The sequence below is a fragment of the Rattus norvegicus genome, chromosome 3, assembly GCF_036323735.1.
Source record: "Rattus norvegicus strain BN/NHsdMcwi chromosome 3, GRCr8, whole genome shotgun sequence".
Classification (NCBI taxonomy): Eukaryota; Metazoa; Chordata; class Mammalia; order Rodentia; family Muridae; genus Rattus; species Rattus norvegicus.
The window spans coordinates 167,344,264-167,414,685 of NC_086021.1; the positions used below are offsets into that span (position 1 = coordinate 167,344,264).

Here is a 70,422-nt window from a genome sequence, read left to right on the forward strand (position 1 = left end):
CTTCCTGCCCGAGGTAGGAGACTTGTCTCCTCACTCGGCTCACTAGAGTGCTGGGGAGGACTGGACCATCGTAATGGGATAAGAACCCCCTTCAGGCCTACAGGAAGCAGAGTGGAGATGGCTCAGGATAGCCCAGCGCAGACATAGTCCAGGTGCCCCATTGTATTAGTTAGGGTTTGACTGCTGTGAACAGACACCATGACCAAGTCTTGTAAAGGATGACATTTAATTGGGGCTGGCTTACAGGTTCAGGGGTTCAGTCCATTATCATTAAGGCAGGAGCCTGGCAGGCATGGTGCAGGAGGAGCTGAGAGTTCTACATCTTCATCTGAAGGCTGCTAGCAGAATACTGACTCCCAGGCAGCTAGGGTGAAAGTCTTAAAGCCAACACCCACGGTGACACACCTACTCCAACAGGGCCACACCCTATAATAGTGCCACTCCTTAGGCCGATCATATACAAACCATGACACCCATCAATGCCCTGAAGATGAGGCTAGGCCAGCTGGGGACCAACAAAAGAGACTACCTACTTGTTATCTCTTACCTCCATCTCTGTCTCCTTTGCCACACGCTCGCTCGCGCGCGCGCGCACCCCCCACACACACAGTGCTCCCCTCCCCCTAGCGCCCTCCCCATCTCTGCCTCCCCTCCCCTCTCTGCCGCCTCCCCCGCTCCCCGCCTCCCCTTTCCCCTATGCTTCCTTCATGTTCTTCTGCTTCCTGCTTCTCTCAGCCCCGTAAAGATGAGAAAGTTCCACTCAGGTGCACAAGGCCCTTAAACAAACAAACCATGCAGGCAGCCTGTGATGGTGGCAGAATAGACAAGGTGAACAGGTAGGTAGATTCCTTTTGAAGGCTGAATGGCTTAAGCCAGAGATTTCTTTGTGGACTGGAAGACCAAGATTGGGCTTCTGGGAGAACAAACAGTCTGACAGCCACTAGCAGAAGGAGAGGGAGAGGGGAGTGTCGGCAAGACAGTTCTATCAGCTCAGAGCCCCGCACTCATGGCCTCGTACAGCCTAGTGTCCATGGAGGCCCGTCTCTAAGCGGAGTCACATCTCTGCAGTGTGAATTACAGCAGAGGGGCACACACACTTCATAGAAACTTCTATCAGGAGGTGGTGGCCGGGGCGGGTATGGCTGGTAGAAATGTCCAAGTTCTCTTGAGCATCCCCCCACCCCCCCCCGGGAAGGCTTGCAGAGAGAAGGCTCTCCTAAGCTCTCCTCAAAGCCCACACTGTCCCGTGGCGAAGTGACAGCTGAGCTGATGTCTGAAGGAAACTTAGCAGCCTGCCTGGGGAAGAACAGGAACAAGCACCCGAGGAAGGGAAACAGACAGTGGGAGGGGCTTCCATGGGAAAGGGCGGTATAGGAGGAGAGCAGAAGCAACGTGTCCCTGGGGCGGGGTGGGGGGGGTGGGGGGGGTGGGGGGGGCGGGCACCAGAGGCAAGTCGACGGGCCAGCAGGTCCAGACTGACACTGGTCTGTATGCTGCTGGGTCATGATGGGTCTTACAAACCTTTCACTAAGAAAGACCTCTTCTGTCCCTTGTCCCCACTGGGAACTGCAGGTGGCCAAGAAGTTCCCCAGCATGGGGTTGCAGCTACTGATCTCAGCGCCCTTGTTTGCACACCTGAACATACAGCCCTCAGGCCTTTCGCTCAGTCCTAACCTGGAGACCCGGGCCTTTGTGGTCCTCCCCAACTCCTCCCTGATCCCTCTCTTCCTGCTTGGCATGGTAAGAAGGGTGGGGACCGAGATTCAAACCCAGATACCATGACTCCATAGCTTGAGTCTAGAGACACCAACTCACCTGCGTGCAAACACACACACACACACACACACACACATTATTTACATGTGGCTAAGGCATGCCTTCATTTCATTTGTTCAGCAATTCATTCCTTCATGGCATAAAATAGTTTCCAGCTGCCCATCTGTGTAAGTCAGATAGCACCAGTATGCTGTCCATCCATCCACCATCCATCCATCCATCCATCCATCCATCCATCCATCCATCCATCTACTCACCCATTTGTCCAATTGTTAATTAAGTCAATCACTCATTCTTATGGGAAATAAGCTATACGTTTTCTGGCCCCTACCCCCATTACTTATTCAATTATTCACGCATTTGTTTGCTTAAACTTTAATTTTTTTTTCAAATTTTCATTCCACTGTTGATTCATTGGTTGGACCACCCTATTGCTACAGAAATGGTTGGTGGCCCCTGCATGTGTCCAGCATCTCCCCTAGCAGGAGACACTAGAGGCCCGTAGACCACCTACATGGGTCTACACCCTCCTAGAAGGGGGCACTAGAGATCTGTGGCTGATCTGCCCCGTTTTAAGCTGAAGCCCACTTTGCTGATGAAATGGGTTCTGGTTTTGCTTACCTAAGGCCATCTGTAGGCCGTAAACTGAAGTGGGACTTCCCTTCCTTAGGCTTGGAGTGAAGCAGTGAGTAGCCATTGTAAGCAAAGGTCAGCCTGGACTCTGGTCTCCTCCCCACCCCAGGCTGACAGTCCAGGACTTAGAACCACAAGGCCAAAGCCAGATTCCTGCTTCCTGGGCTCTGTGGCTGTAACCCAGAGGTATGGCCACACTGCTAGGCCTCTGAGAAGCTGACCCCTGACCCTCCCCACCTGGAAGTCAGGCCAGTTCCTTGGATCACTTGCTTTGCAGAAAACAAATGCCTCTCTGGAAGTGAATGCTATGAAAAACAGGCTTATTGGCGAGATGAAGCTAGGCAGGTAAGAAGGCCTGTGGGGACAAGAGGAGATGGGTGCCCATCTGTTTCTGGGTCCAAAGGAGAATAGTGGCCACCACATATAGTCAGCACCCAGTCCTGGCCTTGGTCCGCCTGACCAAGCCTCAGAGTGTGTGCTGTGGGCACACCCTGCCCATTTGCTCAAAGCCAGGGAGAAGTGGGGTGTGGGTGGGGCACAGAGAGAATAAGAAACACTGATAGGAAGAATGGGATGATAGAAAACTAAAAACCATGGTCTCTGCTGTGTGTCAGAGATGGGGATGGGACTCCACAGAGCAGGGATGGGGGCGGGGCTACCAACTTGATGGACAGATGGCAACAACTTTTCAGACTTTGAAGAACATGAGAGATTTGACTGGAGTCCTACTTTGCTAACTACTTACTGTGTGGCCTTGGGTAGATGGTTTGACCTCTCTGAGGGTATTTCTCACTTGTGAGATGAGAGCCTCCTGGAGGTTTACAGGAACAGAGCATCCACCCCAGCACTCCCTCTTGCTCTCAAATCATTAAATGACATCCTGGCCACCAGGGAGTGAACTCTGGGATCAGGTGGCCTACAAACCTGAGGCCCAAGCGCCCCAGGAAAGTCCTTGGGAACCTGAGTCACTCCATCTCTTGGCTTTGCTGTCCCCTGGATTGTCTGCATTCCCTGCAAGCTGTCCCAGCATGCAGTGTCCCGTGTGGCAGGAGAATGACACTCACTGTATCTGTAGACACCTTGGGGACAGCTCCCACTGGACAACACGTTTTCCTGTCAGCACAGAACAGAGAGGTGGACTGTGCTTAGCGCTTAGGGTGTGGTCAGCAGCACTAACAATGCCGAGGACCTGTGACTGTCCCCAAGAGAGAGCCAGAGTCATGCTGAGAAAGCATACTGGGTTAGAGGCCTGGGTAGTGTCCATGGGTGGGTTCTCGGCCACTCGGGCCTCTGGATGACCTCATCTTCCCTCCCCGGCAGGCTGTTGCTGGAACTGAAGCAATCCAACTTTGGCTCCTTTAAGGTGAGTCCCAAGCCCTGCTGAGGAAGCTACTGGCTCTTCGGCAAGCAGCCTGCTTTGTGAGCAGCCTCAGGCCAGGCTTGTCCCCTCTCTACTCAGTCTTTCATCACCCGAGCTTGTGTCCTGGGAGTCCAGTGGGACAAAAAGCACACAAAAGAACCGCTCAGTGTGACTATCGAGTGGACAGATCAATCACGTTACTGAGCACCCATCCTAGGTATTAGACGATGAGTGCATTAGTCCCAGCCATTGAAAAGCAGAGGCAGGCAGATCTCTGTGAGTTCAGGACCAGCCTTGTCTACAGAGTAAATTCTAGGTCAGCCAGGGCTACTGCCTAATAAGACCATGTCTCAAAGAAAGAGGCTGCTGGTGGTGGGGGTGGTGGTAGTGGTGGGAAAGATCAGGGCAGGCCACTCTGAGGATGTGATACTTTGCCAGTCAGAGTAAGCCAGCACCAGTGGGGAATAATAGGGGCATAGGCCCTGAGACAGGAATATCTTGGCATGTGTACAGAATGAAACCCTATATGTGTATGAAACCAGGGTGGCTGCTGTGTATTGAGTAGAGGTCATAGAAGCTATGGCTGGTAACCAGGGCTGGGATCCTCTAGGGCCATGTAGGGAGACTGGAGGAGAGAAGGGAGGAGGGAGGAGGGAGGAGGGAAGGGAGAGGGAGAAGGGAGAAGGGAGTTGAGGGTCAGTAAACAGCCTCAGTGAGTCTGTTCTTACAGGGAACAAGAAGCTATGGTTTATGCTGCTTTTAGGGGCCTGTGAAACTGGCCCAAGAGTGTGGCCAAGGGATGTGAGGGGTGTGAGGAAGCAGAGGAAAGAGTGGGCCGGAGATCAGTATAGAGGAGGGTTAGGCAGAACTGAGGCAGGATGTTTGTGAGAAGGCACTGTGGTGGCAACCAGGTTGTAGCTGAGTGACTGAATGACCCAGAAGAGGTCTGGCCGCTTGGCTACTCTAGTGTTCTCCATCCTCCCCCAACCCTCTTCCCCCAGCCCTGCCCACAGAGTCATCCATGCTGCAGAAGGCCAGCTTCGACACCCTCTGAACTCTTTAAATTCTTTGAGGGCCATCGAGAAGGAAAGAGAAAAAAGAAATACAAATACACACACACACACACACACACACACACACACACACACACACTGAAGCAAGCAAGGCAAGCTCCAACAATTTCACACATACACATACACACAATACATACATACATACATATATATATATATACATACATTCGTGCATATTCACACACTGGGTAGCTGGAGCACAGCTCCAATCACTTTACATACATACATACATACATACATACATACATACATACATACATGCATATTCACACACTGGGTAGCTGGAGTACAACTCTAATCACTTTACATACATATATACATACATACATACATTTGTGCATATTCACACATTGGGTAGCTGGAGCACAGCTCCAATCACTTTACATACATACACACACATGCATTTGGATGGATGGAGCAAAGCTCTAACAAGCCAGCTCAGACCATTTTACATACACATGTACACATACACACATTTGGCGGATGGGGCAGACTTCAAGAGCAGGCTCAAACAACTTCATTTTTTTTCCCTCTTAGCCTTTTTATACCATCTAAGACAAAGTTCTCTAGGTAAGAAGACGATGACCTCATCTACAAGTTGCATGTTCTCTAAAAACAATTACCATAAAAACATTCTCCAAAACCAGATGAAAATCATTACACGAAAGGAAATTACAATAAGATTATTGATTATGTATTCTTCTTTTGAAACTCGGGCCTAACTAAACATTTCCCATCTATCTTTCTCTCCACGAGTCATCATATCCCCAAAGCAATAATTCTTTTGTCATTGACTAGCAACGTTTAAGGAAGCCAGTCTATGGTAGCGAGTTCTTTCCTAGGCTTAGCGGATGACAATTAGTATTTACGGAGAAACAGATCATCATCTATCTTACTTCTCACTTTTCAGTCTTGTTCGTTGGCTAGTCATCCATTCTCTATTCTTGCACTCCCAATAGACTCCTTTACTCTGTATTCATAACCCTGTCTTTTCTTGGCACACACTGAAACCTATGGCCGCCTCCCTAAGACCCAGAAACTCAGACTCAACCCAGAATGCAATGTTTTCTTTGATCATTAACTTGTCCCAAGCCTGTTTTTCTCCTACAAGTACAATTATGTGCTGTAACGCATGAAAGCTCACCGTTATTTATTTCTGGCAAAAACAACTTAAAAAAAAAAACCTCCTTAAACTTTCTATTAGCTACCTCAATTTCCTACCCTGATTAAATCAAATCAGGAATTCTGTAAAATCATTAGTCCATCCAAACAATATTATTTTGTGAAAGTTCACCTTCATGCTGATCTGCAGGAAAATTGCCCCAATAGAGTGGGCTTGTCTCCCAAGAGGCAATCACACCAGACTGTAGGCAGTGAGGGTCTCCTCACGCCGTCACACATGGCCAGACATATGATAAAACTTGAGAAGGCACAGCAGTAGTAAGGAGCGACCCAGAGATGAAGCCCCCGGGCTGAGCCTTTCTGATGCACATCCATCAAAGCTATGTAAAACAGCGGACAGTCTCCAGGAAGCTCACTTGCCCACGGCAGTTCCTCCTGCATGGCATAAAGCACCTCCACGCAGTGCTCATGTATCCGCCGGAGGCTGGTGCTCCTAGAGCATCCGGCAGAACGCTGCTTCCCACTGTCTTGCATCGGTGGACATGCCTCAAGTTGCCCACTGAGGGCCTTGGAGCCGCCAGCTCCAGAGTCACATGGTCCTGGCCCACCATCCCTAAATCTCCTGGGAATCCATCTGGGATAGCAGCAGCAAACAGAAAACCTGCCCGCCCCTCCTGGGGATCCCCCCAGGCTCCCCTGCCCCAGGCTGGCTTGGGCTGGTAACTAACTTCTGCTCCAGCAGAAAATGAAAATGGGTTTTCCCAGACACAGAGCTAGGAGAGCATCAGACTGAGCCGCCTGGGCAGCAGAGACTGCAGCCCTGGGGTAGCAAGCCTGATTACTCCAGAAAGAAACGCATACACATTTGCAAGCTCTAAGTGTCACCGCTCCAGGCAGGCATCCTAACGTGGGTCCCAGTCATTTTCAATTTTTATTTTTTATTACTGTCAAAACAGCCCATATGTGGCATTGAGCGCCGGGAACCTGCACTTTTGCAAACCCAAGAAGTGAAATTTATCTGTATTCCTGCCATTCAGTTCATAGTTTAGAATATATCCTTCCTGGCTTTTCATTATGCCTCTTTAATTAAAATTCAGAATTCCTTGGTTCCTGGAGCCTCCTTTTCCTGCCTGACACATCCATCCCACCCCCGTGCTGATGGTTACATTTCTACAATATCATGTCTAATGACTGCCTTCTGTTTCTTGATCTCAAAGTCGGGCCACTTGCCCCAAGTGAGTCCCCTGCTATAGGACTCAGTAGTTCTCTTAACTTACTGTTTGTGTTAAGTGTGTCTGTGGGAGACGCGCTTCTCAAGTTTTGCTTTTGTCCCATGTTATCCTCCCCCACTCCCAACCCCCCCCATCCCTCAGGATGAATGCATGAGGCTTGTTACTGCCCCCAAAAAGAAAGGCTTGCCTGCCTGCCTGCCTGCCTTCCTTCCTTCCTTCCTTCCTTCCTTCCTTCCTTCCTTCCCTTCCCTTCCCTTCCCTTCTCTTCCCTCCCTTCCTCCCTCTTTCCCTCCCTCCCTTCCTCTTCCTTTGCTTTTTGTTTTTTGAGGCAAGGACTTACTATTGTAACCTGAACCTGGAATTCACTATGTAAACCAGCCTAGCCTTGAACTCAAGAGATCCACCTTCCGCCTGTCCAAGCCTCCAGAGTGCTGGGATTAAAGGCATATGTCACCACACCTGGCTTTTGTTTTCATTTTGTTTTGTTGAGCCAGGGCTCACAGTCTTTCAGTGGTCTGTGTTGGTCTAAACCTCATGATCCTCCTGCCTCAGCACCTCAACCACTGGCATATACCACGTCCTGCACATCTGCAAGGCTTTTGTTGGCCACTGTGGAAAAGCCCTGAAACACCCTCCCCCCCCCCCCCCCCCCGTTTCATACTCTCCTGAGCTCCCTAGATGACCTGTGTTCCTGTGACCTTGTCAGCTGCTCCCTTTCCCACCACTGCCACCTTTCCATCTGCAGGTGGAGTTACTGGAGGATGTCATAAACTACCTCATGTCCACAATGGTGCTGCCCAAGATCAACGGTAAGAAGCTTTGGAGAAAGAAATGGTTTTTCAATCCCAGGTCAGAAATGTGGGGCTGCCTGCCTGCAGGTCCCTGGCCAGGGTTGTGAGGGCAGAGGACAGGCCTCTAGGACAAAAGGACTCACATGCTCTGGGCTCTGACTCTGCTGCCCCCATCCGACAGCAGCCTGTGAGGTGGGAGCTGTTGAATGTGACTCTTTCAAGGTGGTGGAAACTAGCATCTGCCCCTAACTGGGGTTCGCACCAGCAGCTCTGAGACTGACCCACCCAAGTTTATCTTCGCGGGAAAGATGGGTCTCTGAGGAGGAGTTCCTCAGGGATGACCCCAACCAACCCAGGTTACTACACTATCCTCTGACCTTACCTGCCTCCATCCCACCTGAGTTCATGGAGTTGCTGGCCCCAGCTACTGCCCTTTCGCAGCTTCATGTGCATCGTAGCGGGGCTCCCCAAGCACCACAGGTCCGTGCTCCGTCTATGTAGCTCCTGGTTTCACTCAGGAGTGGTCTAGACCAGCAGCGTGTACCCTCAGAAGGAGAGAGGCCCACAGGGGTGCTGCATGTAGCCTTGGGAGGGGGATGATGGAGGACAAGGAGGCAGGGCACAGACATCAGGGTAGACTTCCTTCCCAGCCCCTTTTTCACTCCCCATTCTGTTGTCTCACACCACAGAGAAGCTGCGTCGAGGCTTTCCTCTCCCTTTGCCTGCCGGGATTCAGCTCATCAACTCGATTCTTTACTCCTCCCAGGTGAGTGTTGGGGTAGAAATCTCGGCTCCCGTCCCAACAAACCACACCAAACCAACATGGTTCCGCAGGGAGAGGTTTAATGAGAGAAGAAAGGTAGAAGAAGAGAGTAAATAAAGGCCAGCCATGAGCACGTGAACAGAAGTTGGGAGGGGAATGGGGAGAGAAGGGACAAAGGGGAAGAGGAGAAGAGGAGAAGAGCGAGAGAGCAGAGAGAGGAGCAAAGAGAATGAGGAGGGGGCAAGCAGCCCCCTTTATAGTCAGGCTTGCCTGGCTGTTGCCAGGTAACTATGGGGTGGAGTATACCTGGCTGTTGCCAGGTAACTGTGGGGTGGAGCATACCTGGCTGTTGCCAGGTAACTGTGGGGGTGGAGCTTAGACAGAATGCCAACAGTGAGTCCTTGAGGTCTCTGGTCACCAAGCATCCCATAAGAATAGCAAGTGCTGCCAAGCCTCTTCCTCACCACACTCTGCATGGAGATCTGCCTATTCTCACAACATCCCTAGGACACAGAGGAGCTGAGGTTCAGAAAACCCGCCCGGCATCAAGTGAGGTCCACAGTCTAAGCCAGGCTGCTCGCTTTTTACACCATCATGGCTTGTTCCAGTAAACACGGACTCGCCAAGTTCACATACGGTTCCTTTTAGGTGCCTGTGTTTAAGTGCCTAATGGTCGAGTCGTTTACAAAGCAGCTGTACTGAAGGAGAAGGCGGAAGGAAAGAGGAGAGGCTTGGTCTGATGTGAAGCGGGGGTCTTGTTCATCCATAGCTAAGGGGTATCTTTGTCACCCACACCTGCAGATAGCCCAAAAGCTTCCAGGGGAAGACGGGACTCTTCCTGCTATTATACGCTTATATGCTATAAGATGGGCCTCGTCTTGGGTGGAAATGACTTTCGTAGTCTGCAAGGGAGGTTGGGAAGTGTAGTCTCTCAGCGGGAAACTATCACCTGGTGCATGGTGTATGCCACAGATGCACCAAGCATCTTTCCGAACATGTCCTACAGGTGTGTGACACCCTGTGGTTTGCACATGCCTTCCTCTGAGCTTCCGGGCTCCCGGGGCTCCCGAGTGTTTCACTCTCCCTCTTGTTCTGTCCCCTCCCCATCCCTGCACAGCAGCAAGCCCCGCCTCCCCCCCCCCCCCCCCGCTCCCATATTACTGCTATTCTTGGTGACTCTCAACAACTCTTCAAAGCTCAGCGGATATCTCTGTGCCACCCAGCTTTCCAGCTTTGGAACCAGCCTGTGCTGTGCATGCTGGGGCCTCTCCCTTCCTCAGTGTCTGTGCCCCAAGTCCCTTCATCCATTCATATCACGAGAAGCCCATAACTCCACGGTGAAAGCCTTGTCCCGTGCTGAGTTCCCACCTCTGTTGACAGCTTGCCTTTCTGACATATGGCACTTAAGAGAAAGGTCCTTGTCATCAAGTTTCTTGCTCTAATGCAGTGGTTCTCAACCTGTGGGCCATGCAACTCCTTTGGAAGTCTAACAACCCTTTTACAGAGGCCCCAAATCAGATATGTCGCACGTCAGATATCTATATCATGATTCACAATGGTAGCAAAATTACAGTTATGCCGTAGCCACAAAAATAATGTTATGGTTTGGGATCACCACTAATGTGTTTATAAAAAGATAAAGAGAGGGGGGATATGTTCTATGGAAGTGTGATGAGGTATGGGGAAGGGGGTGCCCCCGACGGCCCATGCTGAGTCATCCCTTCCTCCTGAGGGGCCAGCCAGGCACAGGAAGTATAGAACAGAGTTTATTCTAGAAATGGGGAGGAGAGTCAAGTTCAGGGCATGAGAAGGGGAGTCAAGAGGGTGGTAGAGGCAGAGAAAGGCAGAGGGAGGGAGGGAGGGAGGGAGGGAGAGAGAGAGAGAGAGAGAGAGAGAGAGAGAGAGGAGTAGAGAAGTAGAGAATTGAGGCCAGCCATGAGCACATGGAGAGAGAAGGGGGAAGGGAATGGGGAGGAGGGAAGGGAAAGCAAGAACAAGAGCAAGAGAACAAGAGAGAACAAGAGATCGAGGAGGGGGCGAGCAGCCCCTTTTACAGTGAGTCGGACATACCTGGCTGTTGCCAGGTAACTGTGGGGTGGAGCGTAGACAGAATGCTAACAACCACAACATCAAAACTGCATTAAAGGGTTGCAGCATTAGGAAGGCTGAGAACCACTACTCTAATGCCTGGTGTCAATCAACCTCAGTTCTGTAGACAGGGGGCTGTTGAAGATGAGGCTAGGAAACAGGTGATGTAGATCAGAGAAATCTGCCCCCAGCCTCCCAGAATCTCTGTTCTTAGCTTTTATCAAGGTCATCCTTTAAAAAAAAATCCCACCCAACCCCACCCCATCCCCCCGGCAAAATTTAATTTCTTCACTTAGAAGCAGAGTGGAGGGCACTCCGGGTAGGGAGTAATTTTTCAGCCTTGATTGGAACCAGGCTTTTTGAGCTGCTGCAAGGCAGAGATGACACACAGAGGCCCCCAAGGTGGGCCCACTCGGGAAGCTGATGACAGGTTCTCCGGGTGTCATTGTAGCCAGCCCACTGCTGACACCCTACGGTCCCAGTGCTTCCTGCCTTTCTCAAGCAGGCCTTGCCTTAACAGCATCTTAGCCAAGCCTCTGAGTTTCCTTTTTAAAAAATGGCCAAAGGTGACCTGTTTTCATCCATCGCTCGCCACCTTCTATATTGAGACAGAGTTCCCCAGACAGGTTCCCTTCTTTAAAAATCCAACCAAGTAGCAAAGGTGCATTTCGGCTAATGGTGCCCGTTTCTCCCCAGAATTTCCTGTTGCTTGAGGCGGATTTACACCGGACCTGAGATCACCTCAGACCCTGAGCCAGGAAGCTCTGCAGCTGCTTCCAAGGGGCCATCACACTCACCGGCTGTCCTGCTCAAGAATCCTTTAGTCTTTGACCCTGACCTGCAGCCCCTGCTTGCTTCCCCGTGCTCAGCTCTAGAAATAACCCAAGCCACTGGAAGTTGAGCACCGGAAAGCGAGAGGTCTGTGTACCGGGGCTCCGGGCCTCTTTCAGAGCAGCCCCTCCAGCACCGGCATTTCTGCGGCAGCTGTGACATTATTTTGGACTTTACAAAAACACCCCTTTTCTCCCCACTGTAGATTCTGTGTGCTGGTGTGGCTTTTCGTCCATTCCTTAATACACTCACCGGCTGTAGCCAGCGCGGCCTGCAGCACGTGCACTCTTGAGTCCTGAACACCTACATTAGCGCAAAGCCCCGCTGTTCCAACTTTCCTTGGAGGGGTGGAAGGGATGAGCTGGGCTGTCTAGGATCCTGCAGTTTTGAGAGGTGATGGGTTACTGTACCAGTACATCCTATTGTAGTCCTGTGGCTAATGCAGATACTGTTGCTCCTCACTACCACGTGGTGGCGCTGTTGAACACCTGACCCCAAAAAGCGGATGGTCCCTGTCATTGTGCCTCAGCAAGAAACAGGCCAGGGTATGAAGCTCTAACTTAGTGTAATTAGCACACCTCAAGATCTCCAGGCCCTGGTGTGGGAGACATCAGTTCCAAGCTCTCCGAGGCTGATGTTGGATCCCATTGAGGGCTTTGGGAGATTTCCTTCCTCAAGACGTCTTGTGGGACTGCCCAAGACTGTGAGATGCATTTTGCCTGGATCAAGTAGCCAGGAGGCCTCTCTGGGCTGGGTACCTTTGGTCTGAAGATCTCACCCAGGCCTTAGTGCACTCGTCTCCCTCATTCTGAGAGTCGTTTAGGTCTTTCAGATTGTGTCACGGCCAATCACAAGCTCACCTATGTACAGCAAAGCTGGGGCTCCTACGCTTGTTCCCTCAGCCCATGAGCCTTCGCTTCCATCCAGATGTCAGCGCTGTCTTTTTTTTTTTTTAAAGATTTATTTATTTATTTTTATATGAGCATTACAGATGGTTGTGAGCCACCATGTGGTTGCTGGGATTTGAACTCAGGACCTCTGGAAGAGCAGTCAGTGCTCTTAACCACTGAGCCATCTCTCCAGTCCAGCGCTGTCTTTATAAGGTAGACTTTCTGCACTCGGTTGCCTAGGTCACACAGATTAAAAAGGCACCAAGGCTTAGGAAACAAAACTCCTTCTCATTTCTCAGTCAGGAGAGCGCGCCTGTTTCTATTTGCTGGCAGCTAGTGAAAGACCCGGCTAGGACCAGAGGGCATCCAGAGGGGCTAAAAAGGAAGAGAGTAACGGGAGCACAGTGAGAGATGAGGCTGGTCTGCTCTCAAAAGCTATGGGAAGCCCTTGGAGGGTTTTGAGCACAAGAAGGACACTTCCGGGGCTGCAGAGACGAGTTACCTCAGCCACTGAGAACGCTCGCTGCTCTTGCAGAGAACCAGAGTTCAGTTCCCATGAGGCAGCTCACAATCTCCTGCAGCTGTGGCTGCCGGTGAACCGATGCCCTCTTCTGGCCGTCGAGGGTACCTGCATGCATGTGCAACGCCCACATACAGACTTAACACATAAATTTTTTTTTTTTTTTTAAGACACGATCCAATTCATTTTTGTAAGTCTGTTCTTAGGCTGCTCTCTGGGAACATCTGCTACACACAGAGAGAGATGGCCCTCCACTCCTCACCCTCTCTCCCATCATTTTCATGATTCATTAACTTTCTGGCCACTTTCTAACCCACATGACAACGCTGCTCTGACCTCTGAGAAACAAACGGTCACTTCTGGACCCTAAATGGGCAGGCAGAGCCACAGTTCCTCCAAAACATCTCCTCTGAGGTGTTGGGAAAAGACAACGCCATGGGGTCTGTCTTGGGGGCGTGTTCCCCAAACATTCGGACAAGGCCATCTGCAGAGCTGCTGTTTGAGCCATTTCTCCTTCCGGCAGACTTGCTGCTGCAAATCAGTGTACCCCAAGTTCCTCCCAGGTTGAAAAGGCTTTAAAGTTAAATGGCAATGTGACCGAGTTGCTCTGTGATAGACCGAAGGCAGCCAGGCGACATGCTTGGCTCGGCCGAATGTTATGACACGTATGAGGGCTAATGTTATCAACCTAATTTGATTAATAAACACTTAGGGGACAGGTAAAGGGCACCTCAGGGTGTTTTCAGAAAGGATCGGATCATGGGAGCTCTGACCTACGGGATGGATAAATCTAATGGATTCGGCCTGCCTGGAGGAGGCAGGCCATTGGAAACATGTCTTTGGGGCTGTTTCTCTGGCCCTTCTTACGGCCATCTTTCTCTGCTTGCTGTCCACCATGACATCAGCAGCTCTGTCCCACCACACCCTCTCCGTCACAGGTGAGTGACACCTCTGAAACCATGAGCCAATTTCAATCACCCCTCCCTTCAGATGTTTGTCTCATGTATGTCATGATGAGAGGCCAAACCAGTACAGTAAAATACAATGTCAAGAGGTTCTTTTTTTAAAATTAAATAGCAAAAGGGGTTGTCCACTCCAGGATGACTGAAGACCCCCACTGCAGCAGCTCACCTGTGGGTCAGACACTGTCTGCTGATTTATGACAGGTGGAGAGAGGGGCTCTGAGGGGAGAGAGGGTGAGGTGGGCGACGGAAGGCCAGCCCCTGGGTTGCCATTTTGTCTTATCTCGTTGGTGGCATGAGCGTGGCACCCCTGACTCTTCATTCCATTTGACCCTCTCAGCCACAGTGTCCAGAGAGAGAGGTTGTGAGGCCTGGGCTCAGCTCAATGTTCAAAGCACTAACCATGGAATTCCTGGGCCTCATTTCAAACACGAGCCCAGTGTCCCTCCCCAATTCCACCCACCCCAGGCTGAGTGACTTTACAAATGTCACTGAGCTCTTGAGCCCTCTTTTGTCTTTGGAAACAGGTAAAATCCTGACCTCTGTTTCAGTCGAGATTGCTGGGAGGAGCCTGCGGTGCCGCTGATAAGCTCGCCGGACAGAAATAAGAACATGCCCTATGATCCCAGGCACCTTGGGTTCAAACCCCAGCTCTGCCACTTGCCAGCTGCGTGACCTCAGGAAGCTTATTCCATTGTCTGGTCTTGAGTTCTCTCAGCTACTATGTCAATAGCTGTTTTCACTGCACTGCCAGGACCTCGACTCATCACAAGCCTGTCACCCAAAAAAATATACCTTTAAATGACTTTGGAGTTAATCCCACATCTGAGTGATCCAAGGCCACTGTCTATGGAGGTTGGGGAGGGGGGAGGGGGTATCTCATCAGTGCCTCAGCTAAGGAATTGCTGCTCACACGTGACAGTGTGGTCCTCTTCCTGCTCCTGCCCCCTAAAAAGTAAGGGCTCTCTGAATTCAGGGAAGGAACTCTGTATGGACAAACATTAAACAACCTGTTCTTGCTGGGAAATGTCCAGGAGGCCACTGCTGGAGATCGAGGTGCTACCTGCTGCAGGAATGATGGTTTCCCTCCTACCCTGTGAGGGCTGTGTGTCCACCAGTGCGATAAGCCAATTCAAGCTGAATCAAGAATATAAAGGCAGGTTTATTGAGAGACAGTTCTTGGGAGGGTCTACCTCCCTCCTTACAGGTGGAGGTCAAAGAAGGCGCACACCCTTGGGAAAGCAAGGGAGTTTTTAGAGCTTAGGCGAGGAGCACTGATGTGTCAGGTAGGAGCCGGGATTGTGCCCATATATGGTCAAAAACTGAGGTGAGGGTTGATGAAGTGTTAGCCCAGAGCGGTGAAAGTGGGCAGGGTTTCCCAGCTTGTGCAGAGGTGAAGGGATGGGGGTGGGGAGTCCAACCAAACACTCCAACCTCTTGGAACGGTGATGCCGATCTGGCTATTTCCTGCTGAGGAGGGACAGCAAGGGGTGGGAGAGATGGGAGTCAGTGGGCTTGAGCAAGAGGTATGGCTGCAGAACATTCCTTGGGAAACTTCACAAATCCAGTCCTGGAGAAAGCAGAGGAGGCAAGCGGCTAGGAGAAAAACATGGCTTAGCACCACCAGCCCTATGAACGGGGCTAGCCACGTGAAGAGTGAAGTCTGCCAGAAAGACCAGAACGAAGGTGTGCCCTGGTTGCACTGGCGGAGTTCTTCAGACGATCGGTGGTGGAGTGATTCAGATTAGTTCCCGCCAGGCCAGATCCATTGATATAGTAACGGAACTCTTCTCTCAAGAACACACAGGTGCCTCCCACGTCTGCTTCGAGGAGGTCCATTACCTTTCAGTTCTGCATGGCAACCGGGGCCATGGAAGTGATCCGAAGCTGGAGGGAGGCCAGTGAGCTGCCAAGTTGTTGATGGCCTTTTGGAGACAGTCGCATGGCTCTCTGATCTCATGGCTTACGCCGATTGATCACTCTTGTGGAGGCCACAGTAGCAATGCCTGTCAGTGATGCAGTGGGGATGGTAGAAAAGGAGAGGATGACTATTCCAGTCTTCCCAGATAGTGTTAGGTCTGGTCTCAGCATCACAGGGCTACATGGAGAGGATGGGTCACCAGGGGATAGTCTTTTGACACAGGGTCGTTGTACCAGGAGAGCACCCACTGGAGGTGCCCAGACAGATACCTGTGTTAGTAGCACTGCAAAGGGAGCAGAGTCCTGAGTAGCAGAAAAGGACTTGGATGTCCAGGGAGGCTTGGAAGAGGGGTGCATCTTGTGTGGTGCTGCCCTTGGTTGGGGGGCGGGGGTCAGTCATTGGTATCATATAGGGACTAAATAAGGGCACTGTGATCAGAGCAGGGTCACCCAGAGCAGCACAGAGAACGCAGTTGCTAAGGTTGGATGGAGGCTTTAGCATGGTTAAGTAGGGTTGTTCCCTCCTGGATGAGGCCCAGTCAGGAGAAAGGTTCTTTTATTTTAAATCTGAAATAAAGAGGGGTCTCCCAGGTATGATTGGAGGAACTCCTTCTGCTGTTGTATGGCCTTGGTGAGGTTTGAGAGACTCTGGAGGAGGGAGGACGGGGTCTGGACATAAGCTCTCCAGATTTCTGTTTGTTCACATGGGTGTGCAGACGTGTCCATTTGATAGACCTGCCGATTACTCCCTGTGCCCACCGGTCATCCCAGAGGTCTTGACTATCAATGCAGTGTTGTACCATAGCAGGAGACATCAGACTAGTTTGGTGACCCGTCCTTGACCCTGTCAGCCACCAGCAGTATTTTTGTTCACACAATCTTAGGAGGTTTCTTTTAGAAGAGCCCCATGGGCAGCTCCCATATTCCTTGACCCATTGGGTACAACAGGCCTTGTCTGTCTGGTCATAGGCAAAGCAAAACATAGGGTAATTATAGCCCTTTGTGCATTTAAAGAGGGGTACCGGGATGAAGATAACTTCTTGGCATCCCTCAGGAGGACAGTTGACCTGGTCCACAAAGTCATTGTGGGTCTCATCGACTCCATGGTCCAAGGATCCCGAACATGGAAACACCAGGAGTATGTTGGATCTGGGTGAGGACTGAGATGACTATAAGCAAAATGGCAACCTGGCATGGGTGTCTTAGGGCCTGGCACTTGCTGCAGCACAGGCAACAAAGAACAAACACGACCTAGGAAGAGAAAGAGGAAAAGGTGAATCCGAGAGTGAATGCAGTCAGGCCTGGACCATTCAGACCTGTTCTTGGGGATCTCTGCAGAACCTGAGTGAAGTAGGTCCCATATGTTGGGTGGACCATCCATCCTGGGCGAGGGACTTCTTGAGCCCAGATAGATGGTACCAACACTGATGTCCCTGGAGTTCATCAGTCAAGGGTCTGGTGAGGATCACAGTGTAGAGTCCCATCCACCAGGGCTCTAAAGACTTAGAAGATAATTGTTTGAGAAGTGCCTGGTCCCCTGGACAAAGCGGTAGAGGATCCACAGTGGTTGTGTCCACCAATGTGGGAGTAGGGAGATGGTTGTCAGAGTGCGAGCTGAGAGGGAAGCATGGGAGGCAGGGTAAGTAGACAGCCAATGGGGGAGCTTGGGTTAGGAGGTGACTTTTAAAGAGGAATGGCCTGTAAAGGTACTCAAAAGGGCCAAGGCCTGTAGGAGACCTTAAGAGTGGCTTGGGCAAAGGGAAGAAGAGAAGACCAGGACAATCTGAGCTTGAGGAAAAGCTTGGTGTGTTGTTTGATGAGGCCATCAGCTCTCTCTATCTTTCCTAATGGCTGAGGGCAATGCAAAATATGAAGTTTCCAAGAGACGTTCAAGGCTTCAGAGCTGAGTTCGATGATCTTAGAAATGAAGGCTGGACTGCTGTCTGTCTGGAAGGTCTATGGCATGCCAAGCAGAGGAACGATGTGTTCATGGAGCTTCTGGGTCGCCCTGCCTGCTGTTTCCCCGAAGGCGGGGAATGCCTTGATTCACTGTAACAACAAAAGTTAGGAAATAGCGGAGTTTTTTGTGTGGGCATGTGTGTGAAGTCAATTTGCCAGCCTTCGCCCAGTTAATGTCCTCTGAGGTCATGCAGTGTCTGATGAATCTGGAGATCCCTCTGGAGGTTGGTCTTGGCACACATCTGGCAGGAAGTATGGACCTGTAAAATATAGACTCTAAAATCGGTGGGATAGAAAAGGGGGCTCTGGAAACTGGAATAGGGCCTTGGGACCAACGCATAGGCTCTGGTGGATGTCAGAGACGGTGGAAGGCACCATTTCTGAGGAAGAATAAGGTGGTTATTTAGGTAAAGTCACCCATCGTTTGCTTGTGTGGTCCCTTTGCCAAGGAATTTGTTTCTTTCCCTGGCTGGGGTTTGTAGGAAGATATGGGGAAGAGGATGTGTCCTGTGGGTCTGGAAGCAACCCCTGAGCCATTGAGTCAGTCCTGCATTACCCGGAGCTACAGGTCTGTGGAGGTCTGGAGCCCCCAGCAGTGAATTATGACCACATCTGCTGGGAGTCGAAGGGCCTCCAAGAGCTTTGCTTTAAGGGGACCACTGACAACAGGAATGCTCTGGGTGGTGAAGAAACCTCTTCCTTTCCATAGGATTGAGTGGCTATGAGTTATCAGAAAGGCATCCTAAGAATCAGTGTAGATGGTATCATGTTTGGCAATATGGAGTTCCCTGGTTAGAGAAATTCATTCAGCCTTTTGAAGAGGTTCCCACTGGGAGACGTTCACCTCAGTTGTTTCAGCTGAGGTGACTACCGCATATACCACTTAGTGGGTTCCTGAGTTTTCTGTAAGGGAACTTCTGTCCACAAAAAGGGTGAATTGGGGGTTTGTGAGAGGTAGGCCCAAGAGGCCCCAAAATGAAGGAATCTGATCTGCTGTACTTGGAGGTTATGGGTCCCTCAGAGCCCATGCTTGGTCAAAGGTGAGAGTCTTAGAGCAGTGGCTAAGTTGGCTGCTCAAGTATACTATAGTTGGAGAGCATAGATGAGATTTAGAGAGGGAGACGTGGTACCGCGGGGAGCCAAGAAAGTTTAGAAGTAAAGAGGTGGCCATCTGGGACAGACAGAGTGGGGTTGGAAAGTATGAAGTCATCTACATATTGCAGAAGTTTACTAGAGTTAAGGTCAGAACAGTCCATGTAGACTGAACAGTCCATGAGGGAGAACTGTCCATGTAGGCTGTCCCACAGCCCATATATCAGGGTCCTCCCAGGTGAAGGCAAAGAGAAAAAATGGGTCAGGGTGTAGGGGGACAGTAAAGAAGGCACCTTTGAGGACCAGGACAGTGAACTGGGAAGTTGTGGAAGGGATGTCCGAGAGGAGGGTGTAGGGGCTGGTAACCACTGGGTGGATTGGGATGACTGCCTCGTTAATGAGGCCAAGGTCCTGAACTAAGCAGTAGGCACCCAGAGGGCTCACACACCAGGAGAATGGGAGCACTGCAAGACGAGTCAATAGGGAGTAGGAGTCCCTGAGACAGAAGGCAGGCAGGTAGTGATGGGCTTGAGGCTGCAGAGATGGGCTTCAGAAATGGGAGACTGGGGTCTGGAAGAGAGGGAAGAGGGGTCCTTAAGGTGAATTAGGACCAGCTGGTAGTGAGTAGCAATTACCAGGGTAGAGATATCCCGTACTTGGGGGTCGACATGATCAGGTAGGGTAGGGACAGGGCAGTCTGGGGTAGGGATCTCTGAGGTAATTGGGGGAAGGAGATGATGATTATGGGGACCAGGGAGAGGGTGGCTCCAAAGCAGCTGAGGATATCAAGGCCAAGTTAAGGCACAGGGCAGACAGGCGTGACCAGAAAAGAATGGGAAAATTGTCCTAGAAGAATCGAAGGAAGTGGCAGGGTCTTGGGCGGAGAGGAGGGGGCTATGTCCACTCCCATAACAGAAATTAGTGATGGGACTGGGCCGTGGAACCCAGTGGGAAATCAAGGCAGAGAAGGTAGCCCCTTCCATCACTAGGGACATGATGGACTTACCCACTACCTGGAGCTTGGTGAGAGAGATGGGAATTTCCAAATCTGGGGGCTGTCAATCCTCCACCAGACCTCTAAGGCTAAGAGGGCCTGAGATGCCTACACTGGTGGGGCTGGACCTCCATGGTGTGTCACAGAGGATGAGCTTACATTAGGGCACTCTGACCTCCAGTGGCTGGGCTACCAGCTGATAGGGCATGGCTTCATAGACTGTTGAGGGTTGGTATGGCTGAAGGACCAGTGGCTTTTCATGCCTTGAAGGAGGCAGCAGACCATGACACCCCACCTCCCTCAGGCCATTTTGACCCAGTTGATAATCCCAATTAGGTCCAGTAGCTGGTGCTTCAATGTCACCCATGGAGGACTACGTGGTCCACTAGGTAGGTTTGGTCTAAGTATGTCTGGCTGCTGCCTGAACCTGTTTGTACTTCTTGGGAGTGAGAGTAGAAGCCCGGATGACATAAATGCCATGTTAAGTCATAGCAAAGGTAGCAGAACTCCCTAATCTAGGCAGATGAATTGGCAGAGAAGGAGCCTAACTGTTTTTCAACCTGGGAGAGGTCTTAGTGGTAGAAAGAAATGTGAACATGAACAACTTCTTCAAGTCCAGCCACAGGCAGAGCAGGTGATGGTGTAGAAAAGGGAGAGGTAGGTGAAGAAGGAGGAAGGGCAGGGGTAGGTGGGGAAGAAGGAAGAGGTGGGTACAAGGAAGAAGGGCGGTCACTGGGCAGAGCATGTGGTGGTGTAGGAGTGGGAGGAGTAGACGGGGCTCAGGGCAGGGGTGGTACCTCAGACAGAACAGAAGGTGGCTCAGGGCCTGAGTCCCAGATGGATGCCACGACCCTGGCCAACAAGACTAACATCATCAAGCACTGGCTACAGAGGGAGGAGCAGGAGCACAGTTCCCCCCAAAACCTGGATATAAGGGAGTTTAAGCCATTTGTCCATACCCCAGCAGAAATTTTCAAAACCATGAATGCTCTGGTCAAGAGTGCCCACTGGGAGACCAGTTGGACTTATTGTCCTAGGTGTATTGTGGCCAAGACACAGAGCAAAGAAAAACTAAGCTCTTTGGATATACAATGTGAGACAGCCCCGATTTGGATAAGTTTCATAGCAGGCACCCCAAGGGTGACTGAGGCTTGGGTTTAGACTTCGTATTGCCCATTTTCAAGCCTGAGTCAGTAACTAGAATACTATGACACAGTGTTCTGCATGATAGCCTGGGGTTGAACAGTGGGGGTTAGGGGGTAGCCCTAGAAAGGACTTCTCTGAATTCAAAGGCTCCCTGGAACAAAGATTGTCTTTGTTTTGGAAAGAACCGACTTGCCCTGGCACAGCTGCAGCTTGGCAGGGGATCCCAGGAGTCTAAGACCCAAAAGAGGCACCTGGAACCTCTTGAACAGCTGGAAGAGGTGACTAACCGAGAGTAAAAAACTGATTATGTCGAGTAGAGAAAGAAAGACTCACCACTTGGCTGGGCACTTGACCCACCAGGCTGGGGGCTCAACTCCTCCCAGGTTCTTGGCACCAAGATAATAGGTTTTCTCCACTGAGGCAATAAGCCAATTCAAGCTGAGTGGTTTAAATAAACTTGGCCCATGGGAAGTAGCACTCTTAGGAGGCGTGGCCTTGATGCAGAAACTGTAGGCAAGCTTTGAGGTGTCCTAGTGCTCAAGCTCCGCCCAGTGTAGAAGAGAGTCCTCTCCTGCTTGCAGAAGATAGTCTCCCTCTGGATCCCTTCACATCAAGATATAGAGCTCTCAGCTCCTCCACCCCCATGTCTGCCTGAATGCTCCCATGTTTCCCATCATGATGATAATGGACTGAACCTCCAAACCCCAATCAAATCTTTTCTTTTTTTCTTTTCTTTTCTTTTTTTTTTTTTTTTTGGTTCTTTTTTTCGGAGCTGGGGACCGAACCCAGGGCCTTGCGCTTCCTAGGCAAGCGCCCTACCACTGAGCTAAATCCCCAACCCCAAATCTTTTCTTTTATAAGAATTGCCTTAGTCATGTTGTCTCTTCACAGCAATGAAATCCTAAGACAGAACTTGATACCAGGAGTGGGGTACTGCTGTGATAGGCCAGACCACATTTTTGTTTGGAATGTGGATTTTGGGCCTTTGGATTTGGAAAGCAGTAGAATGTTTCAAGTGGGGCTTAATGGACCATAGTATTAGGAATATGGAAACATTGGTGCTGAGGGTGATTTGAACTCTGGGGACCTGGCTGAAGAGGTTTCAGAGGAGAGAAATTTTAGTGTGTTGTAGATATTTTTTGCCCTCTTCTGGGGAGTCTGGCTGAGGCTAAGGTAAAGAGATTCAGATTAATTGCATTGAGAAAGGAAGTCTCAAAAATGCCTAGCATAGACTCTGCCCTATGGTTCAGTCTTTTGAAGAGAATTTTTATCTATTGTAGCAAGCTGAGAAAGGAAAAATACAAAATATATGGTTCAAAGATTAAAGGGGCACCAGGAAGTAAAATGGAGCTAAGTCCTGTGTTCAAGGATATTAAGTGGAATTAAGGGACTTTGGAACAAAATCCTACCCAGTAAGCTTATCATTTGTGTTTGCAGTTGAACAAGGGATGGTTATATCATGTTAGTCATTATTATTGCCTGGTTTTTGTCTTAATTTGAATGTAAGGCGATATGACTATGCGTCAAATTGACAAGTCATTAATGGATTGTTATGGCTATTCTCAATTGTCAATTTAAGTATATCTAGAATGAACTACAATCCAGAACTTATAAAGATCTTGTGGAAAAGGTAAAGAAAGACTCACACCTCTAATCCCAGCAGTCAGGAGAGAAGAGACATGCAGATATCTGAGTTCAAGGTTAGGTTACAGAGTAGGGTTCAGGATGGTAAAGCTTGAGCATTGAAGAGATTGGAAAATAGAAAGCTGGAAGCTGGTGATGATGTAATAGAATGGGGAGCGGGGCATATTCTAGCCTGAGCAAGCAGCAGAACTCTGCAGTTTGGGTAATGTAGCTCTGGCTTTAGAGTTAAGAATAGAATGGGTTATTGAGAAAATTGATGCTGGTTGGCTGGAGCTAAGAAATTAGCAGAAGAGACTAGCAACTGTGGCAGGACCTTTCTGTAATGAATAAAGATATCAGGGGATCAATCACTGGGCGAGGAGTAGGTGGGGCTTCTGGATCCAAGAGGGGAAGAGAGGACACAGGAAAAGGTGATTTGCCTTTGGACTGGGGGGCGTGGGGGTGGGAGAGGAGGGGAGTTGGGGGGAGCTAGGAGGACAAGATGTAGCAAACAAGTGGCCCCCAGCTTAGATTCACCACTGGAGGATTTTACTTAAAATGGCTTACAAAATTAGGATGCTATTTGCTGCGCCCATGATCATGTTACCTGTTGATTCTAAATTAAGTTTGTATGGTGTTTTCCTTCACGAGGTGACTCAGCTGGGTTCCAGGGAGAAAGGAACAACAGTAAGGCATGGGTTATCGAGAAGTACAAATCAGCTAGCCATGTGAATTTGGATGTGTGGGGCTGGTGTGGCAGTGACCTGCCATGGGAACTTAGCGAGTTGGGTGGAGAGATTTTGGAGCACCAGGTCAGAGAGTCTGCCAAGGTGAGAACATGCCAAGGCCTGCTGGCCTCTGTGCCAGTGGTAGCTTTTTTAGTATTTCCTGTTACAAGCATTAGTGAGGTAAAAATCTTCTGGGAAGTGTTTTCTGAGAGCACAAAGAAGCTGTGTTCCAGAGATAGAGATTGTGCTGACAGCCATACTTAGTATTATGTAAAAATCACCCAGGTGGTACTGGCTTTAAAGGCATGAAGGGGTCATGGAGAGCAGCTAAGGCTTGGCACTGTGAGAGGCCATGGAAGGCGGTTGGTGAAGGTGCAGCCTCAGTTACATGACCCCAGCTGAAGAGGACACGCAAAGGAGTTGAGGCTTGGCACCATGAAGAGATCCTAGGAGAGGCTATAGGTGAAGCCTAGTTGCAGTGGAAAACCCCAGCATATTGGAGATGCCGGTACCAGGGGATGCTCACCAAGAGCAGCAACAGCAGTGGAGTGGAGTTAGCGAGAGCCTAGAATGCGACAGAGGGCAGAGCTGGAGAAGTGATCCAAGCCCTTTGGAGGAGCCCAGAAGACCATGTGTGGATCCAAGACATTAGAACATGAAGCTGTACAGTTGAAGTTGCCTTGGAGATCCTAAGATGTTAGAGATGTCAGAGCCATGGGATTCCTGCCAAGAAAAGCTGCTAACAGGGAGTGGAACCAGCCCAGGAGAAAGAAGTTTGTTGCAGTCAACAAAGATGAAAAGAGTTGGAGATCTGAAGACAGCTTTGACGTCAGCCATGGAGATGCAGAGTTTGGAGTTTGCCCAGCTGCTTTCCTGTCGTGCTTTGGTCCAGTATTTCCTTACTATGATGTTTTGGAGTGGTAATGCATATCCTATGATTTTGGAAGTATGTGATCTGCTTTTTTATTTTATAGGAGATAACAGTTAAGAGATTGCATGAATCTCAGAAGAGACTGAACTTTGGACTTCTAAACATTGTTGTAACTGTGATAGATTATAGGGACTTTTGAAGTTGAACTAAATGTATTTTGCATTATGCTATGCCTTGGTATGCCCCCCACAAACTCATGTATTTGAACAAGCCTATGGGGGCTAGGGAGTGGAATGTGGTGGTTTGAATATGCTTGGACCATGGGAAGTGGCACTCTTAGGAAGTGTGTCCTTGTTGGAGGAGGTGTGTCCTTGTCGGAGGAGGTGTGTCCTTGTCGGAGGAGGTGTGTCCTTGTCGGAGGAGGTGTGTCCTTGTCGGAGGAGGTGTGTCCTTGTCGGAGGAGGTGTGTCCTTGTCGGAGGAGGTGTGTCCTTGTCGGAGGAGGTGTGTCCTTGTCGGAGGAGGTGTGTCCTTGTCGGAGGAGGTGTGTCCTTGTCGGAGGAGGTGTGTCCTTGTCGGAGGAGGTGTGTCCTTGTTGGAGGAGGTGTGTCCTTGTTGGAGGAGGTGTGTCCTTGTTGGAGGAGGTGTGTCCTTGTTGGAGGAGGTGTGTCCTTGTTGGAGGAGGTGTGTCCTTGTTGGAGATGTGTCCTTGTTGGAGGAGGTGTGTCCTTGTCGGAGGAGGTGTGTCCTTGTCGGAGGAGGTGTGTCCTTGTCGGAGGAGGTGTGTCCTTGTCGGAGGAGGTGTGTCCTTGTCGGAAGAGGTGTGTCCTTGTTGGAGGAGGTGTGTCACTGTGTAGGCAGGCTTTTAGATCTAGTGCTGAGGCTCTGCCCAGTGTGGAAGAGAGTCCCTCTCTAGGCTGCTTGCAGAAGACAGTCTCCTGGATGCCCTCAGACCAAACTGTAAAGTTCTCAGCTCCTCCAGTGCCATGTCTACCTGGATGCTGCCATGCTTCTCACCATGATAATGGACTGAACCTCTGAAACTATAAGCCAGCCCCAATTAAATGTTTTCTTTTATAAGAGTTGCCTTGGTCATGTTGTCTCTACACAGCAATGAAACCCTAACGAAGGCACAAGTCAAATCATGTGGGACCATGAAAGGTAGCCTGGGTGAGCTTAGGCTTGAAACCTGGAGACTCTGAAGGGACCATAGGAGTTTCACCTGCTCCCAGGTACCAGGCCCCTGTCACTAGCCACAACCCCCATAGATTTGTGGCTATCAGTCACATAAGGGCAACGCCCCAAGGCCTCCACATGTAGAGGATGTGACCTGTGGTCACATAGGCTCAAGACAGATCTCCATTTTAATGAGGTACCTAAAGGCCTGGAGGGCTTAGCCTATAAGCTTTCCTTCCCAGACACTCCTGCTGCAAAGGGTATTTCATCTCAGGCCCACCCTGAGAAGTGGGGTACGGTTTTACTCATCCACTTTCCGCCATGACAATAAATGCCTTAAAACCATGGACTGCCTCTTTTCTTCGGGATCTGCCATGGGGAACCATGGAGAAGGCCTTCACCCATAGAGCCACCGTCTAGTCTCCCGTAGAATGCCTCTCTGTGCTCCCAGTCAGACTACCACCTTCAAGCCAAGAACTCTCCCTGCTCTCCCTGCAGAACCAGCCAGAGCTCCCCTTCCCACTCTCCCCAACTCTCCCAGATCCTGGGCCAGATCCAGCCCATGGGCCCCACCTCTGTTCTCAGCTCTTCCGTGGCATCCAGGGGTACCTGGATGTCCTAGAGCCTGAGAACAAGTTGGCCCCAGTCTCCTTGCAAGTCTAGGGACCCCCAAGCCAGCTTCAGCTGTCCTGTGCCTCAGACTGAGCTTTCCCACCCCCAGAGCAGTGTCCCAGTTTTCCTATGGTCCAATACCCTCCCTGTATCCCAGCTCCCAGTGGCCATGCCCTGTGGCAGAGCAGACTCGGGACCCCATAACCGCACAAAATCAAGAATATGAAAGGATGTTTATTGAAAGATAGCTCTCGGGAGGATTCACCTAGCTCACAGGAGGAGGTCAATGCAGTCATAAAGCAGGGAGTTTTCTAGAGCTTAGACACTAAGGTCTCACCAGCATCAGGGCTATGAGCTCCCTGATGTCTCTGATGAATCTTCGGGCACTGGCAGGGACCTAAGCCAGAAAGGCCATCAGTGGGTGGAGTAGGAAGTCCAGGAGCAATAGCACAGTGACTGGCAGCTCTGAGGTCCAAAGGTCATTGCTGTGGGAATTTCCCATTCCTGCAAACAGCTACTGGCTGGGAACATCATCCTCAAACCACCTGAAACAGGAAAAACAAATTCCCATCCCCACCAGGCCTGCAGTCTCCAAACAGGCCCTCTCTGCCTCTAAGCTGCAAAGCCCAGGAGAATCTCCCATTCAACACCAGCACTTCACACAGGGAACTAAGGCCTGAAGGGAAGAGGCAGCCCAAGGAAATGAGGAAGGAGCTGAACATAGCAGGTTCAGGGGAAGCAGAGACTCCTTGGAGACTCTAGGGCATGAGCTCTGTTCTTCTCCCAGGCCTCTGTCCCTGCTGTTGGAACAACTCTTCTGATCCTAGTGCCTGGCCCTAGTACAACACCTCCTCGAACAGGTTTTCCTTGCCCAGCATGTGGGGATGGAACCCCACAGGACCTGCTGGTGGCCATGAGCTACACCAGTTACCCAGTTACCAGAGATTAAAGTACACACCCTAGAGAGCTGAGCAGGTAGAGGAAGGAGTGTGGGCTCAACCAAGACCTCAATAAACACAGCATAGCAGCAGCCACAGGGTAAAAGCTTAGGGGTAATGAGGCTTAGGGGCCGGCCCAGGGATAAAGGCCTCCACAATCCTCTGCCCCTGTGACAAGGACTGCATGGCACGTGGAGCAGGCAATCCCGTCGGGTTGCCTGTGCTGCACACTTAATCCTAGTGCTGCACACTTAATCCTAGTGCCTTCAGCCCTTCCTGTGTGTCACACCGTTATTCCCTCCACACTCAGTCTGATGAAGTTACTGAGGCAACCCAAGTTCATGGGACGTGAACAGGCTCCACCTTTGATTTTTTTTAATTAGTTTTTATACATATGGTTATTTTTCCTGTACGTACGTCTTGCGTCTTGCGCACCACCCGTGTGCTGTGTCTGGGGAGGCCAGCAGAGGGCGCTGAATCCCCGTGGACTGTGAGCCGCCATGTGGTTGCTGGGACTCAAACCCTGGACCTCGGGAAGAGCAGCCAGTGCTCTTAACCACTGAGCCGTCTCTCCAGCCCCCAGTCTCCATTTTCAATAAAGAATACCAGGGAATCTGCAATCATGTTTCTAAGTAACCACTGTCACCACAAAGCAGACTGTGGTTAATGTCATGCTGGGGAAGACATGCAAGGGTTTCTGGGATCTCAGGGAAACATGGGAGTGGTGAGGGAAGGGTTCCTGGAACCAAGGGTGGAACAGAGTTTAAATTTTACTGGAAATTATGGAGAAAAGCTGAAAACACAGGACCTCCCTATTGTAAAATTTTTCTGCTATGGAATTTTATTATCTTTACTGACTACAAACATTAAAAATCTCCAGGACTACATCTCAGTACCCAGTAAACTACAGAGTTAAATGTCCTGTGTGTGCTGGGCAAACATTCTACCACACACTTCTATCTTGAGCCCCAAATACCCACAATCCTCCCCACCTGAGCAGAGACAGCCCTTCATAACTCCTTGACAATTTTGACTTTGATCAAAGGCATAGAACTCTAAAATAGTGTCATTAGGCATGACAATTCCCGTTTATGTCTGCAGTTTTGTCACCAAACCAGTCCCAGATGCTGCCCCCCTGCCTCTCGGAATCTGGTCCTTGGGAGATGAGAGCTGGCAGGTGGGAAGTCAGTTTTATTCAAGGGCTGGCAACCTGGATAGTCCAGGGAGCTCTAGCCCTCAAAGCTTCAATGTGCTCAACACAAAGAGGTTTCACAGGGAGACAAAAGACGAGACTGTGAGCAGGAAGGTTACCCATTCCTCAAGGTCTTCATGACCCCAGGTGAGAGTCGTTTTTATTTTCCTCTTACTTTCTGGCTGCAGAACACTGCAGTTTTGGGCTTACATACATGGGACTTTGCACATGCCTTAGCACTGTTCCTCAGAGCCTCGGCCTCCTGCGTTCACATCACACGCTTAGAACTTTGCTGTGTCAGGCCTTGGAGCAAGCAATTGGGGGAGCTGTATTGGTTACTCAGAATGAAAGGCTGAAGAGGGCAGGCACTGCATGCCGTGGTGCAGAGTGAAGTTCCCTGTTCTGTAAATCTTAGAGTGCTTAGCAGTTAACATCGTTATCATAAGCTGCATTTAGAATCCTAGCACTAGGAAAGTGGAAAGGGCTTGAAGAGGATCGAGAGTTCGAGACCAACCTGAGCTACATGGGAAGAGGTTCCCCCCCCCCCCGTCCCTCATCTCCAAAACCAAAGAAACGGAAGAATTTTCTAGAATGCAGGGAAACAGGGAGGACATGTGATCCTCACAAAGGGTGAAAGAGAAGGAGGGAACGGAAGAATGGCACTGCCATGCCCAGCTCTCAGAGGAAGGGCACCATTGCAATCTCGCTCGGAAAGGCGCAACCAGTCAGTCCCCTTCCCTGACTCCTTAGCTGGTGCTCACTCCTCTGCCTGGATCACACAGCGGGGCAGCTGACACATTAGAACATGGACTGTTGTGCACAGCAAGTTCCAGAAGGACTATTGCTGAGGTCATGGGGCACGAGGCTGTTTTGAGAGCTTTGTGGGAGGTGTTTGGTTTGGCGTGGTGCTGGAAAGATTTGCCAAGCTGCTGTCCAGACAGTTATCCCATAACAAGATTGGGAGAAGTGCCTATTTAAATAAACAGCTAAAAGAACGGAGAGCAGGAGAAGCCAAACCTACTTTTCCTTCCTGCTTTCATGGGCTGGGCTGTGACCCTGAGTGCACCTCAGTTTCCTGTCTTCCTTCCTAGCCCAGAGTCAAGAGATTGGCTGAGGCAAGGCAGAACCTCCAAGGAGTGTGGGGTTCCCCCCACCTCCATGCAGGGGAAAATGGGCGTGGCTTATCCCCTTGGAACCAGGCCTACCCTCCTAACCTGAGCAGCGGTAACAACAATGACCCCAGTGGTGTCGCAAGCAAACAGGTTCCAGTCTGTGGGCCTCTCTTTCCCGCTTCCAGGAGACCGCCCTCCCTCAAGAACCGCCCCCTGGCCCTAGGCTTTGGCTAGTTAAGGGCACCAGAGCCAGCCCACATTGTCACAGTCCTCACTCACTCACGGAGCATCCAGGATGAAGTCTGCGACTGGGCCTCTGCTTCCTACATTGCTGGGGCTACTGCTCCTGTCTATACCAAGGACTCAGGGTGTCAATCCCGCCATGGTGGTCAGGATCACCGACAAGGGCCTGGAGTACGGTAAGCAGCCGTACTGTAGGCTGGCCTAGGAGGTGCAACACCAGGCACAGCCTGGATGTGGAGGGCATTGTCCCTCCTCTGATAGGGAGCCTGCTATATGGATATGTGGCATCAGCTGCGATTCTGACTGGTCACTCAACACATGTGTGACCTCAGCTCATAGCTTGTCTTTTTGGGACCGGGAGGAAGGTTTTGGTTCCAACGCTGAAGCAGGAGGTAACAGAAAAAAGCAGTCAGCAGTGGGCAGATAGGCTGGGAAGAGAGGGCAGACAGCCCAGCCGAGAGAGCTTGATAAACCGCCTGGGACCGATCCTTTTTGGAAGAGTGGAATTTGAAAACGTGACCTAAAACCACAAATCATAAGTGGAGGCAATTAGAGACTGGGAGAGACCAAGCAAGGCTTGAGATGCGGCCTCGCGTCTGAATGGCAGTCATGTGACTCACGAAACATTAAAACTTATTGATCAGCACCTTCAAGCTGAGCGCTCCTAAGCGCTGCCTTTCTCTGCTACTCCCCGACTGCTTTTTTTTTTTTTTTTTTTTGCTTTCATTCTTTGTTTCTTCCTTTCTCCTTTAAATTCTCATGTCTTGCCGTACCAGGAATTGAACCCAGGGCCTCGCACATGCTAAGCAGCTACTCCACCACAGAGCTGTGGCCGCAGCTGCGCCTTCTCATTTTCGAACTTTGGACGGCAACTCACTGAGTTACCCAGGCTAGCTTTGAACTCACTCTATAGGTCGGGCAGGCCTTGAACTTAGGATTCTCCTGCCTCGGCCTCCTAAGTAGCCTCGGTTACATTTCTGCACCACCAGGCTTGATCCAACTTTACAGACTGAGGAAAGGTATTTGACAAGGTACTGAGAGTGACAGAATTGTTGTGGCCAAGGGATGAGGGAGCTGGGATGTTTGTACAGCCCACACCGATCACTTCAGTAGAGCCTCCATTGCCTTAACTAATGGAGGTCCTAATGCTCCTTCAGTTGAGTAAGGATGGTGGGATCTGAAACAGGCTATGAACAGAAGGGAAAATCAGGGATGGCTTCCAGGGGGAGGCCAAGTGGAACCAGTAAGAACGAGCCAGGGACAAAGGGTGGCGTTCCATCAGAGAGAACCTGCCAGAGACATCCTAAAGAAGAGGTCTCATTGAAAAGGGTGAAAACGAATGTCGATAGTGACCTGTGTGCACTGCCCGGCTGGGGGCAGACTCGTGGGCAGAGCCCTGTCAGAACACAGAGTGGGGCCACCAACTACATTTGTTTGGGAACCCCGAGTCAGGAGCATTTGTCTTCTGCCCCTAGGCACACATTCCAAGTGTGCACCCGACGCTCTGAAGTTGGGTGTTTGGTTCTTTCCACACTTTTAGTAACGTTAACCTCCTGTGTTATTCGGGGCATTTCCTGAACACCTGCTCCATGCCAGCCACGAGCCTCGAGTGACTGTGGCCGCTGGTTTGACGGGCCGGGCTCCAGGCTCCACTATGCCCATGAGGAAGGGGTTATTGTTTCTTGGTGGATAGAGAAAGTGATGCCTGGTGTCACAGTCAGGGTTTCAATTCCTGCACAAACATCGTGACCAAGAAGCAAGTTGGGGAGGAAAGGGTTTATTCAGCTTACACTTCTACATTGCTGTTCATCACCAAAGGAAGTCAGGACTGGAACTCAAGCAGGTCAGGAAGCAGGAGCTGATGCAGAGGCCATGGAGGGATGTTACTTACTGGCTTGCTTCCCCTGGCTTGCTCAGCTTGCTCTCTTATAGAACCCGGGACCACCAGCCCAGGGATGGCACCACCCACCATGGGCTGGGCCCTCTCCCTTGATCATTAATTGAGAAAATGCCTTACAGCTGGAGGCATTCGCTCAAGGGAGGTTCCGTTCTCTGTGCTAACTCCAGCTTGTGTCAAGTTGACACACAAAACCAGCCAGTATACCTGGGGACTTGTTCAAAGCCACTTGGTTAGGAAATTTTCACAGTCAGGATTCTAGCCCTGAAATCCTCCCAGTGTGTTTTCTACACAGATCTAGCTCTAGGGAGGACAAAAAAGAGGGCCACACCCCAGGCACTCAGCACAACTTTTCAGGTTGTGCTGTTGGTAAAGGCCTCTCTGGCCTTGTCTATAAGATGGGCCCACGCCCTGATAGCCTAGCACGACACATACCTGCTGACTTCTGTGCTGCCTGGCACAATCGATTTGGCTCGGCAGCCTGTGCTGTGACTACCGGCAGTGAGGAAGCTAGCTTCTGTAGCCAGGGACGGTGGGAGCAACTGAAGAATTTAGAGCACAGGGCAGGAAGCCTGGTGACCAGGCTGATCCCAACTTTTCCTTGTCTGCAGCGGCCAAGGAGGGGCTGTTGAGTCTGCAGAGAGAGCTGTACAAGATCACACTGCCTGACTTCAGCGGGGACTTCAAGATCAAGGCTGTGGGCCGTGGGCAGTACGAGTTTCATAGGTGATTGGAGAGGGGACAAAGCCCGGGAGTGTCCTGGAAACCTCTTGGGTCAGGCATTGGGTGGTTCAGAGGGGCTTTTTTGGAAGGAGTTGGGTCCCTGCGCTCAACACACGGCTGTGTTAATGCCTCCTGAGCCTGTGGCTGGAGTCCTTTTCTTTGTTTGTATGATGGTGCTGATGCTGCTCTCTCCCTTAGAGGGCTAATTCAGGATCTGGAAGCTTCGAGTGACCCAGAAGGGAAAGACAGGCTTAGAACTTAGAATGAAGTGTCCTGAACACTAATATTGCCTTTTGTGGAGCAGTCGGGGAGACTTCTCAGAGGAGGGGAGCCACCTAAGCTGAGTCTTCAAGGCTGGAACCTATGGTTTCCCATGGGCAGCCCTGGCCCCTCCTAATCTCCTCTGAGGGCTATCTCAGGTTATCTTAAATCTGGCCCCTTTCCTCGGCATGAAAAGCACAGGGCTGTAGGAAGGATTAGCCATCTGACACAGTGTATGTATGGGCCCCAGGATACTGTTACAGGCCACCGAGGATCACGGGGCCCAATTCTGTGATCCTGCAAGCCACCGAACCCATTTCTCAGAGTCTACTCCCCGTGTTGTGAAAATGGGGCAAGCCCAGCACCAGCCTGCTGCAGGGCCCCAGGGACGTAAGGAGGGTTGTCCAAGGCTTACGAAGAACTCTGAAAGTCAAGGAGCCGGGCGCTGTACCAGACAAGGCAGTGAAGGAGGAAGGGTGGTTCCTGGGGCAGCTACGCCGGGCCTGATGCCTCCCTCCTATCTCCCTGCAGCCTGGAGATCCAGAGCTGTCAGCTGCGTGGCTCGTCCCTGAAGCCGCTCCCAGGCCGAGGCCTGAGTCTCTCCATCTCTGACTCTTCGATCAGCGTCCGGGGCAAATGGAAAGTGCGCAGATCCTTCGTGTAAGTTAAGTTCCATCCACCCTTGGGCCCATGACTTTGACCTTTGTTCCTTCTTCCTGGGTCATCAGAAAGACCGCGTGATGGACAGACAGGGGTAACCCAGGCCACAGTGGAGACGCGAGTCCAAGTCCCAAGTCTCTTTTTCTTCTAGATTCCACATCTTTGAAGGGGACAGACCTGCTTCCCCAAGGGTTCTGAGTGAACTAACCGAGAACACATGGCCTGTTCCCGGTTTGTTTCCTACACACAGATCTAGATCCTAAGGCCAAGGCCTCCCATGATCTAGAGCTGCCCTTGGGAAGAGGCCTTCTGCGCTCTCCCTCAGAGAGAGGCCCTGAACAGGAGCTATAAGCTTAGGGACAGTTGGAGCTCACGGAGCAGGAATGCTGAACTGTGAGAGACATCATCAGCCACCCTAGCTCAGCCTGCTCACCCTCCTTCCTCTGCCCTGCATCAAGGGCTATTCAGGGGGTCTTCAACAGTCCAGTCCCTGGATGAGGTAGCCCCATGAAGAAACACACATGGGTGAGTCAAGGGCTGTAGAGGTCAGAAGGTGAAGGTCATGGAGGCAGGCCTCTCTCCTCAGCTTGCACATGGCTTGTACTTGCCAGGTTCCCATGAGGGCTCTGGACAGCTCTGGTCTCTCTTGATCTCTCATCTTGACCTCCTATGCCTGTGGTTCTCAACCTGTGGGTTGCGACCCCTTTGGGGGAGTAAATGGCGCTTTCATAAGGGTCACCTAAGACCATCGGGAAACACAGACTGTACATCATGATTCATAATAAAATAGCAAAATTACAATTAAGAAGTAGCAACAAAAATAATTTTATGGCTGAGGAACCTTATTAAAGGGTCACAGCATTAGGAAAGTTGAGAACCACCATCCTATGAGGACCTGCTCTCCTTGCCTCTGCTAATCTCTCCAAAGAGGCTGTCTCCAGGCGGAGTCACTACCAAGAGGTATAGGGGCGTGGCTTTAACATGTGAACTTGGGGACACAATCCAGTCCCGGGCGGAAGAGCTGGCCAGTCTCAGCCTGGTGATCTGGTCACGTCTACTCCTGAGACCTGCAGTGTACGTGGCAGTTTCCTGTGTGTCTTTGCAAAGTGCCTGGCATGAGCAGAGCCCCCACCAAAAGGCTGAAACGGCCAGGTTTACAGAGCTGGAGTAAAAATGGAGGAGGCACAAATCTTAATGATTCTTACACGGGCCGCTGAAGTTTACACACTGAAATGGCACATCCATTACTACACTTACATGGGTGGCTGGAGAGAGAGCTCAGCACTTAAGAGCACTGGCTGCTCTCGCAGAGGACCTGAGTTCTGCTCCTGGTTTCCTGTCAGGGAGCTCACAGCTCACTGCAACTCCAGCTCCAGGGGATCCGATGCCCTCTTCTGGCTTCCTCGAGCACCCAAACACACATGCACATAAGTAAATATTAATCTCCAAAAATTAGTTTTGCCTCTTTCCCCGTCGTTTCAGTGTGGTCAGGAAGCGTTTGTAAGTGGCCTGTGTAACCCACATCCTGTGTCTGTTGAAAGCACATGTGTGTGTGGCAACGGTATGCCCCCTCCATTTTCCCAGGGGCACTGGACCACACCTCTTCCCCCAGCCTTTGTCTCAATCTGCGGCTCACCATCTTTCGCCACGAGCATATGAAGTCCTGTTCTGTTATCCTTTAAAATTGCCTTTTTTAAAATTTATCGATTATTTATCTGGTTTTGTTTTTCTGAGGCGGGGTTTCTCTGTGTAGCCCTGGCTCTCCTGGAACTCACTTTGCAGACCAGACTGACCTCAAACTTGGAGATCCACCTGCCTCTGCCTCCCGAGTGCTGAGACTGAAGGCTTGTTCTACCACCAACCGGAGCCTTTTTATTTTTTTTCTTGAACCTCTCAGAGGAAAATACTGATCACTTGACACATGTACATTAGTGGCTTTCAAGCACAGACACAGGGTTGTGGAATTATGGCCTCTATGCAGTTCCCAATCATTCCTGCCACCCCAAAGAACAGTCATAACTACTCCCCACTTCCCCACTCTGTCCCCCAAACCCCACCCTGCACAGCTCCTCCTGCCTGGACCTCTGCTATGAACTTGATCCCACCACACCACATGCCTGTTCTGTCACCTAGGCTTTGAAGTTCATCCACATCACTCTGCAGGTTGGATTTTAGTCCTTGGATAGAGTCTGCCTCAAGTAAACCATATTTTGCCTTGTTACTTAAAAAAGCTGCCTGGGACATGAATGCCCAAAACATATTCAAGCTATCTATTTTTTTTTAGGTTGATTTTATCTTGAATGATGGGGAGGGGTAGTGAGCGTATAGTGAGTGGGTGGGAAGGTATTCATTACTGTGGTGGTCACAGGCAACTCGTCACCCTAGATCTGGACTTACAGACGCTTGGCAGTCCTCTGACGTGGCTGCTGGGACCTGGACTTGGGTCCTCTACAAGAGCAGTACACACGCTTAACCTCCGTAGTCTCTCCAGGCTGGCCCAGACTGCTCCTTGTCTTTCTTTGGGTTTTGGTTTGTTTTTTTTTGTTTTTTGTTTTTTGTTTTTTTTTTTTTTTTTGCTTTTCATTTTGTTTTGTTTTGCTGTTACCCATGATGCTTCAGTGGGCTACATCCCACAGACATCATCAGGGAGAAAGAGTTGGGAATCTGGTGTCTGGGCCTGATAGTGTGTTCTAGAACTTGGATAGCTGTGCTGAGTTGTTCCAGAAAGTTCTCCAGGGTCCTCTGGGGGCCACTGTGCCTACGGTGTCTATTTAGCTCCATCTTTAAAAGTCTTCTCAACCCCTGTGGGTGGAAATCGGCATTAAGTTCATTTCCCACAACGTTTCCTATTAGAAACGTTCCTATTAAGTTCGGGGCTTGGGTTCCTTCTTGTTTCTTTCTCCCTTATTAATTCATTCATTGTGCAGATTAAAGAATGAGCCCCTATATCTGCTCATATATTAAGAAGTTGCTTGCACTGTCTTGGGAAATGGTTCTTTTCACTGCGTATATTATGAAATTTTGTTCTCCAGTGTGCAGTGTTACCAGCCACTTCCTTCCTGACTTTGAAGAGTCCAGATCTTTCTAGAAGTGCCCCTGTCAATCCCCAAGGCGTTCTGCTTGCTCCTTTCTCTGTGATTACATCTGTTTTATGTACGATTCGATCTTTTTTTAAATTTGGGATTAATTTGTAAATCATTGCTTGCATCTACTTCTTCTGAGTAAGAATCTGGCTTCTTTTCTATGCCTCAGTGGTTTCAGATCCTAGCCGCTATGAATAACTGGGCCTCTGACCTCCTCCAGGAAACTTCACGGCTCCTTTGACCTGGATGTCAAAGGTGTCACTATTTCAGTGGACCTCCTCCTGGGCGTGGATCCCTCAGGACGGCCCACAGTCACCGCCTCTGGATGCAGCAACCGCATTCGTGATTTGGAATTGCACGTATCAGGAAATGTGGGGTGAGTCTCTCCCGGGACTCCCTGGGTATGGTTCTTGGTGGGCTCTGGTAAGTGTCCAGAACTAGGAAGCATGCTCCATGGACACAAGACCATCCTTTGAGGACCCTGCTGGGGCAGATGGGTGAAGACTCAAGGCAGGAGAGCAGAGGTGCCATTTTAACAAGTCAACAGACTTAGGGGTCCTTGTCAGGGGAGGAAGCTTTGGGTGCTGGAGGGACTTGTGGCTTAAGTTCAAGGCCCTGGTCAATTCACTCTGCCTCCCCGTCTCAGTTCCCTTGCTAGAAAACAGGCCTCTAGTTCCAACCCCCAAACCCTCATCTTAGCAGATCTGGCAGAAGACTGGAACTAGCCATACTGACTGTGGCAGGGTGCCAGGACACTGTTGAGCCACCTGATGTGGGTGCTGGGAACCAAACCTGGGTCCATCTGCAGGAGCAGTGTGTGCCGTTGCCCTGCTGAGCCTCACTCCATCTGGCTTTCTCCATCCCCACTGTCCCTGTACCCAGTGGCAGACAGCTGACTGTGTGCTGTGTCCCCTGCACAGGTGGCTGCTGAATCTTTTCCACAACCAGATCGAGTCCAAGCTCCAGAAAGTATTGGAGAGTAAGGTAAGAGAAGCCAGAGGGGGCCAGTGGATCTCCCCACAGGCCTCTGGACAGGCTGTCAGGGTCCATAGACACATATTCGATCACAGCTCAGAGAGGAAGAAACACTTGCTAGGCCATAGAGCCAGCATACGGTGGAGCTGGGCAGCATTCACGGCTCTAGATTCCATCCAGCTCCACCCGATAGGCAGAAAACAGCCAGGCGCCTGGCCAAGGTGAAACGGGGTGTAGAGGGGCAGAGACCCCATCCCTCCCCTTCTGGCCTTGCCTACCATGTCTGCACCATACTTCATCCTCAAGTCCAAAGAGGAGTCACTGCCCAGGTGCCTCCAAGGACCTGGCAGGAACCTGGCTGGTGGGAACTGGGCAAAATCACGAGCCTCTGTCCTGGCTGCAGAGGGCAGTGACATTGTGTCGCGTTTCCCTGTGTAAAAACTAATATATCTCCAGGTTCTGTATAGCATTTATTTGTTTTATGCATACAAGCGCTCTGTCTGAATGGATACCGCACGCAGAAGAGGGTGTCTGATCATGTTATAGCTGGTTGGGGGCCACCATGTGGTTGCAGAGAGTTGAACTCAGGACCCCTGGAAAGAGCAGCCATTCCTCTTAACCTCTGAGCCATCTCTCCAGCCCCTATCTCCACGTTTTGTAAGCTTCGACCAGAACAAAGACTTTTTATTCCATGTAAATGTTCAGTTTCTATAAACCTACCTTCACCCTTCAGTTGTGAAATGCTGAATGCTGGAGCTCTGTCTGCAAATCTGACTCTGTGGGAAAGCAGAAAACAAAGGAGGAGTGAGTCTGTACGTACACACACACACACACACACACACACACACACGGAGAGACATACAAACACACAGAGACACGCACGTCTGTCTTTGCCCGCCCTCTAGTGGTTGAAGCAGGAACATCAGAACTTACTTCCACACACGTGATCCTGGGGTCTAGGTGAACCTTACAGCCTCCCATGACATGTTGCCATGCTGCCGCTCCTAGTAATAATTAGTGATAATATAGTGATATGCATTGCAGTAATTATCACAAAATACAGTGGAATAATTATTGTTTTGCTGTGCTTTGGCCCAGAATAATGAGCTAAGTTTTTAATTTTTATTTTTGCATAATCTTGGTCTGTTGTTGTTGTCGTCATCATCATCATCATCATCATCATCATCGTTGTCATCATCATCATCATCATCATCATTTTGATGTTTTGAGACAGATTCCTACTATATAGACCAGGTTGGCCTCAAGCTTGAGATCTTCCTGGGTTTATAAACATCACCACCAAACTGGACTCGACCTCAAACTTTGAAAGGGAGACTGGAGAGACTCAGAGAAGTGTTACAAGTTAGCCGGTGTGCTGTCTGGTTAGAGCAGGGTGGGAACCTTCCTAGCAGTGGGGCCCCTTGGGTCAAAAGCCTTTGAAGAGCTGAGTGCCTTGGAATCGTTGAAGATCTAGCTTGGCCCCTGCGCTCTCTCTCTCTCTCTCTCTCTCTCTCTCTCTCTCTCTCTCTCTCTCTCTGAGTTTTCAGACATCTCCTTCCTGTAAGCTCTCATCTGTGGCTGCTGCAGGACTTGCTCTTCTTCCCTGCTTAGGGTAGAATTGCACTTTCCAAACCTTCGGGGATAGGAAGGCATACTCTGGAAGACATGTTAACATGTAAGAAGCGCTTGGCGGGGGTTGGGGATTTAGCTCAGCGGTAAAGGCCCTGGGTTCAGTCCCCAGCTCCGAAGGAAAAAAAAAAAAGAAGCGCTTGACCTCTGGTCTTTCGAACAAGCAGAACACAGAGACGCGGAGGTCGCAGAGCGGTGGGTACTGGTGAGGATTTAAATGCAGAGGACTTTCTCCTCCTTGCAGCCCCCTTAGACATCATGCTTCCATGCCTCCAGAAGGCGCTGTTAAGCATCTGGGACCAAGGATGCTATGTTTCCCCTCCATAACTATTTAGGTCTCTGAAAGAATAGAGCACTCAGTCTCAGGATTTTGGGGGTTTGATGGGATGTTTATTGTCTTTCCAACGAAGGAACAACCCTAGGTGGGGCTGAGAGCCTCTCTGAGCGTCCCAGCTGTATTCCCCCATCTCCCAGACTATCACCCCTTCCTTTTGCTCTGTGGCACCTCACAGATGACTTCACTCCCAGCTGCAAAGAGAATCTCAGCTATTACCCTTGACTGCCCCGCCCTCATGGCCTTCCCCACTGCCTACCCCCTGACTGACAGCATTTTAGAACCGCTTGGCCTGAAGCCTGCGTTAGATGTGTCTATCCTCTTCTGAGAAGCCACCTCCGACCGACCATAGCTCCAGGGCAAAGCTTCTGTGTCACGCTCTTTCACTGCACAGGTGGGTACGCTGCAGTCGGTGGTGACCCACACATCAGAAAGAGCTTTAGGGCTGAGCATGGTGGCACACACCTACAATCCCAGCACCCGAATATTGAGGCAGGGAGATTTCAAGTTTGAGGCCAGCCTGAGGTACGCATAGCAAGAATCGGTCAAAATGGAGGAGAGCAGTGCAAAGATAGCTCAGCGGAGAAAGAACTTACTGTACACACCTGAGGGCTTGAGCTTGGATGTCCAGCCTCATGAAAGCCAGTGGCATGGTGATCGGTAGCCAAATGCTATGGGGTTACAGACAGGCAGGTCTTGGGGGGCTTGCTGGCCATCCAGTCTAGCTGAAGTGTGAGCTCCAGGTTCAGAGAGAGACTGTGGCTCAAAAAACAAACAAACAAAGGTGGAGCGAGATAGAAGAAGATCCTTAAAGTAGACCTCTGGCTTCTGCATGCACGGGGATGTGTACCTGCAGGCATGTGCACACATACATACAACATACAATACCCACAATAGAAAGCAGAGAAATGCTGTTTGGAAGAAAACTCCTGCGCACACATAAACAAAGAGATTTTATGTATGACTGAGATGTCAGCAAATGTAAGTCGGCACAGATGTGGCGCTTTACGGAGATGGGCTCCTGGTGGACACAGGACTTGCCCTTTTCACCTGTGAAATCGTCTTGCTGCAAACCCCACTTCTTCAACTGGCTGAGGTTGAAGAAGTCACTTGCAGTCTGTTCCATGCTGATGACCAGTGTTCACATTGATTGATTGATTGATTGATTGATTGATTGATTGATTGTGGGAGGGAGACACGTATGCCATGGTGTCCTATAAAGGCCAGAGGCTCATTTGCAGGGGTCATTCTGTCCTTCCACTCTGTGGGTCCTAGGTATCAAACTTGGGGTGTCAGGATTGGTCCCAAGTTTCTTTACCCCCTTGAGCCACCCACTGACCCCTACCTCTATATTTAGGACCCTTTTCCTCCTCCTGGCTTCTCTGTAGTCCGGAGGGAGCCACATAGTTAGCATGTTGCCTTTCAGAGTATTTACTTTTGGTTGTTCTCTCAGTCATATTTCATTGGCTTATATAATAAATAACTCAAGTTATTACAGCAGCCAGGACATCAAACAAGCTTGGAAACATATATTTCCCGCTCTTAAGAAGCTCACGGCTCCACTGGTGGCTATAAATTGTCTGTAAGTGGTTCAAAGACGTGACTACTGAGTATTTCCTAGGAGTACTCAGTTCGCAGGAGCTGCAGCAGCTGTCATGACCGAGCGACAGCCAGCAGGGGACGACTGCAGGCCCCCTCTGCCTACTTAGAACAGGTCAGCTGTTCAGCTCAGAGCTCCTGCCACTTCCTCCCCTAAGAAGCCTGTGGTGGTGGCCGTTCACAAACCAGCTCCCACCAGTGCTTTTCTTTTCTTAGACTGCCAGCCTTGGACTCGCTCTGAACAGTCTCCTCGGACCATGTCGGGGTTGATACGATTTTTGTGCTTTGTCTGTGCCTGGCGTATGCTAAGCACTTAAGGATACTTGCAGGTAGTTGAACACAGAGCCAATGTCACCATGAGCTTCCAAAGGTGCGGACTCACAGCCCTTCCCTTCTTTTTCCTCTCAGATTTGTGAGATGATCCAGAAGTCTGTGACCTCTGATCTGCAGCCTTATCTCCAAACTCTGCCAGGTAGGGCACCCATGCGCCCCCGGGGGGAGGTAGGGCATCACACACCCCTGGGGGGGGTGAGTCTCTATTTCTCTTCATTTTTCGTAAGCCGATATTTGAACCCTGTCAAATATTCAGAGACAAAAGAGTAAGAAGCAGCAATTTAAATCCCTTTTTCTCCCCAGCTTTTCTACCGTGAGGTACCCTTGACCTTGGGCGGGTGGTTCCAGATCATTTCTTTGCACGTCAAAGCATAACAACATATAAGCTCATGGCTGTGTGTTGTCTTGCACCCAAGTATGTGTGCGCATGCCTAATTGTGAAGACTTACTTCTCCATAGATGCAGTGCAGGCATTATTTGGATCTCTGAATCTGAATGACTGGGTGAGACTTCTGTGTCAGTATATGGAGAGAGAGGGAGGGAGAGGAAGGGAGGGGGAGAAGGGGAGGGGGAAAGAGAGACAGAGAGAGAGGGAGAGAGAGAGGGAGAGGGAGAAGGAGAGAGAGACAGAGAGAGAGAGAAAGGGAGGGAGGGGGAGAAGGGGTGGGGGAAAAGGGGAGGGGGAGAAAGAGAGGGAGAGAGAAGGAGAGGGAAAAGGAGAGAGAGACAGACACAGAGAGAGAGACAGAGACAGAGAGACAGAGAGAGACAGAGACAGAGAGAGACAGAGAGGAGAGAGACAGAGAGGGAAAGAGAGAGGGGGAGGAGGAGAGAGAGACAGAGACAGAGAGAGATAAGGAGAGGGAGTAAGAGAGAGAGGGAGAGAGAAGGAGAGGGAAAGAGAGACAGAGAGACAGAGACAGACAGAGACAGAAAGAGACAGAGAGACACACACAGAGAGAGACAGACAGAGAGACAGAGAGAGACACCAAGCATGCCCTGGACTGGGCTGTATGTACTCTCCTCCACAACCCTGGTTGAATGAATGTTCCAGGTCCCACACACAGTCACCTGAGCCAGCCTGGGCCTCGGGTTAAGGAGTGTCAGCAAGTGACTTTTTATTGCTATGCATGGTGTCTCACTCCTATAATCCCAGCACTAGGGAGGTAGAATCAGGAGGACCAGGAATTCTCAAGGTTAGCCTTCAGTACATAGTGAACTATAGGCCAGCCTGGGCTACATGAGATTGTCCCGAAAACAAATCCCACTATTACTACTGATGGAGAGAAATACTGAAGCTATAAACAAAGCCAGCCTCCAGATCAAAAAGGTCCCCTTCAGTCACAGTCCTCAGCAGGTGTCAGCTCTGCCCTGTTATACATCAGTGGAATCTCGCTGTCTTCTGAGACTCTCCCAGATGCCAGAGACCTTCCAAGTCTACCTTTAAAGCAGGAGGCTGGTCCACACTGCTGCCCCAGGGTGTTCATGCACTCTCCTTACTGATGATGTAAGCTGTCAGCACACACTCTTCCTTCCATCCACCTCCATGGTGCTGTTGAAGGCCCATTGGGTAGTTATTGTTACAGAGTGTCCTGGGCTGGACTGCAGTGAATATCCTGGGATCTGTGGCTGCAAGCCTTAGGGCGTAGATCTATGAATGATGTCACAAGCTTGGCTGTTCACGATTGTGTCCTGTCAAAAGGTTTCCAGAACACCTGAGGCAGCTGCATGATTTTAACAGTTGTGTAGTGTTCCACTGAGGGCGTCCTCGGGTATTTATTAGCCCCAGTTGATGAACATCGTGCCAGTCACTGTTCCACTGCCACAAAGAGACACCAAGATCAAGGCAACTCTGCAGAAAGAAAGCATTTAATTGGGGGCCTGCTTACAGTTTTGGAGGGTCAGGGAGTATGGTGGTTCACAGGCAGGTCCTGGAGCATCTGAGAGCTACATCCTGATCAGTAAACAGAGAGAGAGAGAGAGAGCCTGGGAGTGACATGGGTTTTTTAAACCTCAAATTCCACTCACCCCACCCCCAGTGACACACCTCCTCCAACCAGGCCACACATCCTCCAACAAGGCCACACCTCTTCCAACAAGGCCACACCCCCTCCAACCAGGCCACACCTCCTCCAACAAGGTTACACCCCCTCCAACAGGGCCGCACCTCCTAATCCTTCTAATCCTTTCAAATAGTGCCACTCCCCTATGACTAAACATTCAAATACATGATCCTATGGCGGCCCTTCCTACTCAAACTACCATAGACAAAAATTTACTAATTTTTTTCTTTTTGCAATGACCACAAGGCAGCTGGGAGTGTCCTGCATTTGCTCCTTGCCTACACCCAAGAGTACATCAGAGGAGCAATGTTTCCAGTCCAAGTTCCCGGTGCACATAGGAAGTTTGCACTTGACAAAGAGTCTGAGTAGTCTATAGTGAGGATCCTGGGCCCCTGGGTGGCACTTGTTAACACACCTTCAACTGAGGCTGAGGCTGGCACATCTGACTGTACATGGAACATTCACTCGACCAGGACTGTAGAAGGGATCTTCCCACTAGGCCCGTGGGGGACTATCTGGACTTCCTGGTCTTTTTGCTTAGCCTGAAGGTCTTTTGTGTGTGTCCCTCTGGCTGGCTGTGACTGCCCAACTCTAGAAACTGCTTATGCATGAGGCTGAGCCTCACACCCCACCAGTGCTTATCCACCGTGGGAGTGGAGAATTCTACCTTGTCCCGTTGTTGGAGAGCTGGGATGTGTGGGCAGAGGGTCTTTTATAAGATTTATTTTTATTATTTTAAATTGTGTATATTTGTGTGAGTGTGTGTGTGTGTGTGTGTGTGTGTGTGTGTGTGCCTGTGTACACGAATTCAGATGCTCTGAAAGGCTAGAGGTGTCAGATCCCCTGGAACTGGTTACAGGTGGTTATGAGCAACCTGACCTGGGTGCTGGGAATTGAACTCTGGTCCTCTGACCATCTCTCCAGCCCCCAAGTGGAGGCTCTTTAGAGAAGCACCATAGACATACCCTTCTTTACATGGGCCACACCTGGCCCCACTTCTGCCCCTCACTCTGTTCCTGCTCTCACAGTCACAGCGGATATCGACACTATCCTGGGCATTGACTACAGTTTGGTGGCGGCTCCCCAAGCAAAGGCCCAGACGCTGGATGTGATGTTTAAGGTGAGTATGCAGGGGTGGGAGTTAGCCACAGGACACAGGCCGGTATCCATTGGGTCACCTGCTCCCTAACTTCAGGTCTATCCTCATTTTGGTGGCTCTTGTTCACCAGGCCCAGAGTTATGGAGTGGCAGGTAGTGTTCCCTGCAGTAGGGGTCACACAGAGGGTCTCTATATCACCGTCGGCCTTAAAACTCCCACTTGCCCTCCCCCACACTGCCTCCAGCACCCTGCCCCCCCTGATGGGGGAGGGTATCGGAACTGAGTGGGGCAGACAGGCTGGCCAACGCACACCCTGTTGTTTCCACAAAGCAAGTGCTTCCTTACACAGAAAGAGACACAAAGTTTCCCAAAAGAGTTCATCATTAGAGGGGCAGTTAAGGATAGTGTTTCCAAGTCCGTGCCCCTCATCAACCAGGTAGGAAACCCCTGAGCTGAATGGCTAGCCATGGGATAGACTAAACAGTTCAACTCTCCCCATTTCTCTCTCCAGGGTGAAATTTTTAATCGGAATCACCGCTCCCCAGTCACTACCCCCACCCCGACCATGAGCCTACCTGAGGACAGTAAACAAATGGTCTACTTTGCCATCTCAGATCAGGCCTTCAACATAGCCACCCGGGTTTACCACCAGGCCGGGTACCTGAACTTTACCATCACAGATGACATGGTGAGAATGTGGGCTTCGCCGTGCTCCCCAGGGCAGCATGGCTCATCCTCCCATCCACTCTGTTTTGCTTCCACTAGGAGAAGAGTGAGTTATAGCTCAGCAAATATCAAGATCAGAAAAAATATATTAGTATAATTTCTACTTGTTTCTTGGGTCACCAGAAAACCCAAGGCTTTTCAAAGTTCTTTCTCCCAAATAACCATCTAAGGTTTTGTCTGTGCATCTCTGACCTTTCAGTCTAGGCCTGGTCTGGCTTGTATTTTTCTCTTGTTCTGAACTCCTGTGTGTCTATTAAAAAATAATTTAATGGGGGCTGGAAAGATGGCTCAGTGGTTAAGAACACTGGCTGCTCTTCCAGAGGTCCTGAGTTCAATTCCCAGCAACCACCTGGTGGCTCACAACCATCTATAACCATAGTCTCGTGGACCCAAATGCATTCCTCTGGTATCCAAATGGACACACAGACAAAACACCCGTGTGTGTGTGTGTGTGTGTGTGTGTGTAATAAATATTCACTAAAAATGAATGGATGAGACAAAGTCACATGACGGAGAAAGGAAATACAGAAAAAGTAAAGACAATTATGAAGACACTAGATTTGTAACTTTTTTTTAAAATCACAGATCTGTCTGGGAGCTTCCCTGAAGCCAAAGTGAAAAGGGTACCTAATTTAGTGATTTAGAATGAAAGAAAGAAACATGTCTTCTTCACGCATACCTTGAGGTACCTGTTGCCAGTGGAATTTGCAGACAGGAGAGTGCCTTTCACAGTAAACCACACCTGATGATGCCCTCGGTTCTTTTAGGTTTTCTAGGGTTCAAAAAGTTATTTTTTTAATAGCTCCTCTTAAGAGTTGAGGTCTGTAAACAATGTCACGGTGGTGGGGACACAGAGTGATCCCCCTGGCACAGGTGGGCAACGTCGTCCTGGAGGTGGATTCACTCCATTCCACCACGGGCCTTTCGTGTCTCTCACCTGCTTCACATGGTGCTCCATGCGATGGGTCCCTGAAGGTAAGGACAAAAAGCCCAGCCCAAAGTCACATGGACAAGCTGGAAGCCTGTCTCAAATGGGAGAACTCTGAAAGATGCCCATAGGTTCACAGCTACACCCCCATCCCCAGGAGATTCACTCGCTTTATAAGACAGAGGCCTCATGGTAGCCAAGGCAACTAGACCCATAGGAAGAAGCTTGACCTTCTTCCTTCTTGACCTTCCCCAACTGTTATGGTTCATACAGCTTGTCAACCTGACAGGATCTAGAATCACGAAGGAGACAAAGCTCTGTGTGGGATTTCCCAGATTAGGTTAACTGCGGTGGAAGTCCGGCCACCTGTGGGGGACACCATTCTCTAGACTGAGGTCCTGGCTGAATGGAGAGAGTGGGCTGACCACCAGCGCCACTCTCTGCTTCCTGACTGTTGATGCAGGATGAGCAGCTGCCTCAAACCCCCACCATGATGGACTGTGCTTTTGAACTGAGAGCTAAAATAACCTTTCTTCAAGTTGCTTTTGTTGGGTGTTTTCTTACAGCAATGAGAAGTGACTAACTCGTCCATCTCCACAGTTCTCCTCAGAGCTCTAATGAAAACCTCCCTAAATGCCCCGTGTCTTCTTGCTGCAGTTACCGCCTGACTCCAACATCCGGCTGAACACCAAGGCCTTCCGCCCCTTCACTCCTCTGGTAAAGCCCCTTCTGCCCTCCATGGATACAACTTGAGTCCACCAGTTTCCTAAAGTTTCTCTCTAGAACCTGTGGGACCCTCTCTGCTTGACCCAGAGTCAGAGGCTGGTGAGGAGGCTCCAGGGAAGTCCTGGAAACTGCAGACTTGGGGGCTCCTTCAAAGCTTGCAGCATGGGCCTGAGCTTCCCCGGTCAGTCTTCCTTGGGTTTCCCTAGTTTTGGTGTTAAGAAACCCAAGAAATGCTGGGAAGGTCACCCTAGTTAATATCACCTAACATCCAGAGAGGGTTTACCAGAAGCCAGGCATGCTTGGCTTGCTTTAAGGGGCTCTTACAGCATTTGAGGTGCAGGGGGTAGGACCCCAGGGTGCCCATATGCTCCAAAAGTTCTCTCCTCCTGAGTTACAGTTCAGCCCTCAGTTTCCTAATACAGGGTCTCCTATGTAAACCAGGCTGGTCTTGAACTTGCAATCTCTTGTCTCAGTGTCCCAGAAGCTTAGAACTACAGATATATACCAGTACAGCCAGTGCTGATGTTTTTTTCTGAACGGAAAAGGAATTCTCATATCTCACAATTCCTAAGATAGAAAAGGTGATGGAGGGAAAGTCTCCTGGCCCCCGCTTTCCCCTGACACCCACTTTGCATGGAAGGGCTCCCCGGTTTCCCAACAGTGTCAGATTCCAGAGATTGGGAGGCTCCACACACAAGTTAGGAATCGAACCCAGATCTTCTGTAGGAACCAAATAAGCTCTTAACCATGGAGCGGTCTCTCCAGTCCCCTCCCCCACACTCCACACCCTGCACCCTGCCTCCTCTTCTACAGTCTCTACACCAGGCTATGAGCATCCCTCCTCCTGGTTCCTTTGGGCAGGCATGCATACTCCGCACCCACCCTCCTTCCTGTCTGTGGAAAACTCTCCGTACTGTAAGATAGGTGAACTTCCTCACCCTTCGTGGTCACAATGAGGCAGTCTGCCCTTGTGCGGGTACAGTCCCGAGAGGATACGTGGGTTGTTTCCAGCCTGTGGTGACACCAGCGTTGGTTCTGCCACCACTAGACCCTGCGTATGTTACCTCAGTTGGGCCTCCAGATACCTTTCCTCCCTCAGCTCTTCTAACCGTGCCTTGTGGAAGGCTAGAGTGCTGTGCAGAGAGGAATTAAAATGATGAGAAAGAATGTAAAAGCTTGGGCTAGAGCGATAGCTCTGCGGAAAAGAGCACCTGTTGTTCTAAACAGGAGGCTGGGTCCAGTTCCCAGCACCCACTTGGTGGCTCACACATCTCCACTGCTCCATTCCAGGGGATCCCACGCCCTCTTCTGACCTCTGTGGGCCTCAGGCATGCATGTGGGGTGCATACTTACATGCAAGCAAAAAGACTCGTAGACACACAATAGAATAAATACATTTCAAAACAGATTAAATTTTCAAGAAGGACTTGAATGGTCGAGTCCTGTACTGCCAGGGCATGTGCCTCCTCAGAGTCACAGAGTTGTCCCAGCTAGTTCTGAGGCATCCTTGATCACATTCAGGCTTGTCACCCCCTGACTCCCAACTGCCCTACCTCCTTCTTGCCCTCACTCGGCAAAGGGACCACCTGCTGCTTTCTCACAGACATAGAGCCCACCTCCTCCAGCTCCCAAAGTCCCCTGACAGTAACAGATGGATCCCGTGGTTATAGAACCAAAGGCTCATGGGAGTATAGTCTTCCACCAACTGCACCCTCCCCAGTCTTGTCCCAAGCTGAATTCTATAGTGACCATAATTAAATAAAATACTGAGCCCCCTTGCAGTGTTGAGATCTGGTTAGGTCCGGTTTCTGAGAACTAGCACAGATGCTATGGGTCCCCCTCCCTACTGGCTGGGGAAGGTGGGCGTGGGGTATCTGCACGGGAGCTATTCCTCTGCTGTTAGCAAAGCATGGGTGCAACATTGCTTTGTGGGAAATGCAACCAGCCCCAAAAAGTGTCCCCTTTATGTTTTCCCTCTAGAGCAGCAGATCTCCTTTTTGTTGTTCTTATTCGAATATTTATTTATTTATTTAATGTATATGAATGCTAAACCTATATGCCAGAAAAAGGCACATTATAGATAGTTGTGAGCCACCATGTGGTTGTTGGGAATTGAACTCAGGATCTCTGGAAGAATAACCATTACCCTTAACTGCTGCGCTATCCTGCACCATCTCCCCAGCCTCTGGATCTCCTTAATGCTGCAACCCTGCAGTACAGTTCCTCATGCTATAGTGATGACCCCCAATCGTAAAATATTTTTGTCGCTATTTCATAACTGTAAGTTTGCTGCCGTTATGAATTGCAATGGAAACATTTTTGGAGATAGAGGGTTGGCGAGGGGGTCGCGACCCACAGGTTGAGAAGCACTGGTTAGGCTGTGTTACTAGCCCTATTTCCTTTTTCTAACATGATCGATCTTCATATTCTACCCCCAGATAACCAGAAAGTACCCCGACATGAACTTGGAGCTTCTTGGAACAGTGGTCTCTGCCCCACTTCTGAATGTCAGTCCTGGGAATCTGTCCTTGGCCCCACAGATGGAGATTGAAGGCTTTGTGATCCTGCCCAGCTCCGCCCGCGAATCTGTCTTCCGGCTTGGCGTGGTAAGACTCAGAGCCTTCGCAAAGGCTGTTCCTCTTCATGAAGGTTTTTCTTTTCACTCTCTACAAGCTCTTAATCAATACATTGAAACCCCAGAGAGGGCTTTCTGGACTCCTCTTACCACTGCCGCCGATCTGCCTTACCATTTGCACTTTTTAAAATATTCGTTTATTTTTATTTATACGAGTACACTGCAGGGTCCTCAGACATGCATAGAATCCTGTCACAGACGGTCGTGAGCCGTCGTGTGGTTGCTGGGAATTGAACGCAGGACCTCTGGAAGAGCGGTCAGTGCTCTTAACCGCTGAGCCACGTCTCCAGCCCCACCCTTTGCATGCATTTTTAAGTTTGTGGCACTCTATTAACTCTCTCCGGGATGTTTATTGCCCAGGTATTTGTGTAGCTATTTGAAGATTTTATTTAATGTGCCTGTCTTCCTCTAAGTCGGGGCTGTTGTGGGAGAGTTTATGTCCTGTTGCCGCAACAATGTAACTGATCTTGAAGACTACATCTCCCAAGCTCCCTTACATTCTGACCTCCAGCTTTATCAGCCAATGGCAACATTGTCAGGATACTAGCTGGACTCCTGCTTTTCGCTAAGTCCTGAGTAACCTCCTATGCTTTTTTTGGGGGGGGGTGTGCTAGGGAACTGAGGAAAAATGATTATCTGGCTTTTTAAGGTCCCTTCAACCACATAATCATTCCCCTGAACTAAATTCCTTCTAAATTAAATACTAAAAGTGTTTTTCTTTCTTAATGGCCCCGGCTAATGAACACAGATTTCAGAGGCTCTGTGCACTGGATGAAGAATTTTCTGTCTTGTTTTAGGCTTCAAACTCAACAAGGCCAAACTTCTGAAGGACAGTTCCTCAAAGGGAGTGTATCAGTCTTTCAGAGTGTTACTGAGATATCAAATTGTTTTTAGATAAAAATAGGATTCATTATCATCATTACTAGAGTCGAGCTGGGTCCTGGGGTAGCCTGAGAGCTGAGTAAGGCTGCAAATATTAGGTCTTCTCATGGTACACGGTTCAAAGCTTATCTGCTGTGACCATCAGCGATTTCAAGTAACCCTGATCCTGTCCGAGTTCAGTCACTTACCGATCAAAGTGCTGAATGCCATGGGAAGCTGCAGTCCAGTGGGTGAATTTTCTAGGCTACAGTTCTGCACCCTCGTCCACAGCATCAGAACCACCATCATTAAAGCCTGTTTCTTTCCCCTACCTCTTCCAGGTCACGAATGTATTCGTCTCATTAACTTTTGACAACAGCAAGGTCACCGGGATGCTGCATCCAGAGAAGTAATGGACTTCAGGGATGGACTTCAAGCAGGAGGGAGGGCTTGTGCATGGGCTCCCAGCCACGCTGTATCTAGACTCTGTGACTGGTGTATGGGTGGGATATGACACACCTTTCCATGTTGAGGGCTTGCCACTTGGGAAGGAAATATAGTGTGTACTCTGGTTGTCTTAGTTCTTTTTGCTGTCCTGCCCCACAAGTTTCAAGTATCTGAATGGCTAACAGTGCCTTTTCTTAATCTATGAATCTCAGATCTCAATGTATTGGGTTACACTTCCTCAGTCCTCACTCATCTTCCCAACACTGCTGTATCTTTCTTCTCCTGCCCCTCTGATCCCCTCCTCCACTCTGGGGACCCCACTTAGCCTCTCTCTGCTGGGATGCTCACCCCTGGGATCCTGCTTTATTACAGGGCGCAAGTGAGACTGATCGAATCCAAAGTCGGCATGTTCAATGTGAGTTACCGTCCTTGGTTATGACATGATTAAGATGTCGGTTAATGAGGATGTTTCTGAAGCAGTTGCCATGGTGCCTAGAATAGGAATAGGAATAGAGATGAGCAGATCTCTGCTCAGAGCCCCTGTAGAACCTCTCAGGAATGCAAGACGGGGTGGAGGGGTAATTATGTCCCAATGTAAGGTGGGCTATTGGGCAGAATTACTTTAACTGCAATGAAAAGAAATCCCCCCTCAGACTGTCTTGAGCAAAGAGGTGAGGTTCACAGGGTCTCACACCTAAAAACAAAAGGTGAGGCTTAAGAGATAGCTCAGTGGGCAAAGTGTTTACCATGTATGAGGACCTGAGTTCAAATCCCCAACACACACGTAAAAAGCCAAGCTCGGTAATCCCAGTGGTAGGGAAGATCAGGTGGACCCCTGGAGCCCTCTAGTCGGCCAAGCCTAGCCTAGTCAGTCCCAGGTATCAATGAGAGGCCCTGCCTCAGAAAATAAGGTGGATGGCTCCTGAGACATGACATCTAAGGCTGACTTCTGTCCTTTATAATGCAAACACACACACACACACACACACACACACACACACACACGCATGCATGTAAGTACATACACAGGTGTACATATACCTACACACATGTATTTATCTATGCAAACATGCACACACACACAAGAAACCTAAGGGTGGGCATTTCAGGTAGAGCTGGATCCAGGTTCTCAGGTCTGTCCATCAACAGCCTCTCCCCATCTCCCAGGTCTAATTCAGTCCGTGATGGGTTTATTAATAGACAGGTGCTTTTCACTGGTAGAAAACCCCAGCATCTCCTCTAATTTAATTTTTCTGGGGAAAAAAATCTTTAAGTTACCTCTCATTAGATTAAGGTTAGTAGTTGGTTTTGTTTTGTTTGGTTTGGTTTGGTTTGGTTTGGTTTTGTTTTGTTTGGTGACCAGGTCTCACTGTGTAGCCTTGGCTGTCCTGGAACTCACTGTGTAGACCAGGCTGGGCTTGAACTCAGAGATCCACCTGCCTCTGCCTCCTGAGTGCTGGGATTAGAAGAGTAAAGACTTGTAGTCAACTCCGTTACCACCTGGGCTGATGTAAACTGCTTACTGGGGCACAAAATGGCTGCGTGGTCACCCGCCCCGCTTCTCTCCTCCCCCAGGTGAACCTGTTCCAGGCATTCCTCAACTACTACCTTCTCAACAGCCTCTACCCTGATGTCAACGGTAAGAATGGCTCTAGGCCTTTCCAGGTCTGGAGTTGATCCCACTTCTGGGGAGAGAGTGTTTGCACCAGAGTTGGAAACCAGGGTCTCCTGAGAGCTGAGTGAGCCTGGGCCATCACTCCTCAGGGCTCAATGGCCACTGCGGGATGGAATGTTGAAAGCAACCTCATGTTCTTCCAGGGATTTGGGATTGCGACGAGTCTTTGATGCACAGTAAACTCCTTATGGGGAAGGAGAGACTTTTGGAAATTCCCACCAGGATTAGGTCATAGTAAGACAAGGCAACCACCTTGAATATACATTTTCCCAAGCCCAGTTTTGTGACATGCGATCAGCAGGCTACAACAGGAAGAAGATGGTAGGGCCAGAGAGCCAGCCGCTGGTCCTCATCATGCTCTTAGGTTACTCCATACCTGCCTCTTCCTCCATCAGACCACGTGCAGTTAGTGCTTAGGCACCCTCTCGGCCATTTAGGGTTCAAATCTGCCGTTGTCTGGCTTTGGAAACTAGGACAAGTTACTTGGCCACTCTCTACCTCAGTTTCTATATCTGTAAAATGGGAACAGTGATAACATGTACCTCACAGTCTTAGGTAATCACTGAGTGGGAACACACTCACTCCATCAAGCACCTGTAGAGCGCTGAGTCTTTGGTAAAAATCTGTCTATTGTTATCAGTCATCAACACATCTCCTCAATGATGTTGTCAACCCACAGATGAGCTGGCCAAGGGCTTCCCCCTCCCTCTACCAAGGCGTATTAAGCTCCACGACCTCGACTTCCAGATCCACAAGGTCAGTGGGTCCGGTTGGGGCTCTGAAGGTGGGAGGGGTGGGAGCTGGGCAGTCTGTCAAGTCTGGAAGCTACTACTCAGAGGATGGTCCCAATTCAGTCCTGCAGCCGTGAGACTGCATGAGGACAGAGTGTACCTGGAATTGAAATATGCCAGGAGATGATTTTGTGGCTGAATGCAAGTGTTGCTCCTTTAGAGGACCTTAGACTGTTTCCGGGTCCCATAATGGGTGGTTCAGAGCTGCCTGTAATATACCTTCGGCTCGAGAGGATCTGACACCTCTCGGCTCCGTGGGTACCTCAACTCACACACGCCAACACCCATACCCCCACCTACACACACACACACACAGAGGCTGCAGCTCCCTCTCAGCCTCATAAATGTCCTTTGTACCATCTAAATTGTCTCCCCTTGACAAAGGACACAGAATCGTGAGCTCCTGGGCTTCGCTTTCTTGATGTTCTTGAGTCTCCACTAGCTCAAGGGGTGGGAACTGAGCCAGGTTCAATTCTTCCACAGGGACCCACCACAGACTTTAATGGCCAAATGCCCATACTTGATCTCAAAATTCTAATAAACATGATAATGTGTGATAAATCTTACAGCCACTTCCTGGGTGCCCGACATAATAAACATACCAATTACACACGCAGACACACAGATGTCGGCACTGTTGGGCAGGTGGTATTTGACACAGCCTGGGGCCTTAAAAGGCTCACTTTGAAAATCCCAGCCTTGCCAACAGGTCATGTCCCTGCTCTTACCAGGTCATGGTAAGTTCTAAAGATTCCCTGGTCTGGTTTGTTTGTTTAATTTTATGCTGTGCTAGGTTTCACACATGGTAGGAAACCCTTTAGCACTTCTTCAGTCTGCTTCTTGATTCTTAAGTGAAAGAGCTGTACCCCACATGCAGCTTGGAGTACCCCATTCTAAAGAAGTGCTATAACCTCATACACTCTTTTTTAACTGTCTGAAGGCTAGCCATTACTGCCTACAAGCACAGCTGGGCTTTGGACTCGCCTCCAGTACTCTGGAGTTAGGGTTGGTTTGTTTTTTCTTTCCCTGGGATATTCTTAATTTTTATTTCTATTTATTTATTTGCTGTTTCAGACAGTATTAGCTCTCAGACCATTGTATGGTCTCTCAGTTCTGATCCGTTTGAATTTATTCAAGAGACAGAGGCAGTTAAAAGAGAAGTTTATTTAGCAGGAGCGAGATGGGTCAGGGGTCTCGTGTGGGTGTGTATGTGTGTGTGTGTATGTGTGTATGTGTATGTGTGTGTATGTGTATGTGTGTATGTGTATGTGTGTGTGGTGTGTGTATGTGTGGTGTGTGTATGTGTGTGTGGTGTGTGTGTGGTGTATGTGTGTATGTGTGTGCATGTGTGTATGTGTATGTATATGCGTACGTATGTGTGTGTATATGTGTGTGTGGTGTGTGTATGTGTGGCGTATATGTATGTGTATGTGTGTATGTGTGTATGTGTGTGTATGTGTGTGTGTATATGTGTGTGTGTATGTGCATACATACACGATACATACATATGTGTGTATATTCTTACATACATACATGTAAATATAATTTAAACGGCTAGATAAACACTCCAAGGAGACTAGAACAGTCTTTCACAAGGTGTGCAGTTACTACTTTGTGGACTTGAATGTGTTCACGAATGTGAGACAGGGAGCATAATTCCCAGGATAACCTTTCTCCCTCCCAAATCATGGCAGACCAGATCTCCTTTTTAGGGCATTTCTTCCCAAGATCCTCACAAAGCAGGGAGGTAAAAACCACAGTGCAAAGGATAATAGAATCATTTTGGGGTCAGTATGTGATGTAGACCTTTTATTAGTGTGTCTGTCTGGGAGGAGGCCTTGAGGCCTCAGGTTCTGACTTAAAGAGAGCAACCTAACTGCAGAGGTTGACCCTCAGGAGACACAGCTACCAGGATGCGACTACAGTTTTCTTCAATGTCCTCATATCTGACAACTGTCCTTCTAGTATCAAGATTAATTTCTTTTTCTTATATAAATATTTTATATATACATATATGTATATGTGTGCATAATACAGTATATTGATATATTATATATGAACATTAAAGTGTTGATATATTGTTTTATATATACATATATTGTATGTTTTACATATATACATATATATGTATGTATATATACATATCATCATCATCATCATCATCATCATCATCATCATCATCATCACTCCTTGGACTTGTTCTTCTCATATCTAGCTTCTTCTGCCCAGGGACAGATAGTTGGGTCCAGTCCCATCTGACATGAGAGCAGTGTTTAATTCCATCAATACAGCTCTTTCACTCTTCCTGACTACTGTTGTGATGACCTGTTCGGGGGTCTGTCTGCACCCTGAGTCCTAGTTCCCTCTGTAAGCAGCATGTTCACGATGAGATAAAGGGCTGTCAGATGTATAGACCCCATTGGGGATGCTGTGGCCTGTGGCCCACATCCATCTGATCCAATAGACTGAGGCTATGTGACCATTCACAAAACTGGCCCAGGAGTGTTTCCTCTGTACCTAGGGTACAGCTCAAACATCCTAGAGATTTTATGAAAGTCAGGGGCCAAGTATAGAAGCTTTTAGTTCACCGTCTGCCACCTGGGAAGTGATTGTAGAGTTTATCATATATTATCATGTTCATTAGAATCTTGAGGTCAACAATGGCCTTTGGACTGCCAGAGAGAATGTTGGATCACCGAGAAAGGAGTCCCAAGCTGGCTTGGAGCTTCACCCTCTAGATAGTGGAAACTTAAGAACAGCAAGAAAGCGAAACCTAGGAGCTCATGAATTCATGTCCTCTGCCAAGGAGACGAAACTTAGGTGCTGCAAAGGACATTTATGAGGGCCTGCCAGGAAGCTTCAGCTTGGGAAATGACAGATAGGTTGGGAAATGAGCACTGACCCCACTCTTGCTTCTACTAGAACCTGTGTTCTTCACCGCTGGTATCTTTTTGGAGTAAAGGATTCATATTCTTTGTCCATCCGTCTGTCTTTCCTTCCCTCCTCCATCCTCCCCTTCTCTCTTCTCTCTCTCTCTTAATAAGGTCTTTCTTCAAATCCGTAGTCCTCCTGCCTCAGTCCCTGGGAGGCTGGACCTGTAGGTGTGCATCACAATGCCCAGCTTAGAGGACGCTATTTTTTTTCTTCCCTAGAACTTCCTATACTTGGGTGCCAATGTCCAGTACATGAGAGTCTGAGGACAAGAAGAAAGATGGGCCTCAGAGGCCACAGCGGGACCTGCCATTTGTAATTCCAGATGCGTAGCACATCTCCAGAGAGTCTCAAAATACAAAGAAGTTTCTGTTCCTGGCTCTGGTGGATCCTGTCCCCACAGTCCTCTTCACCAGGTGCACCCTCAGCCTGGACTTGACTCTGACCTCTCCAGGGAGAAGCCCTCCCCTCACCAACCTCTCCAGGGAGAGCCCCTCCCCCCACCAACCTCTCCAGGGAGACCCCTCTCCCACCACTGACCTGGAATCACTTAAAGAGCAGGCACTGTGGTTTTGAGTGCACCTTCTCACCTTCATGTCTGACGGAGTGCTGGCACTTAGTAGGTCCTCAATAAATATTTATAGAATGACATGACAGCCCAGCTGAACCTCTTTATTGCTAGACCATCTGGTCTGAGCCAGCCTTAGATGCTCTGTCAGAGCTGTTATCTCCAAGGCTAGACCACCTTTTCACTCTTGTTGGCCTCTGCTATGAGGGCCTCAACAAGGGAGTGAATGACTACACACACACACACACACACACACACACACACACACACACACGCACGCACGCACGCACACGCATGCACATGCATACACTCACGCACGTGCACGCACACACCACTCCCTTCACCAGCACGTGTCTAGGCTTCTAGCCTTATTCCCACAGATACCTCCTCCTTGCCTCCTGCTTGCTGCAGACAACAGACCCAGAAGGAAAGCAGAATTGTAGCCCCCCGAGGCTGTCCCCATGGAGGTCTGTGCAAGTGAGAAAGAGATGGAGCCAAGGAAGGTTTTGGTTGGACCCAAATCAAACGCTCATCGGACTGTTGTTCACGAGCCACATGCCTGCGAGGAGAGACCATGATTTCTAACTACCGAACAATAAGCCTTTGATCAGACTTAATAAAGAGTCATTTCCGTGTTATGTAGTTAGGGCCCCAGGCTGGGAGTCGGAAGCCTCATTGGAGTTGTTTTTTGTTAATTGTGATAATGAGCAGATGGATAGCGCTGCTGGCTAGCAGATAACTCATGGGGAATAGACCCATTTACTCCGTGCATGACAGAGATGGGCTCTGAGACTGGAGGATGTGCTGTCACGAGCCGGATGGCAGGGTGATGCATGGCTTTTCCTCCTCCCTACTCCTTGCCAACCTTGTGAAGAGTAGAAGGGGCTCAGGCTTCTTCCTGTGGCCCAGGGCAGGTCACTCCCACACTGCGCCACTTGTCTGTGAAGATAATGGTGACAGCAGTCATATCCTCAGGTCACATTAGGTCATATCCATACAAGCGTAACCAGAAGTCTGGAGTTCCTGTCACCTGCCACCTGCAGTACTATGAGGCAGGCACAGCAACTGAGTCCTCGAGTTTTACTTTATTCAGGGGGGCTGATGATGCAAGAAGATGGCGGGTACTACTCTCCTGCCGGCAGGTCATATAGGACAGGAAACAAAGGCATCTCAGAGCTGAATGTCTCCCCCTCTGGTCAGGTAGTCGGCTGAGTTCCAGAGGCTCATGGTATCACGCAACTCTCTAACCTCCTCGACCTCTCTCTAATTATGTCTCTGACTGAACCTTTTAACTGCACCCTCCCCGCGGGTCTAGCCTCAGCCACCCTCTGCTGTTCAGCCTCAACTATAGTCTCCAAGGCCACAGTTGACATCCTTTTTTGTCAGCTCCTGTGATAGGGGATTCGTGGAGAAAGTAGAGGGTTCAGACACTCTCAGGGATGCTGACTTTGGTTAGGGTCTGCTAGAATCAATCCAGCCTCCCTCCAAATCCCACCGGGGCTGGGGCTTACCTCAGAGCAAGCCAACACTGAATGGTGTATAGGAGCTATTTCCACCACACAAAGTATCAACGTGGCCTTACAGAATAGAAAGATGGCCTCTCCATACTCCCCGTCCTTTTAACTGCAATGAAGACTTACTGTCCTCTGGCTGCAAAGGGCCAGGCAGCACAGTCCCAGCTCCAACCCTAGCTTTCTGAAAGCACTACCTTGGGTCTTCAGAGAAGAGTCAGTCTGGAGAGCAACTGTCTTACCCTGGGCCTTGGGCCAAGTATCTCTGAGCCTCTGTGTCCTCACCTGTCAAATGAGGCTGGGAATAGCTCATTCCCTGGCAATCTGGCAACACACCTTGAGGTTCACGTCAAGTTCCCATGAGTGCCCAGGGCACAGGCTAGTCCTGCAAATGGCAGATATGGTTGTCACCTGTGCTGCCCTGGGCTTCCCCGAAGCAGAGCCCAGGACAAAGGGAGTGTTGTGTATTTGAAAGAGGATGCCGGGGCTGGGGATTTAGCTCAGTGGTAGAGCGCTTACCTAGGAAGTGCAAGGCCCTGGGTTCGGTCCCCAGCTCCGAAAAAAAGAACCAAAAAAAAAAAAAAAAAAAAGAAAAAGAAAGAAAGAGGATGCCAGGAAGTATAGTGAGGGGTGGGGAGCAAGAGGGAAAAGCAAGGGCAACCTATAAAGGGTGCAAGCAAGCCTCCACAGCGGCTGCAGTTCATGAGGAAACTGAGCCCATAGGGCAACCCTCAGTAGACCCCTACCCCACCCACTGTATATGTCTGTCCCTGTCCTTGTCACTAGGACCAAGTTAGTGGCAGAACTGCTTAAAATAGGTGAAATGTTCAGTTTGGCTCATGGTCACGGTCACGCCAGTGAGTCTATATATGGCTGAGCTGAGCAGTTCATGTCTTGGGGCCCAGACACAGAGTCAAAGAGAAAACTGGTTCTCAGTTTGCTCCCTATTGCCAAGATAAACGACCATGACTAACAGTAACAGAAGAGGGTTGATTTAGCTTACATGTTCCGATCACAGTCCACCACAAAGGGAAGTCAGGGCAGGAACCTAAGGTAAGAACTAGGAGTCAGGAACCAAAGCAGAGACCAGGGAAGAACACTGCCTACTGGCTTGCTCCTCATCGCTTGCTGAGCTAATTAATTTCATATCCACCCCAGCATCACCTGCCGAGGCATGGGACCACCCACATCAGTCATTAATCATGACTATGTCCCACGGGGGCCAGTTCCTTGGTTGAAGTTCACTCTTCCCTGATGACTCCAGCTTATTTCGAGTTGACAAAACCAAGACAAAACAAAGCAGAATGCCCTCACCCATGCTCAGTTCATTTTCATGTTCTCTCCTCCCCACCCCCATCATGGTCCCCAGCACATGGTATGGTGTTGCCCGTACCGAGTGATGGTCTCCCGGTTCCGTCAGTGCTCTGTGGAAACACCCTCATCGATCTCCTAGGTGATTCTAAATCCAGTCGACTTGATGTTAAGAATCGACCACTGCAGAAGTGGTACCTGCCTAAAGTCACTTCTCAGCATCCCTGGAGGACGGTTTCCAGGGATGTCCCGTCCCGTGGGTACCAAACGCTGCGGCTGTGCGGAGTCCATATATGAAATAGCACCGTGTTCGCTATGACCTACACACATCTTAAAAACCATCTCTAGGCTGTTGACACCTACTATAAGGCAAACACCATTGGCCATAGCTATACTGTATCGATGTTCTCGGTCATGAGTTGGTCAAAACCATGGGTGTGAAGCCCTTAGATACAGAAGTCTGGCCGTGTCTAGGGAAGCCCCTGCCCGTGCCATCACAGCAATTCTTGGACCCTGGGAAGTCACTTTTAAGCCCTTGGGACATTTGGCCTGATAAGAGTTTCTGTTAATGTGTGAGGAGTGGACCGTGCCATGCACACTGATAGTGGAAGCTATGATGGGGACTTTTGATCATGGCAGGAGCTCGCCTTCTACATGCATTGAGGACTAAGCACTGGGATTAAAGGTGTGAGCCAGTGCCTTGCCACATTCACTTTTTCCTTTGTCTTTTGCCCAGGCTGGCCTGCAGCTCCCAGCACTATCACTGATCCTCCTGCCTCAGCCTCCTAAAGTGCTACGGTTACAGACATGGGCCTCCACACATGGGTCTACATGTTTAAAAAAAATTTAAGCCTTCAAGCTTTTCTCAACCAAGTAGCAAGAGGTCAAAAGCCAAGCCCCCCCCCCCCGAGAAAAAATGGAGACTAGGGGACGTCTACGGCCAACCTTCTTCCCGTGGAGGGTGTTGGTAATTGATTGGCTGGAGCCGTGCTGAGCTATGGAACAGAGGGAATCTGCATTAACAGGGTTTCTACTGCTCTTCAGAAGGGACTATAACTTAGAGGTAGGAAAGGTCCAACCTGGTGCACCTGCCTTGAAAACAGTTCTCTTTCTGTGTGCCCATACACTCCCTGGGAGTGGGCACTCTTCGGTGTTAATGAGAAGCATCTGAACTCTGAGGAGAGAACTCAAATCCTTCAGAGAAACCCCCTCCAACACAAGTCTTCCCACAATAACAACAGCCACAGGTTAGGTCTGGACCCTGGTTGGTAGAACACCTCCCTGTCTAGCACGCATGAAGCCTTCAGGTTAATCTCCAGGACAAAGAACCTGGACATGGTCATACGTGCCTATAATCCCAGCCCATGGGAGGCAGAGTCAGGGGATTGGCCTCTATCAAGTCTCGACCTTCTTCTTCTCTGCCTTCTCCCAAAGGGGGCCAGCCTATAAGACAATGAAAGCTGTCTGTCTTAGTTGTCTGTTGTTGGGATGAACACTGTAACCAAATACAACCTGAGGAGAAAAGGGGTTATTTTAGCTTACGGGGAAACCAAGGCAGGGACCAAGGGCAAGAGTATAAGGCAGAGGCCACAGGGAACTACTGCTTGTTCAGTGGTTTGATACCAGGCTGACTTCCAGCAATCCTTGTCACACAGCCTGGACTGTTGTTTCTGACTGGTTTGGCCCACATTGGGCTGGGCCCTCCTCCATCAACTGCCAATCAAGGAAACTCCCCATAGGTAAGATCCCAGGCCCTCATTCCAGGCATGTCAAGCAGCTAGCCGAAGTGAGCTGTCACACTGTTCCGGGCCCAGTTTCTGGCCCAGCAAAAGGGAGATCCTTGAGTTGTTCAGCTGTCCCCTGGCTGTGGCTCTGGCATCTGCTTTTGCTCACTGCATTTGGAAGGCTGTACTTGGCCACTGTGTTGGGAAGGTAAAAGGCATTGTGGGTCCCTGCTGGAGCCCAGAGCATCAATCCCCCGTAGCATGCCCACCTGGGCCTGCCTCTCCTGGCCCTCTGAGGAATGGAGGTAGTAAAACACAGCGGAACAGATGGCTGCCTTATGAACCAGAAGAAAATGACTTCCCACCTGGGGCCACTAAAGAATCCAAGGCTCCCTTCTCTGGTTTCCTTCAAGAAGGTATGCCTCATCTTGAGCGATCTCATGGGCCCATAAACATTGCCTCTGGAGCAGAAAACCCAGGCATGGGTGCTGCAGAAGGATGCTCTCACCTGCTCACTCTCAGCTCCAAAGCATCCGCATCCCCCAGACCCAATCAGGGCTAGCTTTCTTTCAATGCTACCCTCTCCCTTGAACCCCCACCCCCACCCCAGCCCTGGCAGGCTTCCTAGGGAAATCAGGGCTCTGAAGGCGGCCTGCTAAGTAAGAGTCAACATAAAACAACGGTTAAGAAAAGGCTCCAACAGAGAGAAAGAGTGCTGAGTGACTGGGAGGTCATGCACTGCTAGTGGGAGCTGGTCCAGCCATTGGGGGCTGCAATAAAGAATTACCAGACTGGGCAGCTTAAGAAATAAGCAAATAGGGGGCTGGGGATTTAGCTCAGTGGTAGAGCGCTTACCTAGGAAGCGCAAGGCCCTGGGTTCGGACCCCAGCTCCGAAAAAAAGAACCAAAAAAAAAAAAAAAAAAAAGAAATAAGCAAATATTCCTTGCGAGAGCTAGCATTTTTCCACCAGCCTCAGACAGCCCCTTCCCATCCAGAAGGGAGGGCAGGTCTGGCAGTTCCTGGGGTCACCAGGAGCCTTGTCCTCACAGCAGGTCTGTCTTAATGTTATCTAAAGGAATGCGTTTCAAGGACTCTGACACTGCTCTGGTGTGTAGCGACCTGAGGCTCACCAATGCCCCCGCATGCCCAGTTTCCATCGCTGTAACCCGCCCTTTATGAAATGTATAAAACTGTACTTTACAGATTGTTCGGGGTCTGCCTCTTCTCGAGAGGTAGGTCGACCCCAGATAGCTGGAAATAAAAAAAAAAATTCCTCATGCCATTACAGTGGTCTCCGGTCTCGAGTCTCATTCACGGGAGTCTCTTGGGTTGAGTCTTACATCCTCACAGTTGAAAAGGATGGCTGACAAGACTAAGGTGCTGACAGACCCACTGCCCTGTGAAGGCGTCTGCCCAGTTGGAAGTTGGCTCTCTTTTCATTGCACCCTTACATGACAGAAGGCAAAGAGGCAGAAAGCCAGTCTCTCTGTCTCTTCTTGTAAGGGCACTAACTCCGTGGCGAGGGCCCCATCCTCCTGACCTACTTGCCTTGCAAAGACCCCACCACATACATGAATTGGGGCCACCGATATTCAGTTCGTAGCAAAGGGGAAATGGGTACAAGTGTCAGATGACAGTTTGGATGCTGAGATTGAACGGGCACACGCCCCATGACCCCAGGTCCACTCCTCAAGGCACGCTTAACGGAAAAGCCTGCTTGTGTTCAGCAAAAGCCACATGCCAATAGGGTCATATGGTGGTCTAGAATGGCCTTTGGAAGCTCACATAGTTGAGCTCACAAGTGTACCTGTATCAATGAGCTCTGGCTTTGGGATTCTGCTGCAGAAGACTATGGTAGAGTGGCTGGAGAGATAGCTCAGTGGTTGAAAGAACTTTTGCTCTTCCAGAGGTCCAAATTAAGTCCCCAGCATTCACATGGTGGCTCACAACCGTCTGTAACTGGTTGATCTGACATCCTCTTCTGGCCTCTTCAAGTGTGTGTGTGTGTGTGTGTGTGTGTGTGTGTGTGTGTGTGTGCACATAAAAATAAAACCTTTTTTAAAATCATGTATTGGTCTCCTGTTGCTGGTGTAACAAAGTGCCACAAACTCATTAACTTAAAATACCATGAACTTATTGTCTTCTTGGGATGGAGAAGGCAGAGAACAGCTGCCCAAGGTCTCACAGGCTGCCTATTCCTCACTGCGTCATTCCTCCATTCCTTCCACCATCAAAGCCAGCAAGCTAGATCTGCTCTCCCCCATGACCTCCACCTCCCATCGTATACCTCTCCCCTCCACACTGACCCTGCTTCTTCCCTCTTACCTCCTGCTTGCCAGCCCCATGTTGACAGCCATAGCAACTTACACCATCATTTGGACTTCATTATACCAGCAGAAATAAACTGCCAGGAGCAGAAGTTGTGTTGTTTACAGAAAAGGATGGCAAAGCCTTCCTCTGCTCTGTGTGGCAATGTTTGCAGAGCATAAAGAAGTCTTGAAGGCAGCTTCCTCTTCCAGGATGTTTAAAATCCAAGAGTGCTCCCCTACAGAGACTACCCACCAAGACTAGCCAACGCCGCCTTCTCCTGCTGGACATAATAAATACTCTGAGATTCTGGGTTCTCGTAGAGTTGGTGCTGCTCCATTAGAGCCACAGCATGGCCCATCCGATCTCAGCCTTTCTGTGTGTGCGTCTGTGGGTCTGCCCTCTCCTCTTTCCTTCATCACCCAAGTCAGGTTTCCAGAACCAGGCCGTGCTATGTGTGCTGATAAACCTCTGATACAGTTAGGCTCTGAGACTGGGACATGTGCCCTTTGACAAGGGTTGGCTTTAGCTAACACAGAATGTAGAACAGGAAGGACAGAGACGTATAGGCATTAAGGTATGGGAGTTGCTGCCTTCTGTAGTAAAACTCAGCAAGCGGAGTTTATCCCAACAGCCAGGTGCTCAGAGCTCTGCAAACTGCAGTGTTTGTTAACCCTTCCTTTCCCCCAGGAAGACAGCAGGCTTCTATCCATGTCATGAACAACCAAATAAGCTCTCCTAGTTCACAACTCCGGTAATGTTTGTCGTTACCGCTGCAGCTCGTTTGACAGCTAATGGAGATACAGGACTGTGAATCGCTGTTTAACTGCTTTGCCATCTCCTTCTCCTGTGTTTTATGTCTACGTCCTAAATAGATTATAACTGCCTTGAGGGCAGAAAGCAGGCATTTCTGTATCCTCTGTGACTCAGTGCGGGGCTGGTTGGGCCCTTCATGTGTACTGTTGATTTGATCATTTAATCCACCGCTCCAATCCTCCTGTGGTATGGAGCTGCCCTGGGCCACGGTCGTCCCGTTTATTGCCAGCTGTAAGTGATCTCGAATGCACACACTGCACATGCTCAGCTGCCCCTATTATCCCTACAGACCACTCCTGCTCAGAGCACAGACACCACTGTAAAAGGATTAGCCACTCTGTGCTCACTCTTTCCAGAGGCTCAGAACTGTCTAGGGACTTCAGGGGATAACGGGAAGGCCTACAGGCTATGAGATGTCAAGCCCGGAGGTGGAAGCCCGAGACCATAGGAAATAAGGAAGGACCTTTCATAGGGTGACCCTGAACCAAAGCTACTGGAGGCCTGGAAAGTGGATAGATTTTTATCATTGCTGGCTTACTGGTGAGTTTCCATGGCAGTGTCCCATTTCAGAAAAGCCTGGGCATGGCTCAGACATACACACGCGCACACACACACACACACACACACACAGACACTCACACACGCACACACAACAAAGATGAGCATGGCTCGGACACATGCACACACACAGAGACACAGATACACACATATGCACACACATGCACACACAATAAAGATGAGCATGGCTCAGACACACATGCACACACACAGACACAGATACACACATATGCACACACATGCACAAGCACACGTGCACACGCACACACACATGCACATGTACACACAGCAAAGATGAGATGGAAAAGCTCCCTGTTAGCCACAGTCTTTCATGAGTTGCAGCTACTTACCCATACAAGTTGATCTGGGACGCCCATCCCCAAAGATATGCGGAGGTCTCAATCCCCAGAATCTCCAATGTATGATCTATTCCAGGAGTGTGATCCAATTTTTGGAGTGTGACCCTTTTGGGGGGCATCTTGAGAGAACTTGCCAAGCTACAATGGAGTCCATTAGGATGGGTCCTCATATAATCAGGCTGGTAGTGCTATATTTGGGACCCCTTAGAGACACGTACAGACAGGTGACTTGGACACAACCGTGAGACAGTGGAGGCTTGAGTCCCAGAAGCCAGGAGGTGATCATCTTCGGAGGTACATGACCTATGGACACCTAGATTTCTAAGTTCTGGTCTTCAGAACTCTGCAGCAATGTATCCCCTGTAGGCTTAGATTTTTCAAAACCTACTTTACTAAGGGTTCTCAAATGCTTTGACCCTCCTTCTAGCCCACTGTCCAAAAGTAGGGGAGAAAGATGGTAAACAGGACAGGGGATGTGGACCTGGTTAGGATAGTTCTTTGGGGCGATTCTAGTCTCCTTTGTCAGGATACCAACTGTCCAGTTCAAAGAATGTCACTGAACACAAATCAGCAGTGGCAGCATGATCCAGCAGAAACATCTAAGCTTCTGCTGAATCTGCACGCATCAGCAAGAAGAACCAGAACCAGCAGGAACACCAGGAGTTTTCTACCGTGCCAATCTCAATGAAGTGAAGATTAACAAAGAATCCAGACCCAAGAAGCACTGAACAGAAAGCGGTGCAAGCCCCCTGCCCCACCCCCGACACTATTGCGATCTACTTAGAGGCTCCCCAAAACATCATGTGTCCTCTCCATCCCTTGCTGCTTTGATCCACTTGGTGAGTGGCACCATTACCCAGCAGCCCATGGATGTGCCGTCTTTGTCCCTTTTCTGTACCCATAGGTGGGCATGAATGGGAGTGGGAGTGCTTCAGCTGTGATTAAAACAATGCTGTGTGTGTCAGCTGTCCTCTCAAAAACCACCTCCCAGGTGGTTGCACAGAGAGCACCCCATTGCAAGAAAAACCATCTGAAGTATTGCCAGGCTGATGGCCCCCAGTCTGCCAAGCTCTCTTCCTGGGGGAATGTTCTAGGTTGCTCAGCTTTCCCGGGATTCTCCCTGCCCACCTACATGAGTCTCGGATGCTCTGAAGCACAGGTTCAAACTGCCGAGATTTAGTGTTCAATGGTTTGGAAAGTTCCATTATTCTTCCCAGCAGAAAAGTGAGCGTCCCATGGTAATGGGAAGAGGAGAGAGGATTCAGTCAGTACATGCATTTGAGTGTACACCGCGGACCTGATGCTCTTGTGGTTATCGAGGATGCCCTATATGCTTTGGGGCATGTGATCTTTGATGCCCCACTTTTGCAAAATGTATATTCTACTGGGTGGAAGGCAGGCGATGAACAAAAATGTACATTTGACTGGAGTTCAGATGATAGCACGGCAAGGATAATCTGGCCTTGGTTTTAGTACTGAAATGGCCCCGGCGTTAGCCACTAAAAATGGCCTCTCTATACTCCCAAAGCTTTTGGCCCTTCGCCTTCTGCATGCTTCCCTGCTCTGGAGCACCATAACTTGAGTCAGGCTACCTGGAATTTCCCTTGCCACATCCCAGAATACTCTTCTCCTCAGACAATTCTGTCTCCTTTTACGGGCAAGTGGACCCGAGAGGCCAAGATCCAGTCAGAGGATAACAAGATGTGCCCAGTGTTGCTGGGTGTCACTGCCTGTGGGACTTCTAAGTGGGCAGAAAAAGGGCATTCGAACGTATTTTGGCCTCTGTGTCAGTCTATGTGTGTATATATGTATATGTATATTTATTTAGTAAAAACCATGGTTTCTATCACCATTCCTGATCCCAACCCAACACTCCATGGAGTTCACTCTATTTCTTTCTTATTTGCTATTTTTGAACTCCGGGCCTCACAAGAGCTAGGCAAGTCCTCAACCACTTAGCTACAACCCTCAACCCTCCTTACTTGTAACTTTTTTTTTCTTAACAGAGAACCCTGGCTCTCATTAGACAGGGTTCATTTTACCAAAGAGCCCAATTGCCCTATATTCGTATTTACAGGACAGAATGTATCTCTGTGTGATCCTTTTAACATATGGTCTTACATCCTCTGGTCAAAATGCTGTCTTCAGGGTCCTGGCTTACTCATCAGTAACAGGGGCTCACCTGGCACCCCTCACTGGCCTTTGAAATAACTTGAGAGCGTCAGGAGGAATGCTGACATCATCCTTCACCCATCTTGGATGGATCATCGGCTAATTCCAACCATTTCCGGTTGGTTCCCAGACATTATCAGCCTTGTAGTCAAGTTTTGCAATTTATTTGCTTAAGGTTACTTTTCATTAAATCACCCTTACTTTTTAAGGAAATTGGCATTGCGTTTCTTTTTCGATGTATTTATTTTCTGTATATGAGCGCTCTATCTGCATGTACACCTGTGTGTGTCAGAAGAGGGCATCAGATCTGGGTTATAGATGATTGTGAACCACCATGTGGTTGCTGGATTTGAACTCAGGAGCTCTGGAAAAGCAGCCAGTGCTCTAAACCGCCGAGCCATCTCTCCAGCACGCATTACATTGTTTTACTCTAGTTTTCCAGTTCAATATCAAAGCATGCTCTGGCCTCGCCCCTATGCCCACCTCCACCCCGCACCTCAGAACCGAACTGTGGTTGGAGACATGACCTTTGGGACAGTGACTGAATTAAAATCTGGCCAATCACTCCAATCGCAATAAACTCGAGGACAGGAAGTGCAGGTGAGCAGAGACACCGAGGTACTTATACCCAGGGAGACAACAGCATGAGGGACAGCTAAGGAGAGCAGTCTCAGAAGAGTGGGTGCCTTCCAAGGCTTCCCTGCTTCTTAGATGCCAGGCACCCAGCCTGCGGTAATCTGCCGCGGTAGCCCTGGAGACCCTGTGAAGAGGGCCTCGGCATTTTGCTCTGTCTCTAGTAAATATGTACCCATGCATTATTTATGAAATTAATGTGCATATTAAGTGTCTTGAGCTTATTCTTCTGGTCTCCGTGCTAATTGTGCTTCCTCCCGGTATGTTCCTTTGGCCCTCCTTAGGCTGCCTCGTAGCGCCCTCTAGAGGCTTGTGGCCCGGCATCGTGTTTATTTCCGTGAAGGACCCGGATTCATTCCTTTCTGCCGGTTTTCACTCCGTCTTTCCCCACATCTATTTTGTTGCTCGTTGTATGTCTTTATGAGTTGAATGCGCAACTCGTTCGCCTTCTTTCTTCTTTTTCAGCAATGACTGTTTTCCTTTTTCAATTCGATCTTAGCTGAATCTCATCACTTTTTTTAAAAATAAAGAGATTTATTTTTATTTTATGAGTATTAGTGTTTATCAGCATGTATGTCTGTACACATGGGCCTGCCTGATGTCTGCAGAGGCCAAAAGAGGGTGTCAGGTTCCCTAGTCCTGGAGTTATAGTTGGTTGTGGGTTGCCACGTGGGTACTGGGAACAGGACCCGAGTCCTCTACAAGAGCAGTCAGTGCTCGTAACCCCCAGCCATCTCTCCAGCCCCTGGATCTCATCACTTTTGATGCAATGCGGTTTTGGGTTTTTTCTCATTTGATTTTGAACTTGCAATTTTGACTTCCGTTTGTTCTCACATGGAGCTGAAGAGGGGGTGTCAAATGTTTTGGGTGTTTGACCTTTGTGTCCTTTCTACTTTTGTTTTAATTGCTGTTTGGCTGACTGTTAAGTAACATGGCATCTGGTGTTTCTATCATGGGAACACACTGTTCTAGCCACTGTGCTAGCCACTTGTCTTGTTGCGATGGCAAAACGCCCTGAGAAAAGTAGCATAGAAACAGAAAGGCTTGTTTCTTCTGGCTTACGGTTCGAGGGTGCAGTCGTCGTGGTTTAGGATCCAGGATGCTGGGAGTTTAGGGAAGCTGGTGGGTCACTTTGCATCTGTAATCAAAACAGAAATGAACGGTGGTGCCCAGGTTGCTCTCTCCCATCCATTTAGCCTGGTAGCTCAGGCTATGAAACAGTGGGTACCTCAGGCTATGAAACGGCACTCCTCACAGAAAAAGTGAGCTTCCCAACTTAATCCACCTAATCTAGGTAACCCATCGCAGCCAGACCCAGAGGTTTGTTTCCTAGATGATTCTCGATCCTGTCAAGTTGACAATGTGCACCACAAGTCACCATAGCCCCCGTCTGTCTTGTAAATGCGTCTGTGTGCCTCTGTAAAGCATGGTCCTCTGTGTCCAGGTCACTTGCTATGGCTTGGCTGTCTATTCAGTTCAGATCCCCAACCGGACCTGTGACTGCAGCTCCTGTGTTAGTTCTTGGCCACCTTTGACCTGGTGTGGGTTTGCTGATTCGTTTGTTCAGCTGGACTTATGTGAGAGTGATGTTGGTCATTTCTCTTCTCTCCCTCCTGTGCCCTGGGTGGCTGATTAGGTGAGGCCCACAGTACAGATAAAAATCACAGGGGACAAATAAATAAAACCAATAACCAAAAATAAATAAAAATAAAAACATAAGGCCAGGCTGTGGTGGTCCAGGCCTTTAATCCTAGCACTTGGAAGGTAAAGCCAGGCAGATCTCTGTGAGTTTGGGGCCAGCCTAGTCTATAAAGCAAGTTCCATCCAGGACAGCCAGGGCTGTTACACAGAGGAACCCTGTCTTGGGGGGAAAAAAGTCATTGATTAAAATAAAATATTTTTAAAAAATTTTAAGAGTTGTCTGAATCACATAAAAGGGTCCACCTTGGTGGACACTGAAATATACGCCAAGGTATGCCCGAGTAATTGTGCCATGCAATGGATCTGGTATAAGAGGTTTTTGTTAGGGCAAGGGAGGGGATCGGGAACCTGGAGAGGGAGTAGAGGCAGTAGAATGGACATGTAGAGAGCCAGAGAGGAGTGGAGGCATGAAGGCAAAGGAAAAAATGGGCACAGAAAAGGACAAAAAGTGTAGATTCCTTTTTCCTGCCTAGAGGCAGTAACAGTCCTGTGTCACTGTCCCTAGACATGTCCCTGTCTGTAGTCTCTAACAATTTGTACCCTGTGAAATCTCGGGTTTGTCCAACTTTTCTTCAGTCTCTCGACACCTTCCAACTGTGGCAGCCAGATTCTGCACAGCGGGTTCTTCCTAAAGAAGTCATCATTTCTAGAAGGTTCAGAAGTGACAGACACAGATGGTCACATATATGATGACCAAAGATATGCACCAGCCCCTCCTGGCTGGTTTCATTCAAGGAAG

General features: G+C 49.6%; 2 protein-coding genes across 6 annotated transcripts in view; both read left to right on the forward strand.

Moving 5' to 3' along the window:
* The window catches only part of Bpi (bactericidal/permeability-increasing protein), a 26,705-nt gene extending 14,751 nt beyond the window's left edge, over positions 1-11,954 (forward strand). Inside the window, exons 9-15 of one of the 2 annotated variants that reach the window (NM_001004079.2) lie at positions 1-13; positions 1,573-1,740; positions 2,687-2,754; positions 3,730-3,772; positions 7,942-8,005; positions 8,677-8,753; positions 11,535-11,868. The exon at positions 1-13 is cut by the window's left edge and continues 47 nt beyond it. In NM_001004079.2, the coding sequence (NP_001004079.1) occupies positions 1-13; positions 1,573-1,740; positions 2,687-2,754; positions 3,730-3,772; positions 7,942-8,005; positions 8,677-8,753; positions 11,535-11,573 (472 nt within the window). In that variant the 3' untranslated portion in view covers positions 11,574-11,868. Of the gene's footprint in view, positions 14-1,572; positions 1,741-2,686; positions 2,755-3,729; positions 3,773-7,941; positions 8,006-8,676; positions 8,754-11,534 lie in introns of both variants that reach the window. The other variant, XM_039104626.2, reaches the window with a different exon arrangement.
* A 17,568-nt stretch (positions 11,955-29,522) lies between these two features.
* On the forward strand, positions 29,523-56,678 carry Lbp (lipopolysaccharide binding protein). 4 transcript variants are annotated; one of them, NM_017208.2, is made up of 15 exons: positions 29,678-29,822; positions 32,155-32,269; positions 33,059-33,187; positions 36,491-36,646; positions 37,191-37,254; positions 41,216-41,279; positions 44,232-44,323; positions 44,814-44,990; positions 46,614-46,673; positions 49,121-49,288; positions 50,520-50,587; positions 50,998-51,040; positions 52,201-52,264; positions 52,980-53,056; positions 56,244-56,678. In NM_017208.2, exons 1-15 carry the CDS (start codon positions 29,699-29,701, stop codon positions 56,286-56,288), a joined length of 1,446 nt encoding a protein of 481 aa, NP_058904.2. In that variant the 5' UTR covers positions 29,678-29,698; the 3' UTR covers positions 56,289-56,678. The 4 variants fall into 4 exon arrangements, with proteins under 4 accessions (XP_038960375.1, NP_058904.2, XP_038960374.1 ...); XM_039104446.2 differs by lacking the exons at positions 29,678-29,822; positions 32,155-32,269; positions 33,059-33,187 and adding an exon at positions 36,223-36,340 and having other exon boundaries at positions 56,244-56,673; XM_039104448.2 differs by lacking the exons at positions 29,678-29,822; positions 32,155-32,269; positions 33,059-33,187; positions 36,491-36,646; positions 37,191-37,254 and adding an exon at positions 38,567-39,602 and having other exon boundaries at positions 56,244-56,673.
* The last annotated feature ends 13,744 nt before the right edge of the window (positions 56,679-70,422 follow it).

Excerpts from the sequence above, each read along its gene's own strand:
- Lbp (NM_017208.2), top strand. The coding sequence starts at position 29,699 with ATGAAGTCTGCGACTGGGCCTCTGCTTCCTACATTGCTGGGGCTACTG. Across the intron at positions 29,823-32,154 it reads CGACAAGGGCCTGGAGTACG|CGGCCAAGGAGGGGCTGTTG; the intron begins GTAAGCAGCCGT and ends CCTTGTCTGCAG. Across the intron at positions 46,674-49,120 it reads TCCGCCCCTTCACTCCTCTG|ATAACCAGAAAGTACCCCGA; the intron begins GTAAAGCCCCTT and ends TTCTACCCCCAG.